The following is a 72,089-nucleotide window of genomic DNA, read 5'->3' on the forward strand; positions in this document are numbered from 1 at the left end:
GGTAAAGTGTTAATGTATGAGTTGAGGAGGCTTGATGTTGATTTTGGTATATTTTGATTGATTTCAAAAAAAAAAGGTTGAAACTAGCATGTTTTGGTTGATTTTAAAAAGGGTTAAAAATGGCTTGTTTTGAAAATGGCACTTTGTGGTTTTGTATGAAAAACATGGTTTTTGGGCATACTTTGATGGGACATAACTTGGACTCTGGATCTCCGTTTTGTGCCAAAATTGTTTAGAAATGAAATTGGATCCGGAATGTCTATGCCGTTCGAAGAACGGGTTAAAAACGATTTAAAATGAGAAAGTTATCTCCGTTGGAAGATTGGGGGTTAAATCTGTGAATTCTGCAGCTTTTAACTTAGAAAATTTTTAGCAGAATGGCCCCTCACGCGTAGGCGCACTTGGCGCGTACGCGCCGTTCTTTCAGAAAACGCCATCCACGCGTGCGCGTGGTGTGCGCGGGCGCACCGATGTGCTGCACCCAATGCCCAGCCATTTTCCCGAGAGTTGTGCCAGAGTTGTGCCAGTTTTGTGCCTGGGGCGCAAATGCACCCACGCGTACGCGTGGCTGACGCTTACGCGTCGTCTGGCTGTGTTTTAATCCGCGCGTCCGCGTGTATGACGCATACGCGTCGATGAGCTTTGTGGCCATCCACGTGTGCGCGTGGAGTACGCAATGCGTGGCCCTGTTTTCAGCCCAAAGTTGATTTTTGAGTATTAAAAGCCAAATCTCATACTTCTAAGCCTCCGATCTCACCCCTTATGTATTAAATCATTATGATATGCCTAGCAATGAGAAAGGAGCTAGGGGATGTGGTAACTTGCAAGTGAAGCAAGGGGAAAAGTTATGATCAATGATGATCAACGATGATTATATGAGATATGGAGGATGACGGTGGGAGTACCGTGTATGCCATGAGCCGAAGGGCTATATTTATTGATGAATGGCTGGTTCTTGATTGGACCATGAGCCAGATGGCTGAGTTATTGCCGGGTCACGGCAAAGCCATTATTGATTATGGCTGAGTATAAATGCATATATGATTAATGAATGAATGTGTTAAATGGATAATAATGAAAAATGTTGAAATGTGATGTGTAACCCCGGGTAGTAGGCAGTGGCATTGTCCACTTGCTCCGGGTATGAGACGGAAAATGATGTTTATGATAAATGAGTTAATTATGGAGTTTTGAATGAATGTAACTCTGATACCTGGGTAGTAGTAAGGGTTAGGGTTCGTCCCACTTGCTCCAGGTTAATGTTTGAGATTTGATAACAATGAGGATTGATAATATGAATTGAGATTGAATGAATATATGTTGAGATACCTGGGCAGTAGCAAGGGTTGTGGTTCGTCCTGCTTGCCCCGGGTTAATGCTTAAGATACCTGGGCAGTAGCAAGGGTTGTGGTTCGTCCTACTTGCTCCAGGTCAGAGATTGTGACGCCTGGGTAGTAGCGGCAGTAGTGGTGAATCCATTCGCTCCAGGTTGAGCTTTTAAACACCCGCCTGGGTAGTGGCCGCAGTAGTGGTTGTTCCACTGGCTCTAGGTTGTGCGGGTAGTAGCAAGGGGGTTGTAGCTCAAACCTACTTGCTCCGCAAGGGGTGTTTCTGTCCAACGGTTAGCTACCAGGCATGTCGGGTTGGCTATATAACCGACAGATGATATCATCAGCCATAGGGCAGGCATACATCATTTGCATATGTTTGAATTGTTTGGGTTTGCCTATTTGTTTTGGATTTCTATATCATATATGCTATGTTACCTGATTACGTGCTACTTGTTCTACTTGTACCTTATTTGTGTATTACTTGTCTGCATTGCTTGTGTTTGTACAACTGAGAGATCCCTCATGTTGGTGTCGGTGGATGTTGGGGGCTGTTCTTGATGAGATGAATTGATAATGCGATTGCATGATGATGATGATTTTTGAATGAGATAATTTGAGCCCCCTGGGTAGATGCAGTGATGTGATTCAACTAGCTCCAGGCGAGGGTATGATGTATTGATATAGAGTTGCTGAGGCAGAACAACTGGTGATGGTTTTGCTTATGATTCTGAGTCTGATTCGTGGAAGAATCAGCGAGTTGGGAAACATGTGTAACATGAACTAGATTTAGTATCCCTTTACGACAGATGCCTAATTATGAATTAGTGAGAATCTAGGCTGGATACTTGGTGAAAAGGAGTTTAGGATGCTTAGTGAGTTTTTATTGTAGTGCATTGTATTTATTTGGCACTTTTATCGTACTGGGAACCCATGGGCCCGGGGTTCTCATTCCGTATATATATCTTGTTTTTCAGATACAGGTTCAGGTGCTCAGAAGTGAGCTGCAGTTCGTCTGAGAGACGGCGAAGATATTTATTTTCTCTACTTTGTGTTTTGCTTAGAATCTCTCCATCTTTGTTTTGAAAAGATTATTTTATGTGTTGAACTCTTTTGGGACTTGCCTATAGAGGCTTTTATGTTTCCTTTGGGAGAGATTAGGATGTACTGTTGTCAGTTACTTTCATACTGTACCCTAGCCGGCCTAAACTTCGCGGGTCGCGACTAGTGGCTATTTACTTATGTTATATATATCTATCTGTTATCTATCTCTTAATCTCCCTTATGCCTTGTCCGTATATCGCTTTCGGCTTCACATTTTATCTTTTCGTTGTCGAAACGTGAGTGATACGTCTTCGCAATTTTATTTCTACTCTTTTCAGGCTTCTCGATTAATATTCCTTTCGAAATTACCTATATTTATATATTAAAAATCCACCTGAGAGTCGTACCACCGTAATATCATTGACTTATGACTCGAGCATAAGGATTTGAATATTAGGGTGTTACAATCACCACTGTAGAAAATGCTGGCCTTGACTCTATTGAACAAAATTCAGGAGACAATTCTGTTTCATCTCCTACTGAAGCAGGAGATTCTGGAAACTTGAATCCCATAGAATCGGATCAAGATCAAGTTGAAATCTCTTCACCAAAGCCCAAAGAATGGAAGTTTTTAAAGAAATATCCCCATGAATTTATCATTAGAGATCCATCCCAAGGAGTTACCAATAGATCCTCAACTAGAAAGAGAGCCGAACTCAACAACTTTTCTCTCTTGTTTCAAATGGAACCTCAAAATATGAAGGAAGCTCTTAAACACCCATCATGGGTTAAAGTAATGGAAGAAGAGCTAGTTTAATTCGAAAAGAATGAGGTTTAGTCACTAGTTTTGTACCCAAATGGTAAGAAAGTAACTGAGGCTAAATGGATATTTAAGAACAAATTGAGTGAGGATGGTAGTGTGGTTCAAAATAAAGCTAGGCTTGTGGCCCAAGGGCATAATCAAGAAGAGGGCATTAACTTTGATGAGTCATTTGCTCCGGTGGCTAGAATGGAAGCAATAAGATTATTGCTTGCCTATGCTGCCTATAAAGGATTCAAAATTTTTCAAATAGATGTTAAATGTGCCTTTTTGAATGGCTTTATTGATAGAGAAGTATACGTAGCTCAACCCCCCAGTTTTGAAAGTAATGAGTTCCCTAACCATGTTTCTAAACTTTCAAAAGATCTTTATGGTTTAAGACAAGCTCCAAGAGCTTGGTATGAACGACTAAGTTCATTCTTGCTACAAAATGATTTTCAAAGGGGCAATACGAATACTACCCTTTTCATAAAAGAATCTAATGATCATTTCATACTTGTTCAAGTGTATGTGGATGACATTATGTTTTTTGATCGGCAAATGAATCCTTGTGTGAAGAATTTGGAAAACTAATTACTAGTGAATTTGATATGAGTATGATGGGAGAACTCACATTCTTCCTTGGATTATAAATCAAACAAACTCCTAGTGGCATTTTTGTACACCAAGGTAAATATGCCAAAGAATTAATAAAGAAATTCGGTTTAGAAAACTCTAAACCTATGAATACTCCAATGCATCCTAATATGAAACTTGACAAGGATGAAAATGGAAAAGATATTGATGAGACACAATATAGAGGAATGATTGGATCTCTTATGCATATAACATCCTCTAAAATGGACATTGTTCATAGTGTAGGTGTGTGCTCTAGATTTCAATCTCACCCAAAAGAATCACATCTTTCGACTGTTAAGTGAATCATTAGATATATCAAAGGCACATATGATTTTGGTCTATGGTATCCTAAAACTGACGATTTTTGTGTAGTTGGGTGTTGTGATGCAGATTTTGTGGGTGATCGTGTGGATAGAAGAAGCACTTCAGGGATTTGATGCTTTCTTGGACAATCCTTGAATGTTTGGTCAAACAAAAAGCAAGCCACTGTTGCCTTGTCAACAGCTGAGGCCGAATACCTCTCAGCCTCTTCTTGTTGTTCTCATTTAATATGGCTCAAAACTTAGCTTGCCGATTATAAACTGAAAGTAAATAGTATCTCTCTGTTTTGTGACAACTTGAATGTTATAAATATTTCCAAAAATTCTGTTTTATACTCAAGAACCAAGCACATTGAAGTTAGATTTCGTTCTATAAGAGAACATGTGCAAAAGAGAATTATAGATATTCAATTTGTAAAATCAGAAAATCAATTGGCTGATATCTTTGCAAAACATTTGTGTGAAGATAGGTTTTGTAAACTGAGAACTGTACTAGGAATGGTAAAAGCCAAGTCAGTAGATTAATTGTGCCTAATGAATTTCTGATTGTTTTTATCTCTCAGGTCGCAGGGAGACAAAACTGGGCAGATAATGACTTCCTCTGTAAGGCTTAAACAAGGCACTGAAATCATTTGTGATATGAACTGGAATCAAATTCAAAGTGGCCTAGTGTGCTTTCTCATCACTATCATTGGGCCTAAGTGAGATAAGTTTTGTTTAATGAAATGGGCCTCATGCTTTCTTTGATCTTATGCATGAAAGTAGAAATTTTTTATTTTTTTCTTTTAAATTAAAACAGTCAGTCACCTTTCAAATCATCTTGCTCAATCACTTTAAAATACTGCATATTTTTTTAATTTTAAACTTTTCATTGAAACCCGTTTCATCAAATAAATTCAAGTTTTCAAGGGAAGTTTTCATTATGCATTAAAGGCGGTTTTCAATCAAGAAAATCTCTCACTTCTCCACTATTCCACTCCATCACTCTCTCTCTCCCCTCTTCAAATTCTCACTTCTTCATTATGAGAAAGAAAGTGGCTACACGAAGAGGTACAGGTTCCTATATTCCTCCTCACAACCCTCCTACTTCCAGACCTCAGTCACACACTCATATCCACATACACTCACACTCTTCCTCCTCACACTCCTCTCAGTTTCCATCTCCAATGGCTAGGACTAAAACTATTCATCCTAGACCCTCTTCTGCACCACAGGATGACGGTTCTTCTAGAGCCAAATCTACAAAAGGAAAGAGACCAATGACTGACGAGGAACGTCTGTCCTCTCCTCCTCCTCACTCATCCCATTAACCATCTGGTTGCTCATCCCCTTCAGGCCATCATTCCAAAGGTACCAGAAGACCTGTTCTTCAATCTGTCCAAGAACCCTCTAATATTGATTCTCTTAATTTTAAGTCTTGCTTTCGTAAACTCTCTCACTCACGTTTTGACCCTCTCCATTTTTCTTCTTGCATGGATTATGAGTTTCATAAAAATGTCATTCCCAACCAAACTTTGTGCTCCACATTTGTTGTTGACCTCGATGCTCTGGCCAATAAGGGTATAGATTTTTGAAATGATTTTCATGTTTTGAAATGGGATAATATTTTCAAAATTTGGAAGCCTGTGTATCCAAATTTGATCCAAAAATTTTATGCCAATATGTTGTTTCATGAGAGTAATATACACTCATATGTTAAAGGGCATTAGATTATTGTGAACAAAGAATCCATCACTGTTGCCCTTGATTAGATAATATCGGGGCTAATGCATATGTTCCTGGAAAATGGAATGACCATCTTGGCATCTCACATCAAGATGCCCTTGCTAGAATCTGTGAAAATTTCTCACTCATGGATGGCATGATCCCCACTCATAAAGTTTTAGGTCCTGTTAGAACTCAACTTCACCGCATCATCACTCACATCATTCTGCTTCAAAGTGGCTCATACCAGCGACTTACCATCTGTGACATCTTGATTATCTGCGCTATCCTAAATCTTGCTCTAATCTCATTTGCATATCTTATGATACGTAACATGCTAGACTGTGTTAAAAGTGACAAAATATTTCACTTTCCTATAAAATATTTCTAACATGCATATTTGAGTAATTTTTGGTTAATCTGAGTAATGACCTTGTAGAAAACAAAGTTTCTTCACTAAAAGGGGGTGGTGTAGTGAAACCGACCAAAGAAAAAGGATCTAAAGCCACTAAGGATCAAGTTATAAAAGAAAGTGAAGATGAAAGCTTCCTTCCAACTTCAGTTTCTGGCACTCTAGTTCTCACAAGTACTTGATCAATGGAATAATCAAAGATGTACTTCAGAAGTTTGTGAACAAGACCAAACAGATGGTCTACTCCAGCAAGCAAACTCGAAAACTTGCCCATGAAAATGAAAATTCTTTGCTGAAATCTCAAGACAGAGTTGAGGTACTTCTAAAGTACCTTGATTCACTTGATGAGGATCAAGTGCTATCTGAGAAAGAGGAAGATGTCTTGGGTACTGAAAAAGAGGATTCTGATGCTTAGCTTTTGTCTCTTACGGCTGCTGAAAGTTTGATATTTTGTTGTTATTTCTGGTTTCTGAACTTTATTTTGATGGCACGCTACTTCACTACTTTTTAGCTCTCTGGATACTATTTTGAATATTGTCTATTTTGGGACGATTGTAATCAAACTAGACCTTTAACTTTGTTATTAACATATTTTCTTAGTTTACTATTTTGATATACTTCTTGATCTGTTTTATTTTTTTGCAGGTTTTCTCCTTGATAATAAAAGGGGGAGAAAGAAAACTGAATTGAAAATGGCTACTAAAAATTGCTGCCTCTATTTTTGAGGTTTTTTTCTCTGTTTTGATATTTGAATGTTAGCTCTGGTTTATGTTTGATTTAAGGCTAGTTGGTCCTATCTTTTTGGATAAAAAGCCTTGTAAACTTTCGAATCAAATAGGTTCACCAAGACAAATAAATTATGTACAAAGTTCTTGGATGTTTGAAATTGTTTCTATTTTGTTATTATGTTGTTAAAAGCAAACATTCAGGGGGAGCTTGGTGATTAAAAGAAAAGGGGAGCCTCAATTCAAAGAAAACATCAAAGGGAAGTTTCTAAACACTTCTATCATTTCTTTTCAATTTATTTTAATAATGTTTGTCATTAAGGGGGGATTATTGAGTTTAGTAAACTAAATTGTGATAAAGATGATGACTAAGTATTATTGGGTTAATTATCAATTGTTTGTGTGATTTATTTGATTTAGTGTGCAGAAAATAAAACAGGCCCAGGAAATAAATGATCACACACACACACACACACACACTCTTACCCTATACCAATCTTAGTTGTACCACTCTATTCACTCCAACCTTGATCCAAGAAGGTTGGACAACTGAACTAAGTGAAAGAAACAAATATAAGTTGGCTCAATCCAAGCCCAATTCGGTGACCACACTTAAACCTATCTCTCTTCAACCTAATCACTAACCGGGCAAGAAAGTTAAATTTCATTTGAATCTTCCTTCACTTCCATCGAATACAAACTCTTTTTTCTCTCTCTTCCATTCTCCTCACGTCAAATCCCTGAACTAAGACAGAAGAAAGAAGAAAGATCAGAAGCTAGAGCAAAAAGAAAAACAAAAAGCTAGCTTCCATTTTCAAGCAAGAAAGAAAAGTAAAGAGGCTACAACAAAGGGGTCAAATCTCATCCAAACAGAGTATTTCAAAAGCTAATTTTTTTTATTTGTGAATCACCAAGAAACCGTGAAGAAATCAACTATGTACAAGCACCATTCTGGAAAGTATGAAAAAGGTGAAGTCAATAGTGCTCTGCTTGGAATCCACGGTCAAGAAACAAACTTGGAACCAAAAAAAAGATACATGGCCTAGATTCAAGAATCTTGAAGAAAAAGGTTGAGAGAGAAAGGTAAGTTTGCATGTCACTGCTTCTGCTCTCTCTAACCTCTGATCACGCCACTGCTAGTTCTGATGTTGGAAAAGAAGACAACCCAAGTGTTGAACTTGGTTCAAATCTTGGAAGCTTCACTCCTCTATAATAGGGGTGAACGGCCAAGGATTGAGTAAGAGAGAAAGAGCACTTCTCAATTTGTTACATATGTAAGACCCCAAATTTTCAGAAGTTTTATTATAAATTATTTTTATTTAATATAATTAAATTAAGTTTTGATAAATTGAGTTTATATTAATTAGTACTCATAGATTTTTATAGTAATTGGATAATTTTTATAGTTAAAATTTAAAGTTTTAATAGTTGAAAGATAATGAGAATTTTATATAATTTAAATTGAATAATTAAAACTTTTGGTTAATCTTATTAACTAAAAAAAATTAATTATATTATCTCTAATTTTAAATTAGAGTACTTATTTAAAAATCAATTAGTAAGATGATAAATAAATAATATTCTTGAAATAATTTTAATGGTTTACATTTAGTTTTCAATTACTATCCTACCCTCTAATTTTATCAAAATACCAATTCTACCTTATTTTCTTTTTCAACCCTAACCCTAAAATCCCTAATTTTTTTACTAATTTCCCTAACCCTAATTGACACAAACTCACTATCGCATTATTGCTTTTGCAGATAGAGAGGAAGAGACACGAGAGAGAGACAGAGAGAGAAAGATAACACGATGGCCAGAGAGAGGGCTGCGCCGCTGCCGTCGTTGCTGGAGCTTGTCGCTGGAGCCACGATTGTTGTCATCACTAGAGACCACGTTGTCGTGCCTCTAGTCACCGAAAAATGGCACTGTTGTCACTGAAAACCACTGTCAAAGCCACTATCACTTGCTCATCTTTTCCCGTTTTTAGTTCCTCTTTGTCTATGGAAGCCACTATTTTTGTGGTGGTTGCTGCTGGAGCTGTTTGCTACCGGTGCTGTTAAGCTGCTGCCTCTGCCAACTTGCCCTAGCTCGACATTGTTTGCGCCAGTTCTATCCTTATCGGTGAGGGTCATCGGAGCTACTATTTCTCCATTCTCTTGTTCCTCTTTAGTTACAGTAGGTATTTTCTTGTTCCGGTTCTGTCCTTTGCACTTTTTAGTGATCATGTGAATCTTATGAATTAAATTGGACTATTTTGGAGAAATGGAATTGGTGGCTTAAGGATGGATATTAAAGTAATAAAATGGACTAGGAACAATGGTTAAAGCTTCTTGGTGGGTAGATTAGGATCTGGAAATATCTTGTTTCTTGTTTGAAAGTATGAGTTGTGAGGAATTACTTGGACCATTGTATGAGTGATGTAGTTCATTTGAGTAAAAGTATATAATGTGTTCTAAGTTGACGATCGATTTAGTTGGCTTATAATTAATATAGAAAAACTTTAAAAATAAATAAAATGTTTGTCAAGCATGTTAATGATTGGTTGAATTTTGTAATATCTTCCAAATATGAGGAGCTATCAGCATTTGATTTCAGTTTTGATCAATGAAATTCACTGATTGCTTATTATATCGAGTTTATGGTTTTGTGCTTGAGGATGAAGAATTTGAATAGATATTCTCATTAATGTTAAGGATTGAGGGCTTGCTTAATGAGAAGTTGGTTGAATTTGAGGAAACCTTTAATGGTGGTTAAAGCCAATTTTAGGGGAGGTTATGTCAATTTTTTCCAAATTTACAGGTGAGAGTAATTAGCATAGACCTTGATAAGCTTTAAATATTCTATCTTTAAGGGTTTGTGATTTCCTTGAGGATTGTGATTTTGATTGAGATTCTTATTATAATGTAATGGTTGAGATTAAGAATTTTGGTAAGAATTAATAAATAAATATTTTTATTGACGTGAAAGATTGAAATACAAAGTCATAAAAGATTAGATATGGTCGATCAATGTGAATAATAATTGTGATTAAATGAGTGAATTATTATATATGTACATAGACTATGCTTGAGAAAAGAATAGCCGAGAAATGGTGAATTTTTCTTGGATCGGTTGAGGTATTACGACCTTTGAAGTTTAAGATTTCTGTTATTCAGATTAATTTGAAAGAATGAGACTTTGGTTAAATTTAGAAATGTACTAAGGACCTAAAGTAGAATTTGAGTCTTAAGATCAACCTAAGTATTAATTGGGTTAGTTGAGAAAGTTTAGAAGTGAATGATATGTTTTATTATCTGATAACAGAGTATGATGTCTGATTGAGTTTTTAAAGGATATGTGAACCCGATTATGAATTTAAGAATAAATGAGTAAGAAATGTGATTCTTGGCATAGTGTAGACCTAATATATTATTATTGAAAGTAAAGGTCAAAGTATGATTTTAAAAAGAAAAGGTCCAATATATGATTAAAGAAAGTATGTTATTTGAATTGTGATATGATTGTTTAATTAGCAAGGATGTGAGTTTCATCTTGCTTGTGTGATGAGATATAACTATTCTAATTGAGAATTCATTAATGATATGATTACTTGCCTGACAAGGATGGTTGCATTGTCCCACTTGCTCAGTACGTTTTTATTATGTGGCAATGGTGGTTTTGTCCCGCTCACCATGAGGATGGTAGCTTTGTCCCGCTCACAGATTGTCAATAATGTTAAATGTCCTGTTGATAGAGGGAGTTATGATGAGTTATAACTTATGAAATTGGTTAAGATTGTGATTATGATTGAATATGATTATAATTGTGATATAACAATTGAATTGGTAAAGACGAAAGTTTTGTCCTGCTTGCGTGATTGTGATTGAGATGTGATTATTGATTGGTAAGGACGTAGATTTTGTCCCACTTGCGTGATTGTGATTGAGATGTGATTATTGATTGGCAATGACGTGGATTTTGTCCCACTTGTGTGACTGATGAGACACTTGCACCTGGAAAGAATTGTGGTTTTGTCCCACTTGCTCAGTGTTGTAGTGGACAAGTGAGGTTGAGGATTCCCTCTCTTATTATATCGGGAAATTGGATAGAAGGTTGATGATTCTCTTCGATTCAATTTTTTATTGTGGTGTGAACGAGTTAGGTTGAGAATTCTATTTCTTGTTGCATCACAGTCTCTCTCTAATTGCAAGGTAGAAAGGCACTCTCCTTGGTTTTATATGGCACGACCTCATAGAGAAAGGTAGTAGGGTACTCTTCCTCAATTTATTCTCCCTGGTGATACCTCTATAAAAAAGTTGTAGGGCGCACTCCCTCGATTATATTTCTCCTAGAGATGCGCAATAGAGAGATGATGTCTGGGTTAGCTACCGGATGTGTCGGGCCTAGCAATTTAACCGACATATGAGCTCACGTCCAGTAAGACAGGCATGCATCATTGAAGGAGAAAAAATCGTCGGTAAAGAATTTCACAAAAATAATCACGTTGCAAGTATAGATCTAAACCAACAAATTATCCTCAATCAAATTTAATTTGTTTGTCACAATGCAAACCCAATAAAAATAAACCGAAGTATTTAAACCTTTGGTCGTCTCTCAAGGAATCGTAGGAAAGTGTATTTATTATTAGTTATGAGATTGTATCTTTTTGGGTTTTGTAATAAGAAACAAGAAAATAAAATGGCAAGAAAATAAACCAATAGCTAAGAAAACTCCTAGCAAGGAAAGAGAATTAGAAGTCCTATCCTAATTATCATTATCAATTGTGATGGTAATTGCCTTTTGCTTGCACTTAATTAACCTCTAACAATGAAGGAATGTCAAGTGCGCAAAATCAACTTAGGTTCACAAGTCCTAATCAAAGACTAGATATAGTGAAGTCTAAGCCAATTAGCAAGACTCAATTACCGATCAACAAAAGACTTTTGATAACTCAAGAGTCTCTAAATAATCAATCCAAGTTAAGAACATAAAAGTCTAATTTGAAACCCTCCCAAGCGTTTTATCAAACACTTGGAAGGCACAAAATAAAACATAGAAAACTAACAAGGAAAAAATAAATCTAAACAACCAAGTGCAAGGAATCAATAACAACAAATAAAGAAAGAAGAACTAAGCATAAAATACCTCAACTTGCATTAATAGGAACTTGAATCTAACATGAAGAGTACATAAACTAAATTGGAAAAATAAGAAATCAACAAGAGAAGATAAACTGAAATACTAGAACAATAGAATATAGAATAGAAACTAAATTAAAGCAAGATGAAATCTGAAATTGAAAAGAAATAAAACTAAAAACCTAAAACCTAAAACTACCTCTAAACCTAAACCTAAAATTATGTGAATGAGAAGTGAATAATGATTGATTGATTCTGCTCCACTTCCAGCCTCTAATCTGTGTTTTTGGGCTTAAAACTGGGCCAAAAATAGCCCAGAAATCGCCATACGTGCAGCACGTGGCTCCGTCACGCGTACGCGTCGCCCATGCATACGCGTGTGCGTTGCCTAACTGTATGGCAGCTATGGCAAATTGTATATCATTTTGAAGCCCCGGATGTTAGCTTTCCAACGCAACTGCAACCGCCTCATTCGAACCTCATAGCTCAAGTTATGGTCGATTTAGTATGAAGAGGTCAAGGTTGACAGCTTAGCAATTCCATCAATTTCTTGTATTCCTTCTACTTTTGCATGCTTCCTTTCCATCCTCTAAGCCATTCCTGTCCTATAAACCCTGAAATCACTTAACACACATATCAAGGCATCGAATGCTAATAATAGAGGATTAAAATTAGCAAATTTAAGGCCAAAGAAGCATGTTTTCAATCATAGCACAAAATTAGAAAGAAAAATGTAAAACATGCGAATTCAATGAATAAGTGTGAGAATAATGAATAAAATCTATTGAATTAAGCACAAGATAAACCGTAAAATAGCGGTTTATCAATTATACTGCATTTGTTTGTATATTGCTTGAAATTGTTTGTCTGTTTTCTTTGCTTGTGTAATTGAAATGTATTATGACTATTTGCTTGATTATTTTCTTACTTGTGATTGAGATTGCTGGTTTGGAATTGTAATGAGTGATATTAGTCTTTAAAGAAAGAGATTGACTTGATGGTAAATCTGAAAAGAAATAGAAAGTGAGTACCCCATGATCAGATGTATGAAAAGTGAACAGTGAAGAAATTAAATTAGTTAATTATGAGAAAATAAACGTTTAAAAAGGAAAAGGGTATTGAGGAATGAGTTTTTAGAGAGAAGCAATTGAATTCTAAAAGTTAAGAAGACAAAAAAAATTGCAAGAGAAAGATTCATAAGACAAGCATTGATCAACTGCCGTAAGGCAATTTATGTTTTATATCTTTTTATGACACTTCTAAAAATCCTGTACTATTTTTCAAGAAACGGACGAGGAAGCCTCAAGGAGTTAGCGGAGTATTGAGCGTGCTTTATTTGTTTTCTTAGATGCTTCCCTCACTTTTGTTATTGTTATAAATTTTTGTATAGAGGGATAGAAATTATTCGTTATATGTATACTAACATGTATATAAAAATATACTTGATGTATTTTATTCTTGACAATGGACGTAGCTATTTGAGTTGTAGTAATTATTGAGTACCTTGTGATAATTGGAATATGAAATATATGTTGGTATGTATTAACTTAAAAAAAATGTCTTTAGCTTTAAGTTCCATTCTTAATGGCTCTTATATGTGTAAGTAATACAGGATATACATGTAATACTTTTGTCATTAACGATATCAGGACTTAAATATGATATTCTGATAGTAAAAGTATTATAACATGCATTTTAATATATGTTGATGATATGTTAGTTACTGAAAGTGATGGAAATGAAATTCAACAATTGTTAAATAAATTGCATTCTATTTTATTATTAAAAGATCTTGGTGATTTCAGTTATTTTCCAAGGATTGAAGCTGTTAGACATTCACATAATATCATTACCTTAAATCAAATTAAATACATACATCATTTTCTTTAAAGAGTTGGTATGCAAGTATCTAAACCCCAAAATACTTCTGTGGTATCAACTTCTAGTCTTATACTGTATTAGGGGATTTATTTCAGGATCCTACTTTATTTAGAAGGATTATAGGAGGTTTCAATATGCTACTATTACTAGATCAGGCATTGCTTATTCTATAAAAAAAATAAGTGAATTTATGGCCAAATTAAGTAATGAACATTGCTGTGAAGCAAAGAGAATCTTGAGATATCTAGATGACACCTTTGATCAAGCATTGTACCTTCATAAATCAGCTTATTAAAGATGTATTGTTTTTTCAAATTCAAATTGTACTTCGAACTTGGATGATCAAAGGTCTAGATTTGGTTATTGTATTTATTCTAGTTTTAATCTAATCTCCTGGAAGTGCACAAACAAAGCACAATAAGTAGAAACTCTACAAAAGTAGAATTTTGAGCTCTTTCAACTACATTTTTAGAACTAATCTGGCTATAGAATTTGCTGCTCGAAGTGAAACAATCTTTTAGCATCTCACAAACAATTTTTTGTGATAATATATTTGCTGTGTTGTTAGCTTATAATCCAATTCTTTATCAAAGAACCAAACATTTTGAATTGAATTTGTATTTTGTTGGGAAAAGAGTTATTCATAATCTAATATCGGTAACTCGTGACCCTCTAGTGAGCAAGTAGTTGATATTATGACAAAATCACTACTAACTATATTCTTTCACAAGTTCAAAAACAAACTCATATTGGACATTAAGCCACCATGAGTTTAATTTGTGGGAGAATATAGAGAATACTGTTGTCATTTACAAGTATGATAGCAAAAGTTAGTTATAACTGACAAGTAGTTATATTTCCTTTAATAGTTGTTGTGCTTGTTTTATATATATTACTTACTTTACTCAATGTAACTTAATTCAATACTTTACAAATCAAGTTTGTTTTTTCTCTGAGTCAAGATTCTTTCTTTTTCAATTCATTCACAACCATAACACTCATATGTTAGTGTTAGTCAAAGAATTTGATAAGTTGAAGAGTTTACAAATCAAAGTGTGGTTGGTCAAATTTTAGAGGGTGTCAACTCAAAAAGAAGATGTCGATAGAAGGGTTTTCATTTGCCATAGTTTGTCGAAGAACGAAGTTGACGAACAATATGCTAAGATTGATGGTGCAATGCCCAAAGGCGGTTACTTGGTTTTGCATGTGGAGGGAATAGTTATTTTTCATACTCTTTAGAGGTGACATTTTTCAATATAAAATTGGTCAGATCAACATATAAATTAACAAGGCTCAGAAGAAGCAAAGGGTTGAAATTCATCTTTAGAAAACACTTTCGCACATTCACATCCCAGCGACTTTCTGAGTCTGCTACGAGTTTTTTTTTTGTAGGATTTCTTCCATGTCTTTTTATTCATGTCTTTAAATTTCCTTCCTGTAGTTTACCTTTCCTTTGCAAAGTCATTTCCTTTCCTCTTTAAATTCTGAATTGTCATTTTTATTCTAAAGTCCTTCGATTTTGTTGAAGACAATTGTTTACTTTCCTTTATTTCAAGCACTTGTTTTTCTGTAATTTCTTTCTTAATTAAAGAATCTTTATTTGAATTTATATTCTATTTTTTCCTTTTTTAACTTGTTCAAAAGTGAAGTCGTTGGTGCATATAACAATTGATGCTCGCAAAAGAGGAATAAATTTTGCTCCCAAATCATAGATATCGAACCAACTTAGATTTGTGAACACTACATGAAAAACGCTGAGTACCATCGGATTTAGCGTTGGACATTAGCATCGGCTTTACTGACAGATTTATAGACGATTTTGATGTGAAATTTATTTGGTCAAATTGTTACCGGTAAATTCCCATTTCTGATGATAAATTCGCCGATAATATTCAGAGAGAAAAAAGGGAAAATAGGCACGAAATTTAGCATGGGATTTACCGTCGGAATAATCCATCGGTAAACTCATTTTAGTGAAATGCTACGTTTTGGTGACCTGCAATGAATTACCATCAGATTTATCTGCCAGTAAATTCGACAGTAACGAGTCCTAAAATTCAAAGCACGAACCATCTTCCACTTTATTTCGAAATTTACTCTCTAACATCTCTTCTGCTTTTCTCTCTCTAACTGCATCCTCTCCCCGCTGCTCTGTCAATCCTGCCGCCTCTTGCCCCTCCTGTCGCCGCCTCCTCTCTCCCTCATTGAAACCAGCCCGTTCCTCCTATCCCCTCTGTCAGCCGCAACTCCCTCTTTCTCTCTGTTCGTCTAACGCCATCTACCACTCCTATCGCAGCCTCCTCTCCCCCTCATTGAAACCAGCCCATTCCTCCTCTAGCTTCTGTCAGCTGCAACTTCTCTATCTCTCTGTTCGTCTACTGCCGCCGCCATCCAGTACCGATGCGACTCCCACTTTCTTTCTTTTCTTTTTCCTCTGTTCGCCTCTCAGACTCCATGGTCCCTCTTTTTCCTAGTTTAAGTTAATTTAGGATTTACTTATATGTTAATTTAGAATTTAGGGTTTGATTATTATATGCTAATTTAGGATTTAGGGTTAAAGTTAATTTAGGATTTAGGATTTGGTTATCATATGCTAATTTAGGATTTAGGATAAATTTAATTAGGAATTAGGAATTAGTTATATGTTAATTTAGGATTTAGGAAGAAGTGCAAAATGCTTGAATTTTGTAGTAAAAAATTTACCAAGAAAATGTTACAAGCCTTAAGTTGATATAATATAGTTAGCTATATATGCAGTGTTTAATAGTAGCAATAATTAACTCTAAAGCTTGTAAAATTTGTAACTTGAGTCACCTTTTGCTTCTTATTTAATCTCAAGAACTAATTAATCTTGCTAACTAGATAGTTTTATTTTTCTTGAGGTTGGTTTATATAAACATGTTTTTATGTGTATAGTATAATGATATCTACTATTTACTTTTGAAGTACAGGCTTATTTCTTAAAGGTTAACTAATTTGGAAATATTTATAATTTGACGTAATTTTTCAATTAGTTTTTTATTATTTAAAATTTTTCAATCGTTAATGATTTAAACTTTTTAATTGAAATCAATAAATTATTGTGTTTGACATAGTAATTATATATGTACAATATTATATATATAGTATGAATTCATGTATGAAAATAAGTTAATATATTATGCTAGAAATATTGTGAATTTAATTGTGTTTTGACTGATGTTGTGGATTGAGGTTGTTGGATTTATAGAAATACTAAAGGTGGATATATGTCCGATTTTAGGAGAGGTTATGTCAAATTTTTTTAAATAATCTAAATGTTGAATGATTTGTCTAGTATATATGTTGATTAGCGTTAATAATATATTCTCTTTGCAAATATTCATTGCCCTCTACCCTGACAATCCCATCGACCCATGTGACGTCACAGGGGTCCAGCGGACCAGTAGTTCATCATGGTCCCAAACCCGAACTATGTGCCTCCTTCAACTACGCCCCCTTCAGATCCAGCGATAGAGCCCGCAGTGGGTGATTCCTCTAATGTGTCCCAACAGGATGCCTATTCACCACCGCTCATCATCTGGCTGAGAATTTAGTCTGATGGCATGCAAGCGTGAGTACATACTATTTTTATGTTTTTTATCTGCATTCTATATTAAATCTGTTAAGGTTTATGTGTTTCTATATGTTTGTTAATCTTAAATTTTTTTCATTGATAGGTTTGCACCAAACAACAATGCATGTACACAAGAGATCTCCGAGGTGATTAAGTCTATGTACGAACACGAAGATTCCTACTGAGACCAGAAAGCGATGATTTCAGAAGTGGACGGTAAGAACCCAGTGTTGTTGAATTAACTGTATTTGAACTGTATTTTATTTCAAGTAACTAATGTTGTTGAATCACTTTATGCAATTGAATTTTTATGGGATACGAAACGTAATTCATGATCAGGAAGATTTACGATCACCGGACAGTAAAACAACTTCAGCAGATGATAAGCAACGTTCGTCAGGAGTGCAACCACCTAACGACCTGGATTCATCCATCTATCAAGAAGAAACTGGAGGCCCATTTTAGAAATGATGAGGGGTTCAAGTGTCGTTGTCTGACGAAACGTCGATAATAGGGCTTCACCAAGGTCGTTGAAGTATATGGGTGGGTCGGCAACCTTCATAAAGACGAAAAGTAAACTAGTAAGTAGTTTGGTAAGGTTTGTTAATTGGTACTTGAATTAGTTGTTTGTTGATTTAATACGTGTAGTCTAAGTCATTGGATCCTGAGGCGACACTGGCAGAGACCCTTTAAGTATACCCATACCTTGAAGGCCAACAAGGAGAGATTTGCTGACAAGTGGTTTGCGGTCCATTATGTGAGTTTCAATTAATTCTAAGTTTCAAATTTATTTGGTTTAAAGTCAATTAACTATTATCATAATCATAACGTGTGTGACAAAAGAGAATTACATGTAGAGATTGGAGGCCGCGACCAACCAATCTTAGCCGCCTAGTGGGAACGACGAAGCCAGATCGGAGACCTCAGTGGTAGATCCTGATAGGGTTTGGCCGAGACCGACTCTGGATCCCACAAGCATCACCGCTTCAAGTTGGGGTCGTTCTTCGACAGTGGCCACCGCTCCTCTGCTTTGGCGCTTCCTCTACCTCTGCATCTGCCACCAGCCCTGTTGATCCCCAGGAAGTTGTCGACTTGAGGGGTGAAAGTGCAGAAGCTGACATAGGAGCTTCACCAACAAGAGGAGCAGTCTGAGCAGAGGTACAATGACCTTCTTGCACGCGTGGGAGGAGTCGTTGCCATCAGCTCAGACTTGATGGAGAAGCTAAATCATTTGCATAAGCAGATGGAGGTGTACAACGAGCAGATGCGCGCTGGAGGTAGCGGCGTTGCTGGTACCAGCGGCAACACTGCTGGTGGGGCACCGACATCAGTACCTACTCCGCCGCCTCAGCAGGGGAAAGACGATGGCGATTATTGGGATCTGTACAGTTTAGGAATTTAATTTTTTTTATGTCTACTTCATTGTATTCTACTTGTATAATATTTTATTATATTCAAACCAATTATTTTTAATAAAATAATTTGTTGATTTCTGATAATTTTGAATTTCTGTACTAATTTTTTTAACAAGAGTTTTAATTTGACTACTAATTGTGGCTTAACTGTGCCCAAAAAAAAAAGCTACCGTAGAATTTACCAACGGACAAATCCGACGGTAACTTAGCGCCAAAACACGTGATATGGCGCCAAAGTTACCATCAAAATAATCTGACGGTAATTAGCAACTCAGTCTTTACAAATTCATCGAAAAAACCAACAGAAAATCCGTTAGTAATCAGTGTCAGATGAAATAATCCGCCAGTAAATAGTTTTTGGCGTCGTTTATACCGTCAACTTCAGAATGACGGTAAATCCAACGGTAAACTAATTACTGGTGGATTTATTTGATAAATCCGACGGTATTTAGTGCATTTTTTGTAGTGGAAAAGTCTGCATAACAATTGGTTACCAACAATATCATATACTTAATGCTAGGGGGTGTTTGTGGTGCAGTTTGGATCGGTTTTGAGTAAAAAATTTATCTGATCCGAACACTAATTTTACGTGTGATGTGATTTGGATCGGATTTTTTAAAAAAAAAAAACGATCCAATCCGATATGATTTCAAGCGGTTTGGATTGGATTTGATATTTTATAAATTAAAAAAAATAAATATACTTAACAAGTTTTAACATTAAATTTTAAATAACTAACAGTGACATAACAAATCTTAATAAAATCTTAAAAAATCAACAATAACATAATAATAATAGAAATAAAATTGTAGGTTAGTTAAAATAAATAAATAAATCTCATTTTAAACATAAAATATTTATTAAATAATAATAATAATATATAAATAATATAAAAATATATAACAAACTAAACATATTATAAATAAAATTGTAAATATAATAATAAAATAATAATATTATAACACATTATACTATTTAAATTGAATTGAATTAGTTTTAAGTAGGTTCAAAATTTGATCTTATTTATACAATTTAAAAAAAATAAAATCTAATTAAATCTAAATTAATACAATTTGAATTGATTTTTAATTTGAATTAAATTGAATGAACGATTTAATTTAAATATGTTTAGATTTAAACACCCTACTTAATGCACATTGGATAGGCGGCTGATGATACACATTTTTCATAAAGTTGGACAGAATATAATATCTGAGTGCTTCCCTTTGTTTTTAAGGTTTGAAAGGAATAATAAACCAAACATGTGAAAGACCAAATCTACCTATATATAGCAAGACAAATATGCACGTAAGTAATAGCATTTAAAATAAGTAATGTGAGATTATGATAAGGCAACGAATCCAGATCATAAGTATGTAAGCAGCGGTCCCAAATTAAATATTGTGAAAGGGAATGATCGAATACAACACTTAAACAAAAACATATAATATATACCAAAAACCGACCAAACTAGATATGATCGGATATTGGAACGACAAATGCTTACTTTATTATCTTTAAGCAATATTCTTTCTATTACATTATTTGTTAATTAAAATAGTAATTTAACGTCGTTACTCGTTAGTTATATATTATCAATTATAATTGTTAAAAATTTAGTTACTTTTTGTTTTTTTATTATTTTATTATATGTTCATTTGCATTTTGAATAATATAAAAATTATATATTACTTTTAACGGTAAATAATAGTAATATTACCAAAGAATTTATAGTCAATTCATGTGATTTAAATATATAAGATTATTTTTTGTTTTTTAGATTAAACAAAATAAGTTTTCAGGTTTGGTATACATACAAATTTTTTTAGCATATAAATTGGCTCAAATCTAATAAAAACAACCATCGATTTAGATTGCCTATAAACATGTACTTTTCAACTTTTGAATAGTACAAAAATCATTATGACAAATGGTTCTTCTTTTTCAATCAAAAACCGCAACACTCAAAATTCAAACAAAGATCAAAATCTCTAAAAAAAATCTTTCAAAATCGTCGTGAAAAGTGAAAGAAGTTTTGAAACTGAATTCGAAAAGAATTATGAAAAAAAGAAATAAGAAGATGAAGAAGAAGAAGCAACAAAAGATGAGAAGGAGGATGAGGAAAAGTTTTAAAATAAGCAGAACTTATCAATATAAAAATACCAAAAATTCTTAAATAATGCACATAAATATCTTAGTTTTACACCGAAATTTGTTATAAATACGCAAAAATGTTTCCTTTAATGCTGCATTTTTTTCTTATTTTTTTTCTTATTTATTTCTTTCTTTTAGTTGAATGAATGTAAATTCATCCTCTTCTGAGTAATTTTGCAGCATTATGTGTTTCTTCTTATTCTTTGTTTGATTTTTTTATTTTTATTCTTGTTAAATGAATAAAATAAAAAAATTTTGAGAAGGTAAAACAAGAAGGAAAATATGAATAAGAAAAAAAGAAGAAGAATATGGTGATGATGATGAAAAGAAGAAGAAGAAGCAACAGAAGATGAGGAGGAGGAAGAGGAAGAGTTTTGAATTATGCAGAATTTATCAGTACAAAAATACTGAAAATTCTTGAATAATACATATAAATATCTTAATGTTACACTGAAATTGGCTATAAATATATAAAAATATTTCCTTTAATGCTACATTTCTTTTTTTTTTCTTATTTCTTTCTTTTTTTTAGTTCAATAAATGTAAGTTCATCATCTTTTAAGTAATTTTGCAGCATTATGTATTTTTTCTTTGTTTAATTTTTTTGTTTTTATTCTTGTTAAAAAAGTAAAATAAGAAGAAACTTAAGAAGATAAAATAAGAAGGAAAATATGAATAAGATAAAAAAGAAGAAAAATATGGTGATGATGATGAAAAAAAAAAGAAGAAGAAGAAGCAGAAGATGAAGAGGAGGAAGATGAAGAGTTTTGAATTATGCAGAACTTATCAGTACACATACACCAAAAATTCTTAACAATACACATAAATATCTTAGTTTTATACCGAAATTTGCTGCAAATACTCAAAAAAATTTCCTTCAATGCTGTATTTTTTTCTTTCTTTTAGTTGAATGAGGTTCATCATCTTCCAAGTAATTTTGTAACATTATGTGTTTTTTCTTCTTCTTTGTTTGATTTTTATTTTTATTCTTGTTAAGAGAGTAAAATAAGAAGAAACTTGAGAAGATAAAACAAGAAGAAAAAGATGAATAAGGAAAAAAAAAGATGATGATGATGATGATGAAAAAGAGGAAGAAGAAGCAACAAAAGATGAGGAGGAGGGAGAAAAAGAGTTTTGAATTATATAGAACTTATCAGTACACATACACTGAAAATTCTTAAACAATACACATAAATATCTTTATTTTATACTGAAATTTGTTGCAAATACACAAAAATATTTTCTTTAATGCAGAATTTCTACATTACATTCAATTTAAACCATCAACGATGAACAGTAATTTTTACAAACAAAAAACATTATTCACCTAAAGAATTATAAACTACTAACAAAAATATTAATTAGAATCGAACCACACCTCAGCCACTTGATTGGATTTAAAACAATCAACTTCGCTCTAGTTCAATTGATAATCTGAATTTGAATCATTCATTATCTTCAACAATGATATAACTGTTCAAAATTGATTTCAGAGCTTGATTTCAAAAATGTAGAGAATGAAAGAAATTACGAAAAATGAAAAAAGAGAACACAGAGAACGAACAAAGAGAAACACAGAGAACACAGAGATAGAAGAGAACATAGATCGAAAACGCTGAAAAAATTCAAAAATAGAAACGAAATCCTTTCGAAAAAGAAAGTTATATATTCGCGTGTTGATCAGAAAGTTAGTTAGATAGTGGCGCGTGAGGTGAATTAGTCAATTAGGTCATCACCACCATCTGCGGCCACTGCCGAGACCACCACCGTCAGCACCCCTTCACCGTCGCCGTCAACCCACTTCCAACCACTCCTTCTTCTCCTTCTTCCTCCCTGCTCCTCTCTCCTCACGCCATCAAATGACCCTCTCCCCAGCCATCATCACGCCGCCGCTGTCCAACCTTCGGTGAGTTTCCCATCCTTTGGCGACCACCATTCCGCCATTTTGCATTTCAGGTTTCTTTAAACTCTATTTTTCTTTCTTCTTCAAATTTTACTTTGGTTATTTTATTATTCTAATTTTAGTTAGTTAATTTAGTTAGAGTTAATTATTTTATTTTAGTGAGTTTTAGGTGGTTAGGATAGGTTAGTTTTAGAATTATTAGTTTGTGTTATATTGGTGAAAGTGTTAGAAATTGACTGAATTGATGGATAATGTTGCTGATTTTGTGTTGAATATACTGAATTTGTGTGAGTTGATGTTAAAAGACTATTTATTTTGTTGAACAATTGCTGAAATTTGGTTGAAAATCATTGACTTGAAGAAGAGGCCATCAATTGTTACTTAGTTGTGTTGATTGTGCATCTTTGATGTATGTGCTTGCCAAGTGTTCGTTTATATGCCTCTATGTTTATTGTCCATTTTAAATTGCATATTGTAGATACCATGTGATTTAGGATGTTTGATTTTTGTTTAGTATAGTTAATTAAATCTGTTTGTGATATAGGATTGTAATGTATTGGATATTATTTGCTAATTGAGTTTTGTGTATGTATGTTATGTGTATTGCCAAGTTGCTTGATTGAAGTGTTTTCCACACTTAGTGTCTGATTTAGATCTAATAATGCACATTATGGTTGATATGGTTGTATTCTAAGACAGTTGCTATTCAGATCATCAAATGTTGGATTTAATGTTGTGGTATTAGTTATAGGAATTACCTAGGTATTGTTATAATTTATTGTTGATTTGTTGTGCTGAATTTCTATTAATTGGTATGCTATTTGCAAACATAACGACAGGTAAATGTGTTGTGGATCATGCTACTAGTCATGGTCGTAGCCATGGTCGGGATAGAAGGAGGATTTCTTTCAGTACCTTTGGGACTTCTGGATCCTCTCTTTCTATGCTGACCTCCTTGGTGACACCACAGGTGGGTTTAGCGGACCAGCCGTTCATCATGCTTCCTAACTCCAACTACGTGCCTCCGTCTATGGCGACGACATCGCCTCCTACCACTCAACAGCCCACATCGACGGCGACACCGCCACCAGCGATAGGATGCCATGGCCCCGGTGTCCAACCACGAAAGTAAGGCAGCTGACGCCCTTCCACCACCTCCCATCATATGTATGAGGATTTGGCTTGATGGTGACACTGGGTAAGTATCACTTTGAGTCTCATGTATTTTCTGTTTATGGTTATTACTAAAAGTTCCTGAAAATTGATTCCTATTTAGTAGATTTAGGTTTATTTGGTTGCCTGGTTATTATTTCCCATTTACTAATTAGCGTTATTGCTGAAAGTTCTTGAAAATTGATTCTTGTTCAGTGGATTTAGGTTTAATTGGTTGCCTGGTTATTGTTTTCCATTTACTGATTATGGTTATTGCTGAAAGTTCATGAAAATTGATTCGATTTCTGTTTAGTGGATTTAGGTTTAGTTGGTTGCCTGATTCTGGAATTGCCATATTGTTTTGTTTGTGGGTTGTTGTTAGGTTTGTGCCAAACAACAACGCGTGTACTCAGGAGATGACTAATGTCATCAAGTTGATGTATGACCACCCCTAATCCAGCTACAAGAAGATCCCTCTTGAGACCAGACAGCGATGGTTTGAGAAATAGACGATAATTACTTTTCTTTTTTCAATTTCAAACCACTTTAGCTAGTTTATATCCTCTATCTTGCTTAACTAATTTTAAAGTTTCTTTGTTGCAGCTACACTTTATGTGAGACGCTGATCACGATCTGACCATTCGGAAGATATTCAACCATAGAATGGGTCAGCAGCTCCAGCAGATGTTGGATGATGTTCGTCAGGGGCGGGACCACCTGACGGCCTGGCTTTGACCGGAAATAAAGAAGACTCTGTTAGTTCTTTGGGAGACCGATGAGGGATTTAGGCATCAACATCTCACCAACAGAGCTAACAAGGCATCGGCCAGGTCATCCAAGTATACCGGCAGCTCAACAACCTTCATGAAGACCAAGGGTAGGCTAGTATGTATTGACTTTAATTTTGTTAATAACTTAGTTATATTCTTTTGTATATCATTACTAGGCATCCTAATTATTTTGTATTTCAATGCAACATGTGTAGTCAAAGTCGTTGGATCGCGAGGCACCATTGGCGAAGACGTTCAACTATACCCTCATGCTGAAGGAGAACAAAGAGAGATTTGCTCATCGGCAGTCTCAAGACCATTATGTGAGTAAAATACATCTGATTATCTTATGCTATAAGATTTTTAGAGATTAACTATATATTTGTCGTATTAATCACAATAACTTGTGTTATACAGGAGTCTTACACATAGAGACTAGAGGTCGCGATTCAGCAGTCTCAACAAAGTGGGGAGGACACCGCCGCTGATGGCTCTACAGCTTCAGTTGTCGATCCCGATGCGGTTTGGCGCGAGACCATCTCAGCGCCGTACAAGAATCACGTATACAGGCTGAGGTCGTTCTTCGCTAACAGCATCCACACCTCCACGTTGAGGCCGTCGTCAGGCTTTGCCACCAATTGAGCCGTCGAACTCGAGGAAGGCATGGATTTAAGGCTGCAGATGCAGGAGCTGAATGATTATCAGGAGAGGTATCAGGAGATCCTCACCCACGTGACGTCTACGGATGAGCTCAGACAGGAGTGGAGGGAGTCGCTGGAGCAACTTCAGCGTTTTGAGGCTCAAATGGAGGTGTACCAAGCTCAGATGTGCGCCGCTGGCATCGATCCTACTGGTGGTACACAAACATCACCACCTTCTGCGCCTCCGACTTAGGGCCACAGGACCAACGACGACAACGACGACAAGGACTACCTGAATCTGTAGTTATTAATGTTTCGTTTTACTATTTGATTGTATTTATTTGATGTACTTGATTTTTAATTTATTTGAACATTATATTATTTATTTTAAATAATAATTTTCATTATTTATGAATTGAACATTAATTGTGTGAAAAATAAATTTAAATTTAAAATTAAAATTGATTATTTATTTCAATTTTTTTAAAAAAATTGACATTACCGTCGGATTTATCATAGAAATAGTCCGACGATAATAGTACGCGAAACAACATTTTTTGGCACCAACAATATTGTCGAAAAATCTGCCGGGTGACCAATTGATTTTCCGAGATGGAAATCTGTCGCAGAATCCGACGGTAATTACCGTTGGACGAAAACAATCCGACGGTAAATATTTACCGGTGAGGTTATACCGTCTGATTCATTCCAACGGTAAATCTGATGGTACTCAACATTTTTCTTGTAGTATTTTATGCTTCTGGATTTGTTAAATTTATTGTTGATTGTTTGAAAATCTTATTCTGATTTGGCTTGAATCTGGAATATTAGTTGCTGCTGGATTTGTTGATTATCGTTCAAGGTTGCACAAATTCTGCGCAAGTTGCTTTAATTTCTTCATGTATTTTGTTCAGTTTTTGATAATTTGAATTCAAGCATTATAAATTAGTTTGAATATGATTCCAAATCGTGTTTGGTGAATAACCATGAAAATTTTGTATAGTGTTCAATAAAAGCACCATTTAATATGAATTTGTATAAAGAGATAGAAAATTAGGTAGAAATTCAGAGAGAATAAGATAGAAATCCCTAAGTATAGAGCCAAAGAGAAAAAGTAGAGTTTCCTATTACATCATGTCTATCTCACATTATTACATTATACTTTTTTTGTAATAAAAGGGGCCTAGGCCCAAAAAAAAACACTAACTACAGTCTTAAATTACATCAATAGTACAAGTAAGTACAATTTCCTAAACATCTTCTTGTAACAGTGTTTCTAAATTCTTGGGAGCTATGTCGAAAATTCTAAATCCTAATTCACCGTCCAAGCTCCTCCTTGCCAACCAGTTAGCGCTTCGATATTCTCTAATTGAGCTATGGGCTATAGGCCCAATACTAATTCTATCAAATATTTGGAATATATTTTGCAAATTTAAAATGCATAACGTTCGAAACAAAGAATAATTTTAGTTTTAAAAATTTTTTCAATCAAATTATTTAGGTGCAATTAATTCGAAAGTCTCGTAATTTTACTAAATTTATAAATAATTTTCTATACTTTAAATTTTTATAATTAAGTCTCACACTATATAAAATATTTTTTTTCAAAAGTTTAAGTTGATAAGAGAAAAAAACATAAATAATTATATATATATATATTGGTTTGCTAAGGATCGAAATTTTAGACTTTTTAAATATAGAATTATGATGTTATTTTTTCTAAAAATTTAAGTTGATAAGAGAAAGTAATTATATCTTTAGCAAAAGCAAACAAAGTATTCCTTGGTATTTTTTTTTTTCTGTAGCCCAATAAACATAATAAAAAGGAAAAGGAGGTGAATTAAGGTCTTTAACCAAGGGGGTTCAGGTTCGAATATAAAAAAAGAAGATATGAAACGTCTTTCTACTAATGGCTCATAGAATTTTCAGACAAAATCGAATATGGAAGAAAATGTAAGAACATCTTCTTACTAACGACTCTTAAAATTTTTTAGGTTGGGCACATAAATCAGGAGGATTAGTCAATCATCGAGTACGAGTAAGATTGGGCATATACATCTTGTGAAGAAAAAAAGAGAGTATAATTATGTTGTAAAATTTACTATCTAAATAACATATATAATATTACATTGAAATTAAAAGTAAAATGTTTTTTCATAGACATCAAGCGCATAAACGAAAATGTGTTCCACTACCTTATGATGTGATTGATGAATCTCCAAATTCTCTCAAATAATAAAACTCTTTACTCATACATTACACATACATTATTGTAATTATTAAAAGTAATCTCATAATAAAAGAATATACCACATAAATATATATCATAGTCAAATTGATTTATCAAAGCAGATACCGAGTGTCCGGGAGCATATTCCAACCAAAAACATTAATTTACTTTTAAAAGGGGTGACAAAGACATCAAAATCTACGAAAAAAAATGGTTATTAGTTTAAATTTTTCAACCAAAGAAAAATCTCACACAAGTGTGGTAGGATCTCACAATACATAATTCAAATAAATTGTCATTGTCACCTTTACTTTCGTTGTTAGGGGTGGTGCCATTTCCACCACCAACCTAGCAAGTGCACACAATACACAAATCTTTGATGGTACCCTTTGAGGAGAGTTAAAGAGAGAGAAGAAAAGACTTTAATTTTTTATTTTTTTTTTTGAGACGGAAAAAGACTTTAATTTGAATAATTTATTAAGAGATTAATTTTACTATTTTTATAAAATACAATTATTTTATTCTACGTTTAATTATAATTATTTATTTATTTTTTTATTATACTTTTTCTCTCTTTCTTAATTAGACTAGTAACTTGATTTAAGAGACATGATTGTAATAACAAAAAACAATAAAGTTTTATTTCATCTAGTGAAATTTATTATATTAATTAAATGATGTCATTAAATCTTATCGTATATCATGTTTATAATAAAATTGTTTACGCATAATTTTTTTAACCACCTTGGATTTGATCTTTTTGGATTTTGTTCCACTCGCTTTTCTATATTTTAAAATCATGGTAAATAAAAATACTCACACAAACCACTTTTTATGTTTTAATTATTATAATTAAAAATAGATTACTATAGTTAACAATTTGAAGTGAAGTAGAAAAATTAAATATAGATAATAATGTAAAAGTTTTAAATGTATTCCAATTAAATTAAGAGAAATTCTTATATACACACTCCACATTAACCAATTGGTTACTATAAAATAGTTATAAGAGATAGAAAAGATATAATAAAAATAGGATAAAGTATTAAATTCATCCTCTATATTTGGATATAATTCTATTTTAGTTCTTAAAGTTTAAAATGTTTTATTTGAATCTAAAAAAGTTTCATTTAACTTTAATATAGTTCCATTGTGAGATCAAAGTTAAATAATTAACAAAATATCCTACATAACAGCAGTACAAGAACAAGGTCGATGATCTGAAGAGTAAGTACAAGTTCCAAAGGTACAAAATCAACCGTAAATGCATCAATACATTTATTTATCATTCTCTTTAGTTTTATAGAAAATATTTCATTTAAATTATAAGAAAAATAATAAATAAATATATTGATGCATCTACGGTTGATTTTATGCCTCTAGAGCTTGTACTTGTTCTCCAAATTATCGATTTTATTCTTGTACTGCTATCATGTAGAACATTCCATTAATTATTTAACTTTTACCTCACGATAAAACTACATTGAAGTTAAATGAAACTTTTTTAGATTAAAATATAACATTTTAAACTTTAAGGACCAAAATAGAATTACGAGTAGGACAAATTAATATTTTACCCTAAAAAATATATAAATAAGTGGTTATAATTATTATACATGTAATAAGGATTTTCTACTTTATAAATTATAACAGAAGACATAATTTCTTTAAATTATATTTTGAATGAAATAGAATTAATATTGAATGCATGAGTTGAGTACATGATAGTGTACTGTGTACCCCACCTTTGGGAACCTTCCCTTTTGTTGTGCTTGTCACTAATTTTAAAGTAGTGTGGGGAACCCCAAAACTGCCCTTTACAACTACAACATGAGTTTATTACTTCCTGCTTTGCATTAACCTCATATATATCATTCTTGCCTTTCTCTTTCTCTCTTTCTCTCTTTCTCTCTCAGACACTCTCTCTTCTTCCCTTCAAACGGTAATGCTTCCTTTTTTTGCTTTGTGCTGTTTTTTTATTCTTCTTTAGCTTTATATGCTTCCTTCTTATGCTCGTTAAAATTTTGGAAGTTCAGGTGATCTTTCCTTTGGCATTTCTTAGTTGCTTATTATTCTGTGTCTCGGATGATCGATCAAGAGAAACTGAACAGGTTGATTTGCATTTCTTTTGTTTTTTGTTTCATTTCTGGTTTTAGATGAACATGTGATTAGTTTTTAGCTATGTGAGTTTGTAATTCCCTTTGTTCTTCAATGGATTATTTCAGTGGAATTTGCATCTGTTCTGAATCAATTTCATAAATGACTATGTGTTATGTCTTTATATTGGAATATTGATCATTGTATTTTGTATGATTTTTAAAACTGGCATTGTTTTTCTTTTTTTGGGTGATTTTTCTTATCACTATTAGGGAGAGAATTTGAATTGAGACTGGGGATGCTGCTGTATGCACCTCCTGAACATTGCTGATAGAGTACCTTATCTACATAATTTGTAGGCAAGAACCACGGATTCGGATGAATGCGTCTATTGCTGTAAACACACAAGGAATTTGGTGATAGTGTGAATTTTGAGGCAAATATACTTGATAAAGAAAGGTTCCTTGCTTATAAAGCTTGAAAGCACCACAAGACCGGGGTGCTTGTTTTGTGTTTGAGGAATTGTGTCTGAGAAATGGAGAAAAGGGGGAATGTTTTGATGCAAAAGTATGAATTTGGCAGGCTATTAGGCCAAGGAAACTTTGCAAAGGTTTACCATGCAAGGGACCTCAAAACCGGTGACAGTGTCGCCATTAAAGTGATCGACAAGGAGAAAATTCTGAAAGTTGGGATGATGGATCAAACCAAGCGAGAGATATCTATTATGAGACTGGTTAAGCACCCCAATGTGTTGCGGCTTTATGAGGTCTTAGCGACCAAAACCAAGATTTACTTCATCATAGAATATGCAAAAGGGGGTGAACTATTCAACAAGGTAGCTAGAGGTAAACTACATGAGGACATGGCAAGGAAGTACTTTCAACAACTGATCAGTGCTGTCGATTTTTGCCACAGAAGGGGTGTTTATCACAGGGATTTGAAGCCGGAAAACTTGCTCTTGGATGATAATGGTGTTCTTAAGGTAGCAGATTTCGGACTGAGTGCACTAGTTGAGTCTCATAGCCAAGCCAACATGCTGCAAACCGTTTGTGGAACGCCTGCGTACGTCGCTCCTGAGGTTATAAGTCGAAAGGGTTATGATGGAGCCAAAGCCGATGTATGGTCTTGTGGAGTGATCTTATATGTTCTCTTGGCTGGTCATTTGCCATTCTATGATTTGAATCTTATGGCACTGTACAGGAAAATTACCAAAGCAGAATACAAATCTCCCAACTGGTTTTCATTTGAAGCGCGCAGACTATTAGCAAGGATCCTTGACCCCAACCCAAAAACAAGGATATCCACTGCAAAAGTTATGGAAAGTTCTTGGTTCAGAAAGGGGCTCAATTTGAGATCAGATCAAAAGCGGAGAGAGGGTCCAGATTCAGCTTCAGCTGATTCAGATAAAGTTCTCGGCCTATGTGACAGTGGAAGTTCTTCTGCAGAGACAAATCAAGCATTGGTTAACTATAACTTAAATGCTTTCGATATAATTTCTCTTTCTGCCGGGCTTGACTTGTCTGGCCTTTTTGCAAGCATTGAGGAACAGGATGGTGTAATGAAATTTACATCCATGAACTCTGCCTCATCAATCATTTCCACGTTGGAGAATATCGCTCAAGTTCTGGGGTTGAAGATAGCTAAGAAGGATGGAGGTCTGTTTAGACTAGAGAGATCAAGGGAAGGTAGGAAAGGGGCACTTTCCATTGATGTCGAAATATTCGAGTTTGCCCCCTCTTTCCATTTGGTTGAAATCAAGAGATCATGTGGTGATACAATAGAATACCAGAAGATATTGAAGGAAGATATAAAACCAGCTTTGAAAGATATTGTCTCAGTTTGGCAAGGTGAGCAGCAACAGCAATAGCAACTATATGTGTTTGTATACTTAAACAAAAGATTCATATGATTTTATACTTTGAATTAATACTTACCTCTAGCTAAGTGACCGTTGTGACAAAGTTACTATTGTAATTGATTTGTTTATATTTATACCATATATACTATACATGGTCTTGTATGAGAATTGAGAATGTTTGATGAATTCTTAATGTCATTACACCATACCAAGTTATACCAACCTTATTATTACTTGGTTACAGATAAAGTCAATTGTTATACACTGATTGTATTCTATTGGTTGTTTATTAAATCAGTTGTATTTCTGCAAGAAATGTATGAGATGCCGGCTCTTCACTTCTAGTAGCATTTTTCACATGGAAATTTAGAATTAGAGGCTCTAATATTTTGCTGAGGATTGGATTCTTTAACAGTAAACACAGAACAAACAAAGAAAAAGGCCATAAGAAGAAACGAACAAAGAAAATTCTTACTGAATCTAATTTGGATGTTTCTGTCATCAAGGTAGCTAATTTACTTGACACATAAAGCTGAGTGTGAAATCTCAGTGTCATCCTTGTCAGTGCTAACCTCTTACCTCTTAACTCAATTCAATGTATACAAAGTTACAAACTGAATGTTGAATCAAACTTCTGTTCTTTAAGAAATGAACTAGATCTTGGTCCTCCATATTCATTTAATTATCTAGTCTCCTTTAGTTTGCTCATGACCCCATTTTTTTCAACATCAAATTATTTAATGACCTTTTGCATTGATAGAGGGACCTCAATTAAAATATATGAAAAATATAATTGGCACATGAAATTATGTTGACACAAATTAAAGCTGCCAAACAACTACTGCAAAACTACTAGCATTTCATTACTTGCATATCATTAAGTAGGGTCAACTACATGTATGACTGTTATTTATAACGATGATATTTATACATTTTTTCCCATAAATTCTAAACGAACTTGTGAATCTGAATTAACTCGAAAAATTACCTATTGGAGAGCCAATTAAATTCAAATTACAATCTGATATGAATTTGTGCCAAATACACAGATATTTTTGGTGTAAATATACAATTGGTTATTTAACATATGCCTTGCCATATTAACTACTTTTCTTACTTTCTCTTTTATACTCTAGTTTCCTTAGGGCATGTTCTATTGTGCTTTCACTTTTTGCTGTTTTCAAATTCAAAACAGAAACCGATCACAGCGTAATAGGTACCTTGCATCAGCATATGGTTTTTCATACTTGTAATCCAAGAGATGCATCCATAGAAGGATTCTCCTCCATTTCAACACAAAGTCCATCTTTGACCATTATAGACTCCTTCTTGTAAATGTACCTGCTTGAAGCCCAAAGAAACACCATCAAATTCACACTTGACAACACCAACAGGAATCCATAGTAGTAATCCAAGTGACAATCGTTCAAATTATCACCAATCCAACTCTTACTCTCACCCTTCCCTGTGATCTTGTCAACCATAGTCACCAAAAAGCTGTTCAAGAAGTTCCCAACACCAATTCCACTAGTAAAAAAAGTTGTGCCCAGACTCTGCATGTTTTCAGGGGATTGATCATAGAAGAATTCCAATAATCCAACTGCATGAAACACATCAGCTATACCAATAAGAACATATTGTGGCAATAGCCAGAATATGCTCATAGGAACAACATCTTTAGGACCAATTGCATTGTTTTCCTTTATAACATGCATTCTCTTAACTTCCACTGCATAAGCTATTGCAATGGCTATGATGTGCATTGAGAACCCAATTCCAAGTCTCTGGAGCAATGTGATCCCTCTGGGGTTGCCGGTTCTCTGGCGCATGAAGGGGACGAAGAACCGGTCGTACATTGGCACTGAGAGAAGCATGGAGAGTGTGACAAAGCTTCCAAGAGATGCTGCTGGGATTCTGAAATCGGAGCCGAGTTTTCGGTCTAATGTGGTGCCTTGTTTCACAAAGAGGGTGTTGATTTGTGCCCAAATGGTGCTGGGAATCAGTGTTACCAGCCATATAGTGACCATTCCAAATATGAGTTTTGCTCCTTCAACTTGTGTTACTGTTAATGGTGCTCTTGGGGAACCACTAGTACTCCCTTGTCTAATTGCAGCCTTGTCCAAAAACCTTAATACACACAGAATTGCACACCAATTAAAGTGTTATGATCTGATCTTCATGGAAAAATGATTGATTGCAAAAAAAACTATGCAGTGATTTATCAATATTGCCATAGGCTAAATTATACTTCAAAAGAGTAAGAGGTAGTATTACATATTACACCCACTGATTTGTCATCTGTCAATTTTATAAAATATAGAAATACTAAAATTGTATTTGAATTACGTCCTCAGTTTTAAAAAATAATATAGAAAATACAAAAATATTGTGTCTCTAACCTCGTTTTCACAACCTAATAAGTTTATATGCCTATTATCTCAGATATAGTTACCTAACTTAAATGACTTATACCTAAACTTTAATGAGGTTAAATACTTATATTATCGAGTTAATACTAATATTAGTCTATATGAAAGATAATTCATTTTTTAAATTGATCTCCTAAAATTTTGTTAATCATATTAGTTCCTAAAAAATATAATCACAAATCAAATTGATGATATGGCATGTTAATTTATGTGCCATAAAATAATTGTTCAATCAATTATAATCATGAACATGTAAACTAATTATTTTTGACACATAGCATTAATATATCATATTATCATGTCACATGACATTTAACGTGACACATTATCATGTATCTAACAAATAAAAAATTTAATTTGACTTACAGGTATAATTTTTAGAAAATAATATAACTAATAAAATATTTTAAAAATTAATTTAAAGAATATGTTATTTTTAAGGTGCGATTTTAAATATTAATTCTCATATTATCTAATATATTGGAAGAGGTAGGTAATTTTATCAGTTTCTAAATGAGTATAAAAGATTATGTGTGTGTGAATAAGAAGTGTTGTCTACTAATAAGAAAAACTGGGATAACACAAATTTGTGATATTGTCCTTTGGAGTGTAACATGGATTATATTCCACCCTATGTTGTGTTCACATGCATTACCACTACGTGTGTGTTTTATGCACCTGGAACAGAACTTGACTAATGGGTCGTATATATGGCGTGTTAGCCATGCAATGTGGTTTTAAGGCATAGTTATTTAAGTGGTCACAAACTGTAGTGTCAGTGTGGACACAAATCCAAGTTGCTTCCTCAGAGATTCTGACTACCCATTATTCTTCAAACAAGTATATGCACAAGTTACTATTCATATGGAAAGAAGTGATTGATCAATATACATGTTTTCTACTGAATATACGCCATTTATTATTTAGCTGTGAATAAACCATTCTCTTCGTTTTCAAATTTTAATACATTTAAAATTGAAATTATCTAAATGCAACAATATTTTACTAATATTACATATTAGCTATTATTTATCTCTGTTTTATGAATTTTTTTAGTAGAATAATAAATTATTAAAAGAATTAATAATATATGGAATTGTAAATATACCAATATTTTAAATGATAGAAAATTAAAGCGAATATATCAGAGAATATAGTGATGACTCATAATTCATCAATAAAAGGATGTAAGAAGAAAATGTAAAACAGTATTGTATTGTATGTATCTTATGCAAAATGGATTTGTCACCAAACATTACTTTCCCCTCAAATAATGTTTCCCTGGTTATCCACTGAAAAAATGTACTAAATAATAAAAACATCCTTTGACTGCATATGATGCACATGGCCCAGCAAAATCAAAATGGGGGGACCCAGAATCTTAGACATTCACCATCTAATTTGTCAAAGATTTTCAATCAAGATCCAATTAATGTGCTTGGATAGATATCCCTTTCCAAGTTGGATGGTTCAGAGTTTTACTGTATATATGTTACCCCACCCATAAGATGTGTAAGGCCACTACTACCACTAATAGCATGAGGTATATATACAGTGCTATATCATCATCATCATGATACAACAGTAAAATCACCTTAAATAAATCCCCTTCCACTAAAATTAGCACTAATTTGTCAACTATGCTTAATTAACTTCTCAACTATCTTAGTTGTTTTTGTCCCTTGTCTAAGTATTAAGGCGTCAACATATTTTTCCCCAAAAATTATTAAAAAAAGAGATTTAAGATTTAAAATAAACAAATAATATTATTAAAAATTGGACGAAATATTGTCTCAATATTATGTATAGTATTCATGATCAGTATTATAGATTTAAAAATATTAAATAAATTTTTTCTCACTGTAAAATTAACTATTTATAATTTTAGTTTTTGTAAAAATAAAAAATAAAATAATGTGATTTTGGTTACGAAATTGGTCCTATTATCATCCCACATATATGTGTGTTAATTAACTATATGTGATATGACTTTTAAAGCCAGTTTTCATATATTTTCCAAAATTTTTTAAATCAAAACCATAATCTTTTTGGCAAAATTTAAACCAATAAATTGCTAACTTTAAAAAGATTAAGATTCATACGTAGTTATTTTTGTATTAAATTGATAGATAAAAATTATTGAATAATAATTTAATTAATTATATTAAATTATTTAATTATTTTTTATATTAATTTTATGTAAAAATAACTGTATATTCATTTTCAAATAATACAACTACTGTAATGAAAAAGATGTAATAATATTTAATTTTTTTTTTGTGACTGTAATAATATTTAATTTGATCCATCAACTTGTACATAAATTTTAATTTAATCTTTTTAATTGTCTTTATTTAGTTTTTAAACTTTGCAAATGAGACTTATATTAGTTTTTAGGATAATTTTTAATACATAGACGTTAATAGAACGGTAACATAGATAGTTAAATGTCATGTTAAATTTTGTAAAACAAGTTCATTTTTGTTTTGATATTTAAATAATTCAAAAAATACATCGTAAATAGTATTTATTGAAATTTTTTCTTTTAAAACAAATTATTTGGTGTCCTTTTTAAGCTATTTGAACACCAAAACAAAAATTGCGTCGTTTTACAAATTTCAAAACATTTGGTTGTCATGACAGCGCTTTATTAATACTTTTGTTTGCAAAGTTTGAGACTAAAAAAAATAATTAAAATTTTACAAACCAAATTGAGTTTAGCGTGCAAATTTAGAGATTAAATTGAGCATTATCTCAACAGTAGCATATAAAAGTTATTGTAGTGTTGTGCTAACCTCAAAGTTGGAGTGTGATGAATTTGACGTTTGCCAGTACTAAGATAATATTGAGAGTCATTTTCATAAAGTTGTGAAGGGTGAGTGGGTAATTGAAGGCTCCTGTTCTTAAAAGCAGCAACGGGAACACTCATGATTTCCGTGGCGGGACTGCGGGTCTTCCGAACCTTGTGGCGATACATGGGGGTGCCGGCGTAGAATACGAGGAGCGAAATGAGTAGACCTACCGTAGGAATACCGTAGCCCAATCCCCAGCCTAAGTTGTCTTGAATGTAAACAAGGCCTAGGGTGGCAATTAGGGCGCCAAGGAATGAGGTGAACATCCACCAGTTGAAGAAGGAGTCTTTGAGTTCTTTCTCGTTCGGATTGAAGTCGTCAAATTGGTCGGCGCCGAAGGTGGAGATGTTGGGCTTGGTGCCGCCGGCGCCGATTGCCATTGTGTAGAGTGCTGTGTAGAAGAATGTAATTTGGGTTGAGGAGGCCTTGCTGCATATCCCATTGCTGCATGATGGCTTCAACCTCTTCAGGGACACACCTATGCTCAGCATACTCATTCCCTGTCATTTTTTACACTCAACTGCGTCACCTTGTTACTCATCATGCTTATTTTGCCATTCTTTTATATTTTTATTGCATAAAAGTTTATAACAGTATAATAAATTTTTTTGAAATGTTAAAATATATTTCTATCCAGAATGATTAATTGGTTGTTAATTTAATATATATATATGATATTATTTTGCTAAGAAACGTTAGAAAATAAATCATTAAAATTTGTTTTTTTTAATTATTAATTAATTATTAATATTTTAAAAATATGAAATAAAATAATTTATTAAATTATTTGACTAAAAAAATTATTAAAAAATTTTAATTAATAACTAAATAATAATAAAAAATAAATTCTAATGGTTCCTAATATTTTTCGCGTCTTACTTTTAATATTAGTAGTGTGTTACTCGTATTATCGCTTTTATTTTCTTTAGGGTTTTTTTCTGGTGGAGAAACGATGGTACTATCCTTTTTTTTCTCTCGCCTTTTTATTAATCAATTTTAAAATTAAAAGTTGGTAAAAAAATATGCTATATATGTAAAAAACACAAATGGTCATCAAATAGAATAACAATATATTGACCAATAATAAAACGCAATAAAAAAATATTGTCGCAATTATTTTACAAATAAATATTTATTTAAAAGTGATAAATATTATATTACTTTCACAATTAATGAGTTATTATATTGATTTTTACTTTTTAGTACATTAGTATTTTTAAATTATTTTTTCAATCTAAAATTTCATTTTCATCGTAATTTTTTTATAAGATTTTCATAATAATTTTAGTAACTATCATGCATGCGTATTTCCTAAACTATTTTTTCATCTAAAATTTAATTTCATCGTAATTTTTTTATAAGATTGTCATTATAATTTTAGTAACTAATAACATGGGCACTTGGACACATGATTACAGGCGCGCACGGACAGATAACATTTAAAAATATAAAAAATATCACTCTCCTTTTTTACAAAATTTTTAAATAATAACTCTTTCCGCCTATTTATAAAATGTATACTTTTCTTTCTTATAATATTAAAGTAATATATATTTTAGTTTGTTTGACTAAAATACTTTTTAATAATCATCATAATTATATATAAATTAGAGATATATTAAATATTTGATAGATAATAATAAAGAAAGTATAAGGAGCTAATAAAATTTTATACAATGTGTACAATGGAGGTTTAGAAAGTATTAGAGATATAATCATTAGTGTTACATTTTTCTATCAGGTTAAATTTTTGGGATGAGTGGTTTCATGACATGGTATTAGAGCTCTAGATTCGAAAGGTTAAGGGTTCGTTCCTTGGTGAATCCCAAAATCAGGTTAAGCTTGGACCAAAGATTTAGGCCATTGTACACATTGTACACTTAGACCATTAAATTAAATATATATAAAAATTATGTGATAAAATATTAAAAATAAATAAATTAAAATAATATTTTATTATTATTATTATTATAAACTAAGTTATTATTACTAATTTATATATATAATTATAATGATCATTGAAATGTATTATGATCAAATAAACTAAATTATATATTATTTTAATTTTATAATATATATATATATATATATATATATATATATATATATATATATATTTGATAACCAAAAGAAAGAAAAATATTCTTTAAACATCCTACAGAAGAAGATAGAGAAGGTAATTTTCTCTTCAAAATAAAATTAAGGTGGGAAAACTTTAAAAATAAGGAATATGAAGCCTCAAGCATGCAGCTTATTATGAGCTCAACCCACAAATCACATACGCCTACTCCCAACTTTGTCACAAATCTTATTATAAAATTCTATCTTTATTTAAAAGAAGAAAAAAGTTAAATCAAATTTTATATTTCTATCACATAAATATTTTTATATATATCACGTCATAAATCACTTTTAAGTTACCACAAAACTTAGGTAAAACGAAGGTATCATTCTAACAACGATTTATATGTAATGGTCCATGCATGGCTACATGTATGTGTTAGAACTTCAAGCCATTTTTAGTTCTTAGTAATCCTCAGTGTTAGTTGTTAAAGAATTGTGTACCTTTAATTGAAAAACAAAAAGGACAAATAAAAGGACAAAAATGAGTAAGAAAATATCTATATATCCTTTTGTTACTATTCAATTGCATGATAGTAATTTTCTTTTCTTATTAAAAATATTTTATCAGTTCTTTTATAAGCTGCCAAAAGGATTAGCATTTTCTTGAATTTCGATTATTTTATCTTTGAATATTCAAAAGAGATGTCGTACATATTATATAATTTAAAAATCTCCTTAATTCTTGTATCCCACTTTTTAACCCCTTTCTTTTCCTTCATAAAACTATATCTTTAAAAAATAAAATAGCATTAAAAATGAAAATGGGGGAATCAATTTGTCAAGGTTGAGATGAAGCAATAATAACTTCATAATGTATGGTGGGGCTATATGTGAATATTAAATAATAGCCAATTAGCTATGACAGTTGACAAATCATGCATATATAAACCGTTGCAAATCGGAGGATTTTTTATTTATTTAAGGAATAAATCTTTTTTTTCCCCTTCTCCATTCTATTTATCTGCTTTTTGTTTATTTAAAACTCATTGGCAAGATCTCCAGTCATAAATTTACAAAGGAAGAAAAAGTTCTAATTTATTATAGAATCCACACGGCCACTGGCGATATGAATTAAAAGGCCAAATAGAAATCTATCTATTTTTATTTAGTGATTAGTGAAGACTGATAATAAGTGAAAAAAAAAACCTGTTGTATTCACTTCATAAATTTGGATCCACTTAACCTTTTCTTCCATCAACTTATGTCTTTTTCATTTAGTTGAATATTTATATAGTGAATCCAATAGACATTTTTTGTTGGGTGCAATAATGGAATTGTTTGGTATTTCGTTGGGAGTAGGTAACATGAAATATAGTCCAAACAATCAACTCTACATCGATTTGTTAGATAATAATAATAATAATAATAATAATAATAATAAAAAATGTAGACACGATTAGCCACGAAAAATAGAAAACAAATCCTTAATTACTTCAATATTAAACACTTTGCACAATAAAATATTCTGTGTATTGGTGGATACCGCATATAGTTGTATTAATTCATGTCTCAACATTCAATAATGAAAAAGTGTAAAAGATTAATTTATAATGTTTAAAGATAAGGGTATATCGAAATGACTTACGAGGACATAAATGAGAGAAGAAATTGTGAAAGTCCAGAAGCGACCCAGGTAAGAATCAGCGATGTATGCGCCAAGAATTGGTGTTATCCAAACAGATCCTGACCAGTTATTCACACTGATCACTGATGAAACTGTGTCTTCATGGAGCTCTCTTGTAAGGTAGTTAACCAAGTTTGAAGCTACTCCGTAGAACGCCATTCTTTCAAATGCTTCATACCCTGAAATAATTCGTTCTCATCAAACAAGTCAAATTATTTCATCAACTTGTATATAATTATCAACTTAATGTATCTAGACATAATTTATGTTTAAATAAATTGAACTACTATATGAATATATCAAATTTTTGAAACATATATAAAGATGTTTTATTTGAAAATTATTGATAAACATTGTTAGTATTTTATTATTTCCCTGACTCCACAGGAGATTACTATATATATGTATTTTAAAAGAGTTTAATTTTAATATACTGGTAATATATATTAAAAGAGTTTAATTTTATCAGCACCTTAATTATACTTCAATCAGAACAACCCAGACCTGGTTTGTTTTTCTTTTTTTTTTTTTTTAATGAAAATAATAATTTAAATGGAAAACAAACTGCTGCTTCACTATTATAAATTAACCATAGTAATGTTATTAGGGGCTTGCTAATTCCCTGACCATTTTCTGTGGAGAACAAATGTTGAAGGTTTGAAGAAGAAGAAGGTGAAGATTAGTGAACATTGCAGATCTAATAAAAAGAAAGCCTAAAATAGGAGTATATGTTGATAATATTGTTCTCACCAACAAGAAAGGCGCAGGCTTTCCATTTTCCAGTTCTAGATGGAACTGCAGGTTGACCGCGGAAGTCAACAGTGCCATCTTGTGTATAATCTGCATCTGCTTTCGCTTCCATTAGACCTTAATTGCTATATAGATAATAATTAACGAATAATAATTGATAGAGATCGAGAAGAGAAGAGAATATGGTAAGACAGAACTTAGTGGTGGTAGCTATATATATAACACTTATTATCATGTGTTAAATTTAAGGGATATAACAGTCTTTTTACTAAGCAGATGATACCCCACGCCAAAAAATAAATCAAAATCATGTCTGCAAAAAAAACTTTATGACATGAATATATTAACAACTAAGTAAGTAGTTAATATTTTCACTAAGTTCTTGTACCAGCCATTCTTCGATAAGTTCAAAGCCAAATTTAGAGTTTACTCAAGTTTTTTAGGCCAAATTTCGAATTCACTCAAGTTTTCTCTTCAGTTTGAGAAAAAGATGTAAAGAAAAAATAAATACTAAATTAGGTTTTAAAATGAGTTAATATATCAATAACTTGTATTTTAAGCTCTCAGATTGAACCAATTCTATTAAGCTTTTGGTTTTCTATATTTTGGTGAGAGAATAAAACAATTATATTTTGAGAAGTTAGTTAAGTCTAGTCATAATTGATTAAAGTAGTAGATATGAATAGAAGGTTATGTAACAGACTAATTAATAACACAATTTTTAAAATTCATTCACTCAATCCAAATAAAATTCTCTCTTATTTCTAATTCTCCGCTTGTCATGCATTATTTTTTCGTACACAAATTAAGTTTTGTTACTCTTTCTTGCATTCTCAATTTTTTTAGCATGGTATCAGAACTTTGTTTATCGAAAGGATTATAGTTTGATTCTTATTTGACTTCAAAAGAAAAAAAATTTAGCATAAGGCAAATTAAAAAAAAAAGTTTATACAAAAATTTAAACAAACTTAAAAGAGGTTCTTACTTATAAAAGAACTAGAAAAAAGAATATTGCTAAAACACAATCAAAGAATGAAAACTGTGTATAGTAGAGAAATAGAACTTTGAGAGAAAGAGTAGTGACTTATAGCAGAAGTAATTGAACAAATATATTATTGACTTAGTAGTATTGTACATCCCTTATACTGTTGAGTAGCAACAATAATACATAAGCTCACTCTAACTCAACTCTTCAAGTAAAGATTTATCAAGAAAAGCATCTTTAACTAATTAGCACTAACAAACTAATTAAAATTCGGTTAGAACTAGCCATTAATGTTAATCTTTTTCAAGCAATTTTGCTCTCCTTCCTTAATAATTTGAAGGACATGTTAGAAATATAATTATTTATGTATCTCTTTTTATCCGTTTAAACTTTTAAAATGAGTAGTTTCATAATATGGAGTACTAAGAATTTATTTTATCAGGGATGCTAAAATGAGACAAATTACGGTCATAGAGACAAAATCATTTCTCATAGCTTATGAAAAAATCTAAGATTCAAGAAATCAGATATATATCTCAATTCCTATTGTAAATCTGACTCAAAGCTCTAGCTCCTACTCTCAAAATTTTCAAAGAGGCATGGTTTCTTGAAGAGGCAGAGGTGGCAGATCATTCAAAGGAGGAAGATTTGGTCCTAGTTCTACAAGAATTCTTGTGGAGCAATTCTGTTTTGAAAAGTTAGTTAAGTCTAGTCATAGTTGATTAGAGTAGTAGATATAAATAAAAATTGTGTATGATACTAACACATTCTCTGAAATTTATTCACGCAATACAAATCAAAGTCTCTCTTCTTTCCAATTCCAAGCTTGTCATTCTTCTCTTATATATACACGAGTTCAGTCTGTTCTTAGAACTCTTTTTTGTATTCTCAATTTCTCTAACAGTATAGTTTTAGAATTTCAAAAATTTATTAAGGCTAAATTTGCATTGTATAATAAAAGACAATCCAAATATATATCTCACACCATAAATTTGTATTTTAACATTTTAGAGACACACAAAATACATGATTATTTGTATGCAACTATATCTTTTTTAAAGGGTAAAGTACTAAATTGGTCCCTTATGGTTGGACGTAATTCTGTTTTAGTCCTTAAGGTTTAAAGTGTCATATTTGAATTCAAAAAAGTTTTATTTAGCATCAATTTAGTCCCACAGTGAGGTCAAACTTAAATAATTAACGGAATGTCCTACATAACAACAGTACAAGAACAAAATCGATAATCTAGAGAACAAGTACAAGCTCCAGAGGCACAAAATCAACCGTTGATGCATCAATACGTTTATTTATTATTGATGCATCAACGGTTGATTTTGTGCCTCTGGAGCTTGTACTTGTTCTCTAGATTATCGATTTTGTTCTTGTACTGTTGTTATGTAGGACATTCCGTTAATTATTTAATTTTGACCTCATTGTGAGATTAAATTGATGCTAAATGAAACTTTTTTTTTATTCAAATAGGACACTTTAAATCTTAAGGATTAAAACAGAATTATGCCCAAACATAGGAGACCAATTTAGTACTTTATCCTTTTTTAAATGTGTATTATAAAAAAACAATATACCTATATTACTGTAATAGACACAAACATAAATAAAAAATAAAATATTATTTTAATTCTTAATATTTTTATTAAAAATAAATTTTAAAACGCTTATTTTATTTTATTTTATTTTGTATTCAAAATTAAAAAAAATAGTCCAAAAATATCTTTTTACTCTCACTATAATTACCACTATAACAATTATAATTACGACTATTGTCCGATCCCTACAACAAATACAACCTAATTAAAGTACATTACCCTAAAACAAATACAATCTAACTTCCTTTCGGAGGTCGGGGAAAAGATTTGGTTTTGTTTGAGAACTTTCTATTTCTTTTAAGGAAAAAGAAGAAGAATATATCCAAAAGAGTTGGAGCCTCTCTAGATATAAAATGGATAATTATTAACGAACTAGGAATGATATAATAGGATGCATATTACATAATATAATAGTCAATTTCCTTTTAATAATAGAGATCGAGTACCTCATCAAGATTTTATAGCAAGCCTAGCTACTATAGTTGTAAGTCACCTTCATATCATTATTGGCAACTTCATTAACCAATTAAACATATCCTAATGTTTCGAAAATGTTCAGCCACAACTTCTTGCCTATAGATATGTGGACCTCTCTCCCACTTTGTAGAGTAGATTGGGGTTCGAAGTTTCCACTAAAATAAATTGAACGAGTAAATTAAACAACACATGCATGACAATTTTGTGGCCACATCATATCCATGACCATATGTATGTGCACCGTCCCTTACATACTTAGCTTAGTACACAGAATACCGAATATGAATAGTAAGAGGAGAGGGTACCAATTTGCACCAACCCACTCACTCTCTCACTGCCTTATCGAAACATAGGGATAACGTCCAACATCACTATCTCTGGTGATGGTGAATTCAAGGAGAAAAAAAAACATTTTCTTAATTTAGTTAGTAACAATTTATTGTTTTTAAATTGTGTTTTCATTGTGGTTGTTGAAATAGTTGTATTGCACCGTTAAAGATAATAATAATAATAATAATAATAATTGATGTAACCATTATAACTTGATTAAATCTTTATAATTTGGCTAGAAATATTATAGTTCGGTTACTAAAATATCAAAACATATAGCAACGTTCTAAAACGTTATTATTCCTCATTTAAATGATATGCTTGGAAATGTAACCAAGGACATCTCATTCCAAATATAAAAGGAAACTAAGAAAATCGTTTAAACACATTGCACTTTACAAGCCTATTATTTTATTCACTAACTTGAACATCGGAGTGCCTTTTGCAGATACTCACTCTCTTGTTCTTCTACTGCCGAAGTATAACTCATCTCGACAGAAAGCTCCTAGTTATTCACCGGCAGACAAGTTATACAGCGGCCAATCTTCACAAGAACAATTGGCACCCACCATGGGGCCAAGAAATAAAATTCCAAAACTTCCAGATCTGCTCATGGCTGACCAACCTCCTCCCACACCATCCAAACTTCTTTGGATGGTAACAAAGCTACAGCAAGATAATCAGTGCATGACAGAAGAAAATAAAAGAATGGCGACTCAGATAGCTGAGCTAACCAATGCTCGGATTGAAAATAACAATTATCACAATGAACAAACAGATGACGAGGAAGAAAATTCTGATCCAATGCATGTCTCTGAAACTCAACAATCAGAGAGAGATCAATAAAACGATAAAGACAACGTATTGGACAGCACAGCTGGACCGCTCACGGTAGATGTCATGAATTTCAAACTGTCTAGGAACTTCGCATTACCAATAACACTAACTCCTTATGATGGCATGTGTGATCCGAAAAAATACGTCAAAAAATTCCGCTCTATGATGATAGTAAACGGTGCCTCTGATCCTATCTTATGTCGTTGCTTTTCTACTTTTTTAGACGGCCCTGCACTTGAATGGTTTTCTTCTTTACCTGCAGATTCTATTTTACACTTTCAGGAGCTCGCCAAGCTACTTGAAGATCAGTTCGCTGCATCTTCCATATATTTACACGACTCTGATTATCTAAACACTATTAAGCAAGGACAACATGAAAGACTAAGGAAGTACGTTACTCGCTTCACCAAAGTAGTAATAAGCATTCCAAACCTCCACCCAGATGTCCACTTACATGCTATAAAGAGTGGACTCCATCCAGAAAAATTCCAAGAGGCCATCACTATAGCCAAACCCAGAACCTTGGCTGAGTTTCGCAAGAAAGCCAATGGTCAAATGGAGATTGAAGAGCTATGCAAAGCTCGGAAACCCGCGAAAAATCAAACCAATAAGGATGACGACAAAGCGCAGGATAACAAGAAACCTTTTCGGTTAACACTGCGTTACGATTCTTATACCCAATTCAACACCAAAAGGGAGGAAATAATCAAAGAAATACTGAATGCAAAACTAATTAAACCTCCCCGAAAGGTCAGAAACTAACAAAATCTAAAGAATGTGGACAAGTTAAAGTATTGTGCCTTTTACCAAAAACATGGACATACTACAAATAAGTGTGTCGTAGCCAAGGACCTACTAGAGTGACTAGCTCGGCAAGGATATTTAGACAAATACATCAGCGGTCACATTCAAAAGCGTACACCACATTCAACCGACCAACTTTCTGCACAGCAATCTTCTCGCGGCAAGGACAAAGCAACTCATGCCCAATCCCATCAACCCCAATGTATCATTAATTGTATATCTGGGGACTTTGCTAGTGGTGGAACTACAAGCTTAGCTTGAAAGCATAGCTATCGAGCTATGCTCGCCATTGAAGGTGCCCTCAACAATCCACAACCTCTGCCCAACTTCCCAAAGATGACGTTTCAACTGTCCAAATTCCATTCAAATGAGATCAACTTAGATGACCTAGTCGTTATCTCTATTCAACTGGGGGATCTAATAGTCCACAAAGTGCTATTAGATCCCAGGAGTAGTGCCGATGTCCTTTTCTACTCCACATTCCAAAAACTGAAGTTGAGCGATAACACAATGCAACCATCTGCTGAAGATTTAGTAGAGTTCTCAGGTGAACGAGTACCTATCTTGGGATCTGTGTGGTAACAGTCCACACTTGGTGAGAATCTTCTAACAAAAATTCTAGATATTCAATACCTTGTGGTTGATTGTTTCACCCTTATAACTTAATCCTTGGTCGACATTTTCTGAACAAGTTTGGTGCTATAGTGTCAACAATTCATTTCTATGTTAACTTTCATGTGCAGGACAAACCTTATTGCAACAATTCACAGTGATCACCGTGAAGCTCGGCATTGCTATAATATCAGTCTAAAATTGTCTGTGGCCAACCGAGCTATAGGTGCGCAAATAAACGTTGTCCATAACTCACTTGAGCTTCCATCATTAGCCGAATTAGACCCAAGAGTTGAGCTTTAAGACTAACCCACACCAATGGAAGATTTACAAAAAATCTCTTTAACTAACGATCCGAACAAGTTCACTTTTATAGGTTCAGGTCTGCAGAAGGACGAGAAAAAGAAGCTCAGCCAATTTCTTCAACAAAATACCGACCTATTTGCTTGAACTCCTACCGACATGCCTGGCATCGACCTTTCTATAATATCTCATAAGCTGGCAATAAACTCATCAACCTGTCCTATAGCATAGAAAAAACACAACCTCGGCATCGAAAAACGAGAAGCATCCCTGGAGGAAACTAAAAAGCTCATTGATGCCAGCTTCATTTGAGAAATCAGATTCACAACATGGTTAGCTAATATTGTCGTGGTAAAGAAATATAATGGTAATAAATGGCGCACGTGCATCGACTTCACTGATTTAAATAAAGCATGTCCCAAAGATGCATATCCCTTACCATCTATTGATGCTTTAGTTGATAATTCATCTGGCTTTGGCACTTTAAGTTTTATGGAAGCATATTTTGGTCATAACCAGATTTTGATGCATCCTTCAGATCAAGAAAAAATTGCCTTCATAACCGAATATGGTAATTTTTGCTAAAAAGTTATGCCTTTTGGCCTTAGGAATGCAGTGGCTACTTATTAGCGACTTATGGATAAGATGTTCGTCAAACAAATTGATGGAAACATGGAGGTTTATGTTGATGACATGGTAGCAAAAACCAAGATCAGCAAGTCTCACACAGACATCCTTGTGGAGATTTTCACACAAGTCAGACAATACATCATGCGACTAAAACCCAAAAAATGTGCCTTTGGTGTCCAAGGTAGTAAATTCCTTGAGTTTTTACTTACAAGCTGAGGTATAGAGGCCAATCCTGACAAATGTCGAGCTGTTCTGGAAATGCAAAGTCCTTGAACAATAAAGGAGATCCAACGATTGACAAGGAGACTTGCTGTCTTATCAAGATTCTTACCTTGTCTAGCTTCTAAGTCTTTTTGCTTCTTTAAATCACTCAAAAAGAAAAATAACTTTAAGTGGGATGATGATTGTGAAACTGGTTTTTCAAACCTCAAAACTATCCTCTCAAAACCTCTGATTTTGCAAAAACCTGAAATAGGAGAGGAACTTTATCTTTATTTATCTATTACTGACTGGGCTGTTAGTTCTATTCTTGTTACAGAAAGGAACAAGGTGCAAAAGCCTATTTATTTTGTTAACAAATCTCTACAAAATGCCAAACTTTGTTATCCCGAGATAGAAAATCTCGCCTTGGCATGAATATTCTCAACTAAGCGCCTTCGACTTTATTTCCAGAGTCATATCATCAATGTTCGAATCGAGCAACCACTACGAGAGGTGCTCACAAAACCAGAATTAGCTGGACGACTAATAAAATGGTATATTGAGCTGTCCAAGTTTGATATCTGATATCAATTCTGAAGATCCATCAAATCGCAATACCTCACAGATTTTGTTGTTGAGTTTACTACTCCCAACTCCGATAATATGCCAACAGAATGGACGCTTTATGTAGACGGTGCCTCTAGCTCCCAAGCGTCAGGAGCTGGAATTCTCCTTGAAGATGGTAATGGAATTATTTTGGAACACTCTTTACGCTTTTCCTTCAAGGCCAGCAACAATCAGGCCGAATATAAAGCACTTATTGCTGGTTTGAGGTTAGCAATAGAATTAAACATTTCTCACATAAAGGTACATTGTGACTCTTTATTAGTAGTGTAACATGTAAATCAATCTTTTCAAGTCAAAGATCCACTTCTAACAAAATATTTAAATATTGTAAAATCACTTATACCTTCTTTCTCAAAATTTAAAATTCATTATATTCCAAGGGAACAAAATCACCGAGTTGACATTCTGTCCAAACTTGCTAGTACACAATCACACACTTCAACTCTTCTACAAACCACTCTGGTTATACCAAGCATTAATTTTATTAATATTTGCAATATTAACCAAAGTGATGACTGGTGATGGCCTTATATTCATTATTTGAAAAATAGAAATATTTTGTCTAAAATCAGTAATTTGAAATAATTTCGATGACAAACCTCATTCTTTACATTGTTAAATGATAACTTGTATAAACGAGGATATACCGTCCACTCTTGAAATGTCTAAACAGGTCAGAGGTAGATCTCGCCCTAGCTGAGGCTCATGAAGGAATATGCAGCACGCATGTAGGAGCACGTAGTCTATCTTCCAAAATTCTCTGTGCTGACTTCTTCTGGCCGAGCTTACAAAGAGATTGTCCTCAAAAGGTAAAATTTTGCACAAATTGTCAGAAACATGCTCCAATAATACATGTCCCAGCCGAGCTACTACATAACTCTAAAGTAAGTTGGCCATTTTATTAATGAGGAATTGATATCCTCGGTCTGTTGGGAATAAGTAGTATGACCACAATCCAATCAATCACGTGTCAAATAATTTGTTATTGTTATTATATTAAAATATTAATATAATAACGTCCTTGATTAAATTTAGAGATTTATCATTGTGATAGTGATTATAATATTGAGAGATAAATCTTTTATAATTTAATTTAAATTGTTCTTGGTCATAGGATTATTAAAAAGGACATTAATAATCCAAAAAGATCAATATATATATAATGGTCTTCATTGGATGAAGATTAATAGATCTCATTTATTAAATTATATATATAGATGGTGCATATAGAGATATGACCATTGAACTGAATCACTTTGAGAATTCCTAATGGTTATAATTACCGTATATTTGTCAATAGGATATTCTCAAGATGAACATAGTAATAGAGTTTCTTTTGACCTGCGTCTGTCATAATAATTAACAATGTATTTATTATACTTTGATTCCGGACACCTAATACCCTAGAGTGCTAGTTGAATGGATATTGGGTATGATTTAAATACTTATAGAATTAATGATTAGTCAATAAGGAATCTGTCAACTCTCGGTAAAGAGTTTGAGCTCTATGATTATAATGACTGAGATGAATAAAACCTTGGCCAAGGGGATTCAATGAATGAAGAAATGAGTTTTTTAGGTCATTCACAGTTCATTATAATAATGGTAACAGGTTAGAGTTTGACAATTAAACCATACTCTAAGGGTTAACCAAGAGCTGGAAAGATGGAAGGAATTATACTTTGTTCTTCTAAGGTTCTTAGTGAAAATATATTACTTCATACTATCGGGTCGTTGAGGAGTGTTGCTAGACGCCAACTTTGATTAGTAAATTTAGTATGACTAATTTACTACCCGCTTAGTATTGAACCTATGGGATCACACACTAACGAGTGTTCTAATCTTTGCTGTAGAATTATTTAATTATTATTTTGATTTGATCAAATAAATAATTATATTAATTCAAATAGAATATTATTATATTTTTTGCTAGCACCAAGAATATAATAATAGTATGATAATTGAGAATATTAAATGAGATCTAAGAATAATTAGTTATTCTATTTCTAAATTTGAATTCTAAATTTCTTATCAATCCATACGGAGCCAAAACAACTGGCCAAATACAAAACCAAAATCATCACAAGATCGATGATCAATAGTTTTTTTTACAACTCAATCATTGTTTTCAAAACAATAAAAGCATAAAAACAAATTGCTAACGACAAACCATCCATCAATCTGCCATGTTTTTATCTTCTTCCTCGGTAGCTTCATCATCATCTACTAGCATTCCCTCATGGACTACTTTGCTCGGATTCATCTGGGACAAATCTTGGTCAGGGACAAGAAACTTGACCTGCATCACCGCCCGCTCAAATCCTTCAGCAAGTCATCTAATATTTTAATTTGCCTACTATTATCTAAATTTTTAAGTTTTACAGTAACATCAATCATTTGATTCTTCATATTAGAGAGGTCACTCTCATTTTTCTTCAGCAACTCTGACTTTTTCTCATAATTGTCCTTAACCAACTTCAGCTTTTTTTTCCTTTTCTAAGAACTTCTTTTTCATCTCAGCTATCAGATCAATCTTCAAATCCAAATCTTCTCTCAAACTAGCCAGCTCATCAGTCTTTTCTAATAATTTTTTATGCTTTATATCCCGACTCTGACCAATGCTTGCCAATTGGAATCCGAGCACCTACAAAAGAGCACCTATATCAGATAACTAAAAATTGTAATCTACCTTATACATGTACTAAAGTCATACCTATAAATATTGATCAATAGTAACATCCCCAACCTCATTTACTAAGGTTACTTCGGATGATGACTGAAACGTCTCATCGGCAACAACCATGAAAGGAAAATTCTTATCCCAAATTGAGGACCCATCACCTCCATTGGCAAAACCATGCAACTTTTCTTGATTACTCACGATAGTAGTCAGCTCCTCCAGTGGAATCTCTTTTCCTTTTTCCAATAAGTCATCAGAAACATCCACATCAATAAGATCGGTCTTCTTTTTTTTAAAGACTATCTTCCTTCTTCTTGGAATATGTTGATTAACCTCCACTCCTCCATCTCTTTTGATAGGGTTTGATGATGAGCCATCCTTTTCGACATTCTTTATCTTGTAACGAGCTCTTAAGTTCAGAACCAAAACTCTAGGATATTTTCCACCTAAGTAAAAAAAAAAAAGCACTCAAATACGAATAAGCTATGCTTCCAAACATATGGAGATCTTCTATCAAATCTTACCGAGGTAATTCACCACGGACATTTTGTCCCCTTACCATGGGAGCAAATCAAAAACAAAAATTAAACTTTCTCTATCAACAACCTCCATAAGATAGTCTATTATACCCTCGTTCCTTGAATTTATCTCTTTAGGACCCAAATATGTTGCGATTGTGAACACCATCAGAGAGGAAACGTCTCACCAAGGTGTTCATCATCCAGGTAGAAAGAAAAATTTTCTTCCTGTCGATCTTACTTTTAAAAATATTTCTTTAAAATCTTTGAACGACGACTTGTAAAGTTTAAAAATAAAAAAAACCAGTGGTACTATTCAAATTTACCCAAACCCATTTAGCATGAAACATAGAAAAGAACAACTCTAAAAAAGGTTTCACCTCCAGAAATTTCATTAATATTTTAAAACACCTCAAAAAATTCCAACAATTTGGGTGCAATTGAGAAAGAGCACAGTTCAACTGCTTTAACACACTACATTCAAAATCCGTAAAAGGCAACTTCACCTGAAACTCTTCCAACACACAACTATACATGTAGAAATACTCAAAATGAGTTTTTCTATGAAACACATGCTTAGCCCTTATACATGGTAATTCTATCCGAAATCCAGACCTCGCTATTTTTGTAGAATCTATTTCATCAATATTATCTTTATCTAAAAAGAGAGACCTATATATTTTTACATCCTAATTAACTCACTTACAGGAACCATTATTGTAACACCCTACCATACAGAGCTTTATGCCTAGGACGTAAATCAGAGGTAGTGAGGCACTACGACCTTTAAAAGTAAAATACATACATATATAACAAAGATAATATAGTTAGGAGCCTTGAAAGAAAAAGGGTGACAAAACCAAAAACAGAAAATCGCGTCATACTCATGCGGATAAACGTAAAATGGACAAACAAGATCAAACGGAAAGGATAAACTATAGATATAAAGATCAGAGTTCCAAAAGGTACAGATATCAAGCTCCAGATTCGACTTGCGAAGCTAAAGCCTCCGGAGTATACATACATATATATACAACCTAACAGAGTATCCCAAAAGACAAGATATTACACCTGCTTCTCCAAGCCAACTTCTAAGAGGGACAAAATACAATATATACAGTGAAGAATATATATATATATATATATATATATATATATAAACAAAATACAAAAACTCCAAGTCCTGAAATAGTTCTTCGCTTCTAAAGGATCACTAGAATGCTCAGTGAAGTGCCTCTCGACCTGTATCTGAAAAACAACAAAATATGTATGAAATGAGAACCGGGAGTTCTCACCATGGTAAAGGTGTCCGCATAGATAATATATAAGGTCTGAAAAAGTCAAAGACATTCTTAGAACTCTGATAACTCAGATCAAACTTAAAGTTTATGCTAAACCAAAAACTTTGGTAGTTAATATAAGGGATATCCAACTCTAATCTAATTCTTTGCCTTCCATTTCCTTCAACCTCCTAATCACCGAATGGAAACCCTCTTATGGTGGAGATGTGATCATTCTTTTTACTTCTTTACCTTTTTTTTCTCCATTGTTTTCCACAAAACAGAAAAAAAAAAAGATGAAAGGATGAAGGGAAACTCTATGGTGCTGACGGTCAAAATAAGCATAGCATACTGAACCTGCATGTTTAAAGAGGAGAGTGACACGTTGGGGTTTTAGTTTCTTTATAAAAATATGCGATAAACGCCGTTTCATTCCATTTCCTTTATTACAAAGTTAATTATTAATAACTAATGTTTTGTGTAACTCTTGGACAATATCTCTCTTTGGTATTGGGCTGAAAATTTATTTGTGAATGACTAATAAAGACTAAAAATTTCTTTTCACTCACTGTGATTAGTAAATAGGCAATTATATTTACGATTGCCAAAAACAAAAATATAGCTATGGTTGTTAGTAATACTTAATTAAGTTTTGGATTATATCATGATATCTCTTATATTAATGTTTTAGATTTTTTAAAATAAATAAATTAAATATTTTATTTATCAAATATACAATTTAAAAAATATTTATTAATCTATGTAATATTATTTATCTCATCTATAATGAAAAATAATTATACATGCATATATTTCAAAATTACATTTTTTTACCCTAAATTAAACAAGATACATGTTATTATTATTATTATTATTATTATTATTATTATTATTATTATTATTATTATTATTATTATGCCATATACCTATTTTGTTCCCGTTGTAAAGGAGATCAAACTAGTAAACAAAAAAGAGGTGTTTGTAGTATATTTTTAGTCTATTTAAAAGGTAATTAATATATTTTGTTGAAAATAATAAATATTTAATAATTTTTAATTATAAAACTATTAAAACTTAAAATTTAGATAAGTTATATAAATCAATACGATTTAAATCGTAATAAAATTATATTAATTTTTATTATATTAATTTAAATTTGAATAAATGTGTAATATAATGTAAAAATATATTGGTTTAATTTTTTTTGAATTTAAATTAAATTTTTTCAGTCAATAAAATTTTAAATTTAAATTGAATTCATCCAATTAATAACTATTCATAAAAGTCAATAAAATTTAAAAGAAAACAAATTATGAACGGAAAAATAAATCCTCTCAAAATAAATAGAAATATTTGCGTGCACACATTAATTACCATTTTCTAAAAGCTTAAAATAAATGAAAACTTTTATACTTTTTCACCATAATTAAAATAAATAAAAACTATTAAAACCAATAAACATTCCTATTTTTTAATAAAAAAAAAGACATTTTCAATTAAACTTAAAAAGAGAGTCAATAAATCATCAACTATTGTTATTTAATTTCTATTAGTCATTTAAAATAATTCTCAGGCTAATACCAAAAATAATTATTATTCAAGAGTTACTCAAGAGTCAAGACCAGTCCAAAAAAAAGAGTTACTAACATTAAAATTAGCTTTGTAATAAAGGGAATAGAACAAAATGGGGTTTGTAGCAATGCTGTTATAAAAAAAATTTAAAACTCCCACGTGTTACTCTCCTTTTTAAACACACATATTCAGCATGCTATGCTTACTTTGGCTGTCAGCACCATAGAATTTTTCAAGGATGAAAAATCAAATTGAAAGAGAATGAAACTGGCCTCTTTTACTCATGTTTCACTCTCTTCCCAAAACGTTTTAATCAAATTCCATTCCTGAAATCTTTCAGGATTCCAAATAAATATGTCAAAATTTAATGAAACTGGTTCAGTTCCATATAATCAATCACAACCTTTGTTTCTCTCAAAACTAATAGCACTAAATCACATTAGAAACTAGAACGATAGCTTTTTTATTATTTAATGACAAGACTTTCTTCTTTTCCATGAACATTTATTTCAATCATTTCCCATTTTTATTTATTTTATTTTAATAAAGTAAGTTGATCTGGGGGCTCCATACCTATAACTCATATCACCGAGTTATAATTTAAAAAAGTTCAACCTACTTTATCAAAATATCACTAGGTCAAGATTGGAAGCTGTGATGTGACTGTTATAACTTGGCTATAAATTCTATAGTTTAGTTATTAAAATATCAAAACGTATAGCAACGTTTTAAAATGTTATTATTCCTTATTTAAGTGAGATGCTTGGAAATGTAACTAGGGACATCTCATTCCAGATATAAAAGGAAGGTAAGAAAATCGTTTAAACACATAGCACTTTGCAAAGTCTATTATTTCACTCACTAATTTGAGCGTCGGAGTGCCTTTTGCGGGTATCCACCCCTTTGTTCTCCTACTGCTGAGGTATAACTCATCTCGACAAAAAACTCCTCGTTATTCATCAACGGACGAGCTATACAGCGGCCAACCTTCACAAGAACAGTAATAATAATAACAACAGCAACCACAACAATAATAACAACAACAACAAACTAAAGATTGGTATCTATTTTTTTTATTTAAAAGTGTGTGAGCCAATAAAAAATAGATAAAGATACTCTAACGTTCATGTCAATTTGAGGCAATAGGTGAAAGCTTATGAGAGGTGTTAATGCACACGGAGGGATTTAGAACTCCTCCTTTTATATTCTTAGGATTGTTGGGTAGGTAATTAATTTTTGTAATCTTGCATAATTAAAATGAGTTATAGTTTCATTTAATGATGTGGAAACATTATCATTTTAAAGATTTGGCATATCTTTGAGGATTTGATCTTCTGTATAACAATCGTAGCCCCTATTGGGTTGCTAAAATGGCCAACAAACAGTAATGAAGTTGCCTAAATCGGCCCCAATAGAGGGCATGAAATTGTCTAAAACAATGTGTCTCAAAAAAGTTTAGTTAAACGGCCAACTATTTGTATTTGAACAATAGTTGACCTTCCATGTTAGCAGGACAGTTTCTTATTTGTGGTCTTTCTTATGTGTGCTGGTTCAATCTCCAGTGTGAATATTTTCATGCTCGCTTTAACATATTCCTCAGAAAATAGCTCGTAACCGAGTTTCCTCGTCATAAATTCTCTCTGAGCTTTTATCTTTGGTGCAAAGATGATTAATGAGACTGGATTTGAATCCTCTAAAGTTTAAATTTTACTTTAGAGAGTGAAGTGTGATCTCTCACCATTGATTTCATAGGTGGGACCAAAAATAAATATGAAAGAGAAAATATTCAAGGGTAGAAGATCCCACTTTACTCTCTAAAGTGAAATTCAAACTTTAGAATATCCAAATCCAACGAGACTGGTGAGGTTTGGCGCGAAAACCAAAGGCAATAATTATGGCTTCACTTGTTCTTGAAGTTGGAAAAATCTACCTTTTTTTTCTTGTCAAGGGGTCTAATTAGTACTTTACTCCTGATGTTTCAAATTTTGAAGTCGAGTTAGTTTTAAAATCTTAAGCCAACTTTTCAATTGTTCATTTCTTACTTCCCTTTATTTTGTTAATCGGTAAGCACAAAATACTCACGAGCGGTGAATTGAGAATATAAAAATCAATGATAAAGTTTTGATAAATGGAAGTGTATATGAAATAAATATACTAATGGATTCATACTAATACTTTTTAAAGGCTTGCAAACAAATTCTAAGAACTTATAAGTAGTTGTATGTTCCTCATGAGTTTGAAATATGAAGAGAATTATATGAGATAAGAATAGAGAAATTGTAAATATGAATTTTATCCAAGTTCAATCTCGCCTCTTGAAAATGGTAAATACTTAGCATGGGAATGGGGTTTTATTGTTCTACACTAATATTTTTTTTAAATTAAGTAAACTAAGAATGCTTTTTAAGTCTTTGGACTTATATGTAGCGAAAAAATATTAGCATCTAGTTGTTTTAGAGAAAATACGAATCAACAGTTATTTTAAACAATATGTTATTGTTTCTTTTAAAAATGTTATTTTAGATACTTCAGATTCTAATATAGTTTCTGAGATCCTTAGAGGATATTAGAAAAACTGAGGTATTATTAGACTTAGACACAATTTATCAGATTATATCTTATCTAGAATAATGAAAATCATGAATTATAATATTTAAGATTTAAGGCAGTAGAAAAGGCAAACAACGATGTGTACTAGTTTAGCTAAAATGCTTAGATCCAATCTTCAAGAAAACTTGAGAATTTTACTATTAGAATAAATGTACAAAAGATATTATTTACATTGAGCCTTCTTACGCTACTATTTTAACTCAAATTGTACACAACACAACCTAAGGACCTTTGATATTATTTTCTCAAGTATTTTGAGGATTACAAAGTGATTTAATTGGATACCCTACCAATTAAGAACCTTAGATATTGAATTGACGTTCTCAGGTAAGACTTAGATTAGATATTCTACCAACCTAAGAACATCAAATCTTATTGCCCCAAGCCTTCTCAGGCTAATCAATGGCTCGATTGGAAATTAAAAATTAATAAAAGGATGTGCACTATAACAATTAGGTTAATTTGGATATGGTTGATTGAATATTTGTTTGTTTGAAATTGTAATTGCAAATGTTTAATTTGAGAAAATGAGAAAATTAAAGATGAAAATAATATTTGGTGGAAATCTCTAATTCTAGTGAAGACTCTGACAAATTTTTGAAAAAATTAATAAGCTATGGTTTTTGTTGATGCTTAGATTGTTTGATCTTTGTGGGACAATGATTTCATGTCATTTTTTGTAGATTTATAGTAACGATCAACAAAGGAAAATAAAACATGAGTACTTTATAGTGTCTCTTTGTTGTGCATGGGTTCAGCATGGAATCGTTTATGTCAAAGGGGGTATTTAGATGTTCATGCACTAAGTGTCGACTATCTTAGTATTTAGGTACTGCGAATATAACCAATTATTTGTACCATTATGAGTTTGAACCTGGTATTAAGTGTGGACTGAACATAAAAAAATTGATGTGATGTATGGAGTCAGTATTGATAGCCAATATGTTTGAAGGTCAATTAAGAATGGCTAATTTAAGGTAACTTAACATGAAAAAGATTAGTTGGGAGTATGGGTGAACATGGATCGGATAATATCTACATATTTGCGATATTTATTTGTATTCGATACGCAAATTGTGAATATTATCCGATCCGATCTACACTCTAATAGGATCAGATCGTGGATATTATACCATTACCCACGGACCCGATCTGTAGATCCGCAACTCAAAATAAAAAATAAATAAATAATATAAATACCTAACTATCAACACTCTAATGACCTAAACCTAATATCCTATCTTCTCTCCAGAAAATGGTGCCTTTCACATCCAATCTCTCAACCCTCACCCTCTTCTCAGTTCTGACTTCACAGGCCACACCTAATTAGCGATGCTTACCACTACCCATCAGAAACTCCCTCCTCTCTTCATCGTTGTTACATTTGTCTTCCTGGTCGTGCCTCGTCAACACTTTGACCTCATGGATTGTCGCCGATCGGTTCCTCCCTCTGCGTCGCCTAACTGCCTCCTTCATCATCATATGGCCACCTCATTCTTCATCACCTCGACACCTCGCCAACATGCTATCTCGCCGACACTTTTCTTCAACACTTCTCTTCTTGTTTGTTACTTTTTTTTTCCAACAAATGATGAGAAAAAGATGAAAATCTCAATAATCGATTGTTCATCAGTTTTTTTTTTTTGTAAAAAAATTAGATATCAATAAATTTAATTTTTTATTCTGTGTTGCTGCTATTATGACTTTAGTTCTGCATTGTTGTTGAATTGAATTATTATTGTTACTGTTGAATTATTAAATTATTGTTGATGTTGCTTAATTATTATTGTTGCTACTGAACTATTAAATTAAAGTTTAGTTATTATTTATTATTGATTTTAAAAGTATTATTGATTTTTTAATAGAAATAAACAATTTAAAATATTTTTTCTGATATATCCGATATTCGATCTTATTCGATCTGCAAATGTTCATATCGGATCGGATCCAAGCATAAAATGTGCGAATATTAGATCGGATCTTATTCGATGAGTTTAGGATGGATTGGATCAAAATTTCAGTCATATCTAATCTGATTCGTGTGCAGCCTTAATTGGGAGGATAACCATAAGAGATATAAGGAATTGATAGTTGATGCAGTTAGTTTAAGGGACACATCCACAAAATGATGGAAGATATGCAGTTTACTATGACCAAATTCGTGCTGTAGCAACACTGTTAGAAACGGCATATCGTCATTTGCACCAGTACTACCAACAAAAAAAAAGGGGGACAACTACGAAAACGAATGATGCAGATGATTATAAAGATCCTTAGAATTTTTCTTTTTTTTTTCCTTTGGTTTTCTATTTTTGTAATTTGACATTTTATAGATTTTATGTTTTATTTGTATTATTGATATTTTGGTTTATTGTTTTAATAAAACATACTATTAATTTTCTATTGTGATTAATGGTCATTTAAATGCAAATTTTGATAGCAGGATAATATATGTTTAATTAATTTAATTAAAAAAATTGGTTATTTATTATTGTCAGATTTATAATGGGATGTATCCAATGATAACTAATTAATTTAATTTTAATTAAAAAAAAGGATCAGGGTTACCGTTATAATTGGTGAGATATTAGCATTGGATAACAAAAATCTAACAATAACATATTTTCGTTGAAGTATTTTTCATTGCATTAATATTGCCTGGAAGTAATATAATTCACTGTCGGATTTAGGAAAAACTATCAAAACTACCTATGAAATTTACGAACGCTGACAAAAGTACCCATAAACTAAAGAAATTAATGATGTACCCATGGAAGATGGGTTTCGTATGACAAAAGTATCCAAACTCTAATTTTTTTTGCTAATTTTTAATAAAATTCCAAAACTACCCTCGCTCTCAACCTCAACTCACTTTTTCGACCTTCCATAACCTAACTTGTACCTTTAAAACCTTTGTCATGGAGTCCAAAACTTCTCCTATAATAGACCAGGCCAAAATTAATGGTGGTGATGGTGGTGGTGGTGATAGAAGACTTCGACCGATTTCTAGCAGATAAATTTAGTATGGTGAGTTCTTTTCCATTTTTTTCGCCAATCCCTTCACACAAAGAAAGCTCTCAAATTAAGAAAAAAAGGAAAAAAACAAATGAAACGATTAAAAACTATTCCTTTATGATTCTTTCTCTGATTCTTCATCCGTATTGATTGATTCTTTTGTTAATCTCGGCGCTGCAATCCTCTGTTGCATTATTATCCAAAATTTCCACCATAAAAGGTTCATTTCATCTGTTGTAGGAGTAATTTTGAACTCAATGGCAAGTTTTAAAGGTGCATGTTGAGTTATGGAAGATTAAAAAAGTGAGTTGAGATTGAGGGTGGGGATAGTTTGGAAATTTTATTAAAAAAATCAACAAAAAATTAAGGTTTGGATACTTTTGTCATACGGAATTCATCTTCCATGGGTACATCGTTAATTTCCTTAGTTTATGGGTACTTTTGTCAGCGTCTGTAAACTTCATGGGTACTTTTGGTAGTTTTTCCGTCGGATTTATATATGGAATACGATGATCTCTCTCCAAGTTGGACTTTGCCAGACTACGGGATTTATTATACTAGTATAAATACAATAGAAAGGATTTAAATTTGGGTCTTTTATAATATTAAAATATTTTTTTATTAAGTTATTTATCTCTTTAATTATATAGATATATTTTTATTCATTAAATTATATTTTATATTTTATAATTTTAAAAATTAAATTATACGTTAAATTTAATTATTTATTAAAAAAATTTATTGACAGACCTTAAGTCATGTCAGATTTGATAATAGGTCAGATTCAGTATTTATTAAAAAGTCTATATTAAAGTATAAGTTAAATTTAGACCAATATACTCTATTATAAACCTAGCCTATTAAAAATAAAATTTGACGTATTTTTATCCTCTAACCATTACAAGAGAAAATTAAATGGTCAAAGCCAAATATATGAGTCCAAATATGTCTTCTATTTTATTTTATTTTATTTAAATTTATAATTTTGGATATTTGATCAAACGAGATTTTAGACATTTGATTATATGGAGTTTTGGATGTTTTTTTTTTGTAGTTTTTTTATTTTGTGACATTTTAGCTTTTTTAAATTTTTTTATATTTAGTCTAACAAAATGAATCTGATTTTTAAATGTTCCAACATAATTATCTTAATTTTAGATTTTTTTGGTTATAGGTTTGGATGTGTGGATAGTCTGGATTTTTTTAAATATGTTTTGAATTTAAAGTTTTTTAATTTTGAATGTTTATAGCCTACTTTTATTTTTCGGCAAGAAGCCGTCGGCAAGTGATTGCCAGAGAATGGGTGCCAGCGATAGATTCTATGGTTAGCCAAGAAGAAGGAAGAAAATAAGAGTAATTCAAAAAAATTAGCTAAAGTTAGCTAATAAATAATTAATTTTGATAAACTCTAAAAACTACCTATAGCACAATCTTTATCTTTATAGTATACAAATCTTTATAGTATACAAATGGGAGCTCATATACTGATGTGGCGTTCATACATTGAGTTTAGGAGTTCATTTGCTTAGGTGTCGTCACTAGAAATTTTTAAAATTATATTTATTAATTATAAATTATTATTTGCTTAGGTTGTTATTTTCAAATTTTAAGTTTGGATTTTTTACTTAGGTTGTTATTTTTTAAATTTTAGATTGTTGTACTTAGATTGTTATTTTTTAAATTTTAAATTATTTTACTTAGGTTGTTATTTTTTATATTTTAACATTATTTTTAAAAATTTGTTAATTCTTTTTAATATTATTTTTTAAAATTTTGTTGATTTTTTAAAAATTTGCAGCTAATTCTTTTAAAGAGATTTAGAGTTTTAAAAAAATTTACGTTAATTATACTTTGGTTGTTACATATTAAGATTACTATAAAGATTTACGTTAATTTAGAGTTTTTAAATTATTATTTGCTTAGGTTGTTATTTTCAAATTTTAAGTTTGGGTTGTTTTACTTAGGTTGTTATTTTTTAAATTTTAAATTAAAGTCAACAAAATTAAAAAAATTAGTTATGAGTCAACTATAAAAGTATGAGTTATGAGAAACGTAAAGCACCACAATTTAAAGGACATCAATCCCTTTCTTTACATATATCCAAAATCTCTCTACTTATTCCAATGGCTGAAATTCACAAAATTGCAGACATTAGTCCTACAATCGACCATTTGTGTGTACGTATGCGAGTGATACGGTTATGGACACTACAAGTTACGAAAATTCTCCATTGTCATACTCAATTGAGATGGTTTGGCTCGATAAAGACGTGAGTTTTCTACTAATGTTTTTCTATTTTATTTTAAATTTGTTTGTTTATTCCCATCGAATCGTTCTTTGATTTCTATTCGTTAATTCTAGGGAGGAAAAATACACGCCTCAGTTAAGCGGGCTTTTGTGTCTCGATTCGTGAATTTACTGGAGAAAGAAATATCTTACTAAATAAGATACTTTGGTGTTGGACTGAATAAGGGTTACTACACATCATGAGTACGTGGATAATTTAAACCAGCGTAAGTGTATTTTCTATTAAAAATTAGTTTACTTTTTGTTTCTTTAGTCATTAGTAGTATCTAATTTATAAATAATAATTAATAATTAATTATAATTTTAGGATGTGACTACATCGGTGGTTTGCTTCCAATTTCAAGGGCATCCTCAATCATTGAAGAGGAGAAAGTAGAAGGTGCTAAAGTATTTGTTTAAAAAATAAATTTTTTGTTTGTTTGATCTCTCAAAATTAGATCTTAATTTTATTCAAAAAATATTAGTGAGATAAAATCAAAGGTTAGAAAGAAGTCTTTAAATTTTAAATTATTTTATTTGTTTAGTTATTTTACTTAGGTTGTTATTTTTTAAATTTCAAATTATTTTATTTAAGTTGTTATTTTTAAAATTTTAGATTGTTGTACTTAGATTGTTATTTTTTAAATTTTAAATTATTTTACTTTTTTAAATTTTAAATTATTGTATTTATATTGTTATTTTTTAAATTTTAAATTATTTTATTTAAGTTGTTATTTTTTTACATTTTAACACTATTTTTTAAAAATTTGTTAATTCTTTTTAACATTATTTTTTAAAATTTTGTTGATTTTTTAAAAATTTGCAGCTAATTCTTTTAAAGAGATTTAGAGTTTTAAAAAAATTTACGTTAATTATACTTCGATTGTTACATACTAAGATTATTATAAAGGTTTACGTTAATTTAGAATTTTTAAATTATTATTTGCTTAGGTTGTTATTTTTAAATTTTAAGTTTGGGTTGTTTTATTTAGGTTGTTATTTTTTAAATTTTAAATTAAAATCAACAAAATTAAAAAAAATTTAGTTATGAGGCAACTATAAAAGTATGAGTTATGAGAGACGTAAAGCACCACAATTTAAAGGACATCAATCCCTTTCTTTACATATATCCAAAATCTCTCTACTAATTCCAATGGCTGGAATTCACAAAATTACAGACATTAGTCCTACAATTGACAATTTGTGTGTACGTATGCGAGTGATATGGTTATGGACACTACCAAGTTAGAAAAATTCTCCATTGCCATACTCAATTGAGATGGTTTGGCTCAATGCAGACGTGAATTTTCTACTAATATTTTTCTATTTTATTTTAAATTTATTTGTTTATTCCCATCGAATCGTTCTTTGATTTCTATTCGTTAATTCTAGGGAGGAAAAATACACGCCTCAGTTAAGCGGGCTTTTATGTCTCGATTCGTGAATTTGCTGGAGGAAGGAATATCTTACTAAATATGATACTTTGGTGTTGGACTGAATAAGGGTTACTTCAAGACTACACATCATGAGTACGTGGTTAATTTAAACCAGCCTAAGTGTACTTTCTATTAAAAATTAGTTTATTTTTTGCTTCTTTGGTCATTAGTAGTATCTAATTTATAAATAATAAATAATAATTAATTATAATTTTAGGATGTTGACTACACCGGTGGTTTGCTTCCAATTTCAAAGACATCCTCAATCATTGAAGGGGAGAAAGTAGAAGGTGCTAAGGTATTTGTTCAAAAAATAAATTTTTTGTTTGTTTGTTCTCTCAAAATTAGATCTTAATTTTATTCAAAAAATATTAGTGAGATAAAATGAAATGTTAGAAAGAAGTCTTTAATTTAACGTGGTATTTTGTACAGAATTTGTTAATTGAATTCTCCAATGAAGTTACGGCCAATGATGAATCCGAATTGTTGGAAAATGCTATTACACCAACTAAGCGACTTTCCTCGGAGTCGGAAGATTCGAAGGTAGAAGGAGATACCTCAACTTGCAAGAAGATCAAGATTGAAAATGAAACTTGAGAATTTGGATGCACATATTTTGGAATCCCTTTGAGTCTATCTAATAGAACAATGCCAAGCATACGTTTGTTTTGGTGGAAATATTGTCTTTTCTTGAGTTGTTATTTTTCTTTTGGATTTTTTCGATTTTTATGTTTAGAATTTAAAATATTTCTTGTGGTTTTATTTTTAATTTGATTCTCACCGTTGATATTCTGATAATTTCTAATTTAATATTTAATGTCATAAAGTTATAAATTTTTCCTTTGAATTATTATTGATACAATTAAGTTAGTTATTAATTTTTAATGTGTGCTTATTTTAAAAATAAATCTAATTATAATTTTTAATCAAAGTATTATGTTTAGAATTTTAAATTTAAATTCAAATATACTTATTTTTTTTAATTTTTAAGTAAGCAATTGGGTTTGAGAATATTTTTTAAAGATTTATATAATTTATAAGCTATTATGCTAATTACAAAGGATTATAATAAAGTAAATAGAATTATCAGTCTTATTAAGATATGAGGTTATTTATACTAATTTAAAAAAATTAATTTGACATTCTTCTATACTTAATTATGTTTCTAATGTTGTTCCAACAAAATTGACTTAATTTAGTATTTTTAAAAAATTGACTCAATAAAATGTGCTTTGAAGCAGTTGATCGGATGCTCAGGGATCTTATGTCAGTTATCGATCAACATAAGACACATCAACCATTTGGTGGTATGGTTGTTGTTCTAGGAGGTGATTTCAGACAGATACTTCCGGTGATTTCGAAAGGAAGTAGACACGATATATTGGCATCCGCTACTAACTCATCCCATTTGTGGTCATTTTGTAAGGTTCTGAAACTGCATACGAACATGAGGCTTCTAATGTCTTCTTCGGATCAAAATAAAGGTGAAATGAAGAGATTTGCTAATTGGATACTTGATATTGGAAATGGAAATATTGGCTCTGTTGTTGGTGATGAATCAGAAGTTGAAATTGATTACAACTACTGATGACCCTCTCTCTCATTTGGCAAACTTTGCATATCAAATTTGTTGCAAAACATGTCAGATTACATGTATTTTCAGAGTAGGGCAATTCTTGCACCCACGCTTGAGAGTGTCGAGAAGGTAAACGATTTTGTCTTGACAATCTTTCTAGGGATAGAAAAGGAGTATTTGAGCTCTGACACAACATGTCAAACTGATGAGAATGAAGATGTACAACAAGAGTAGTTCACACCAGAGTTCCTAAATGACATCAAATGTTCGGAACTACCTAATCACAAGTTGACTTTGAAGTCAGGAGTCGCTGTAATGCTACTGCGAAACATAGACCAGACTTCAGGTTTATGCAACGGGACAAGATTAATAGTTAACGAACTTGGCATCAACGTAATTGGAGTGACGGTAGTGACCGGTAGAAATATTGGAGATAAAGTGTACATTTCAAAAATGAACTTGATCCCTTTAGATTCAGGATTGCCATTTAAGTTTCAACGGAGACAATTTTCATTAATAATATGCTTTGCAATGACCATTAACAAAAGTCAGGGTCAATCATTATCACATTTAGGGCTTTATTTGCCAAATCAGTGTTCACCCATTGACAACTTTATGTTGCTTTGTCAAGAGTTAAGAGTCCCAGCGGCCTCAGGGTTTTAATTCTAGACGAAGACAGCAATCCAAAGTCATCAACAACAAATGTTGTGTTTAAAGAGGTTTTTAATAATATTTAGGTAAGAATAATATTATTTTCATTTTAATAGCATGTTATGATTTACACTTTTGTACAAATATTTACTTTAGATATAACTAATTTATCTATAACTCTGTTTTCAGATTTGAAATGAAATGTGTAACAAGGAGCACAACATCATATGCCAATTGCTTTTCTAATGAAGTTAGTAAGATACTAGGTTGTCGATAAATTTTTATTAGCTTTTTGATATAAAGTTTAGTATAAAATTGACATGCTATTCTTACAGTTATGTATGTTCTTATTTTTTCATGTCTTTCTCCTTATGGTTCAAGAATATTATATACTTCAGACACTTCTATTTATATTTTACTTTGAATAAAAATAAAACAGCATATTTAACACGTTTATTATATAATGACGATGATAGTGTTATACTAAACTTGAAAAATATATGGTTATAAAATATTATTTTTAATTTAACTTATCAAATTTAAATATAAATCCGTGTATCGCATGTGTATAACACTAGTATATAATAGATATAATCAGTGGCAAATCTTGAAAGAAGCTTTTGAAGAGTCCAAAATCTTTAAAAAAAATTATATAATAATATTCATGTTAAAACAAAATTTATAAATATAATTATTTTTTAAGTTTGTTATTAATATGATAATGAATAAATAATTATACAAATAAAAATTATAAAATATTTTATAATGATATTTTTTGAATCGTAAGTGACTTAAAATTAATAATAATTAAATCAGAACTATATATATTTTACCAATTTATTTTTTAGTGTAAAAAAGTAAAGGTTTAATTATTATGTTGATCTCTATAATTTTACAAAATTTTTAATTAGGTCTTTATACTTTTTTTTATTTTAATTGGATCCTTGCACTATTTTTTTTCGATTAGGTCCCTCCTGGCAATAATTGACTTAATTTTATAAAAATTCAACCAGAAAAAAAATTAGTGCAGAGCCAAATAAAAGAAAAAAAAGTAGGGACCCAATTAAAAAAAAAATTTGCTGCAAGGACTTAGTTGAAAGGAAAAAAAAGTATATGGACTTAATTAAAAATTTCGCAAAACTATAAGGACCAACAGAGTAATTAAACTTAAATTAAATTATCCGTGAGAAATTTATCTTCTGTCTTATTTTTTGAAGAGATAAAAAAATTATCTAATTTATCAAAAATAATATAAAAGGATATAATTACATATATAGTAGAACTTAGTTTGAAGGATTAAAATTTTAACATTTGTAATTTGTAAATTCTCTATAGTCTACAAAAATACAATAACACCAATATTTATTAAAAATTTTAATATTTTTGTCTAACTTAAAAAAAATAATTATAAAACTAACAAAATATAAAATATCACTAAATTAAATAATAAAAATACCTAATTCTAATAATAAAATATAGAATATTTCTTTTGTTTAGGTTTTGTGAGCACTAAACAAGCAACAAGGCCTTTTAATTACTTCAATGATACTGGGCCTTAGTATGTTTAATTTGTCAAAAGTCCATTCTTCCTATTATTTGTAAAACAAAATATTTGATCTAATTGAGCTAACTTTTTTTGAAAAAAGAACTACTAATTCTTTTACAAAATATTTGAGGGGTCATAGCTTCTCACTGTCCAAGCAAAACTCCACCCCTAGGTATAATAAGTAGGCAAGGCTAGACTTCAAGATCATCTAAATAAGTTTTATTAAGGTTTAGAAATCTCATCATTTTTATATATACCAGGCAATCAAACACATTCTTAAGAATATCAACAATGATTCTTTGGACGGAGTACGTAATGTAAAAGAATCTAGTGACAATAATCACGTGGAAATTTTGATGGTGGCCATTATCTATATAGTACGTACAAATTCAGCATGCAACAAGTTGGTATCTAAATTATTAAGATCCTATGGCCTGTTTCAACAATATAATTAAAGAGGATCGTTTGTGAGGTGTGAGAATATAATTGCTCGCAATAATTATTTTCCATATAAGAAGCAATATCGTTTCCTACCTCATAGCAATGCCATTGAGTTTTCCCATCATTCCAACTCAGAAATCAAATAATAATAATAGACGACATGAATAACACATGCATGTAGTTAAATTGTGTTATTACATAAAAACATCATGCTTACACTCATTGTAATGTCTTAACGTACGTGCAGGGGCATAGGACCACGCTGTGCTCTGGTTGGCTGGTTTCATAGTGTTGTCAACGACCCTATAAACCCATCAAAATAGGTTTAGAGTATAGCCATTTGAATTTATGGTATGGGTCGCATTATCTAGTAACGTGCATGGATGGTGGGAATTTAAACTTATTCGTAAGAATTTGTATACATATATATAGGCTAGTTTCATGTTGCAGTAATAATATTAGGAATACAATAATAATGTAAAGTTATTTTATTTAAATTAACATTGATTATTTTATATATATAATATCTGTAATAGATATTTATTATATTTAATATTATTTAATTATTTCAGCTGTAATTTAAAAAATATAAATAGAATATACAGTAATTAAAAAGTGAAAATATGATATTTTAAATTATTTTGAGCTGCTTTTTTTTTCTCAAATATTTTTGTTTATGTTACGTTGGAGATAGGGTTCTAGATTAATAATGAGTTAATAATTGTTTTAGTTAAAAAGTTGAAGGTAACGATATGGGTTTTATTAAGAGGGTATAGTGTGAATAATAAATAATTTTATTCATATTTGATGATAATAGATATCAGTTCCGTCGAGTGATGAAGATGTAACAATGATGATATTACTTACTTTTTTTTATAGTTAAGTGTTGACCTAAAAATATAAAAGTTATTGGTTTTCTAGATTTTTTTTTTTTTTATAAAATACTGAAACTAATGATAGAGAGATTTGATGGTACGGTGAAAATAGGGTACATGTATTCATAAAAATTATTCATTTTTTAAATTAATTTTTTAAAAAATTTAATTAAATTTATTTTTTTAAAATTTTAAACTAATTACATTAATTTTTTTGTCCTTTTTTGTTGACAGTATTAAAATTTACTAATATGATACGTTAAGTGATACTATAATATACATATAAGAATTTTAATTGACTATTAACATGATAAATTTATGAAATTATATCAAATCAAAATCTAATTGAGAAAAAATTTGAAGCATTAGAATCTCTCAATTTAAAATTAATTTGATATAATTTCATAAACTTATTGTGTTAAACGTCAATTATGACTACTAGGTCTAGGTGTGTTATGTTATCATTAATTTAATACGACACATCAACAAATTTTGACGCGGTTGGCAATAAAAGTGACAAAAAAACTAAAATAACTAACTTAAAATCTTTAAATGACGAATTTAATTTAATTAAAAAAATATTTTAGAGACTAATTTAAGTAACAATTCTGCTAGGGAATCAATAGGAATATAGCCAACAACAAGCCAACAAATATGTTTAAATTGCATTCTATACTAATTAATTATCATTAATTATTAATTATTTAAATTTTTTTTAAAATTCAAAATTAATGATTACTAATTACCTCTTTTTACTCTAATTCACCTTTTATCATTTATTACGCAAATTCTAATTCCTCTTTAAAAAAAATGTCCAAACTCAAAAAAAAAAACCAAAACATAAGATAAAGAAACATCCAAATCCTAAAAAAAAACATACAAAACATAGGAAAAAGAATCATCTAAAACTAATAAAAGAATCATTCGAAATTTAGAAAAAAGAAACATAAAACACTAGTTAAAAGAATCATTCAAAACCAAATAGAAGGAGGAAAAGAAAAAGAGTTGTAGGGTGACCGGCGACGACATCTTGGACGGTGTTGCGTGCACGGTGAGAGACTCGCAGTGGCGCGTCGCGAGGAAAAAGCCATGGAGGCCGCGCATCGCGAGTGGAGGAGTCGCCATGGATCCGAGTAGTTGATCGCGAGGAAGAGGCCGCGCAGCGCGACGAAAGATGCGACGGTGGTTGGTGGATGGCGGTCGGGGCGTCAAAACCGGCGCATTTGTGGAGGGAGAGATTTGAGTGAATAAAAAGGAATTAAGTTTTTATGGATCGTTTTTATTGTGTATTATACATGACATTAGGATAAATGTAAAAATAATTTTTTTAAATTTTAAATTTTAAATTTTAAATTTTTTATTTATTTATAAAATTTAAATTATAATAAAATTGGCTTATGTTAATTTGTAAGAGGTTATTTCTCTATATTTTTTTTAAACAATAAACGATCTTTTGAAACTAATTTCATCATTTACTAAAAAAAATAGTTTACAGCAAAAAAAGAAGGTTAGATGATTAACATTTTTAGTAAAAGAAAAATATTAGTCACCTATTATTTTTCTTCAAAATATAAGCAAAATACTTTCTGTATTATTACTCCCTTTTATCAAACTAAATATTAAAAAAAAAAATAAATAAACTGACACATATTTAGTACCAACAAACAATTAAATATGTTAACTCAATATATGTTAAAATTAAAATGTAACATATAAATTGAAAGAAATAGATGTAGAATAATTGATGAATTATAATAATTAATTTGTTAGATATATAATCATTTATGTGTCTCTTTTTATATTATCAGGTTAAATATTTCTGTATAAGCTATTTTTATGATATTGTGTCAAAAAATAATTTAATATAAAACAAATAAAAAAAAGCCTATATAAAAATTTATATATGCAATACCAAAAAAAAAGATTTTTGAATAAAAAATATATTAGAGATATAACTATTCGTATCCATCCTCCTATTAATTTAATTTTTTGAAAAAAAATTTCATAATATAACTTAATATATAATACACTAATGGTGACCATAAAACAAAAAAAAAAAAAAACGAAAAAAAAAGAATGGGCATAGAGAGTAATAGATGTAACCATTTACCATGGTCATCTAATAACAAAATATGATTTAGAAAATGATTCTGCCACTAGTTTATAATTTCCTATATTAAATATTATTGTTTTATTATTACGGTAATGTATTAAAGTTATTTTATTTACCTTAACATCTATAAATTAATATATATAATATTTATTATACTTAATTTTATTTAATTATTCTAACAGTAATTAAAAATAAAAAATGATAATTTCAAATTATTTTAAATTAATTTTTTATTGTCTTTCAAATATTTTTATTATTATTAATAAGAGCACTGTTTAGGATGATGAACCTATTTGTTTCTTATAAGTTTGTTATATCTTTTTTTAACTTATTAGTATTATTAGTTTTTTCCTAAATGAAATTCTTTTTTAATTTATTATATAAAAAGATCCATTACCGCGATATTAGATATTTCAAAATAGTGGAGAAAGAAACCCATTCAAGCAAGCATTTGGGCACTATATGCATCTTGATTACGACGGTGACTTCACACATGGCCCTATTTAATATA

General features: G+C 31.4%; 2 protein-coding genes across 5 annotated transcripts; one reads left to right on the forward strand and one right to left on the reverse strand.

Moving 5' to 3' along the window:
- Nucleotides 1–29,575: 29,575 nt before the first annotated feature.
- Nucleotides 29,576–31,955, forward strand: LOC130955163 (CBL-interacting protein kinase 2-like). Of its 4 annotated transcripts, none has more exons than XM_057881969.1 (3): nucleotides 29,576–29,774; nucleotides 29,869–29,943; nucleotides 30,202–31,955. In XM_057881969.1, exon 3 carries the CDS (start codon nucleotides 30,465–30,467, stop codon nucleotides 31,794–31,796), a length of 1,332 nt encoding a protein of 443 aa, XP_057737952.1. In that variant the 5' UTR covers nucleotides 29,576–29,774; nucleotides 29,869–29,943; nucleotides 30,202–30,464; the 3' UTR covers nucleotides 31,797–31,955. The 4 variants fall into 4 exon arrangements, with proteins under 4 accessions (XP_057737952.1, XP_057737951.1, XP_057737953.1 ...); XM_057881968.1 differs by having other exon boundaries at nucleotides 30,289–31,955; XM_057881970.1 differs by lacking the exon at nucleotides 29,869–29,943 and having other exon boundaries at nucleotides 29,656–29,774.
- A 690-nt stretch (nucleotides 31,956–32,645) lies between these two features.
- On the reverse strand, nucleotides 32,646–41,748 carry LOC130955162 (protein NRT1/ PTR FAMILY 5.1-like). The gene is made up of 4 exons (XM_057881967.1): nucleotides 41,567–41,748; nucleotides 40,778–40,995; nucleotides 37,012–37,568; nucleotides 32,646–33,914 (listed from the first exon to the last, which is right to left on the reverse strand). Exons 1-4 carry the CDS (start codon nucleotides 41,676–41,678, stop codon nucleotides 33,029–33,031), a joined length of 1,773 nt encoding a protein of 590 aa, XP_057737950.1. The 5' UTR covers nucleotides 41,679–41,748; the 3' UTR covers nucleotides 32,646–33,028.
- Nucleotides 41,749–72,089: the final 30,341 nt, after the last annotated feature.

Source organism: Arachis stenosperma, chromosome 10 (genome assembly GCF_014773155.1).
Source record: "Arachis stenosperma cultivar V10309 chromosome 10, arast.V10309.gnm1.PFL2, whole genome shotgun sequence".
In the NCBI taxonomy this organism is placed as follows: domain Eukaryota; kingdom Viridiplantae; phylum Streptophyta; class Magnoliopsida; order Fabales; family Fabaceae; genus Arachis; species Arachis stenosperma.

What these genes read in the sequence shown, in the direction of transcription:
- LOC130955163 (XM_057881969.1), top strand. Translation starts at nt 30,465, where the DNA reads ATGGAGAAAAGGGGGAATGTTTTGATGCAAAAGTATGAATTTGGCAGG.
- LOC130955162 (XM_057881967.1), bottom strand. Translation starts at nt 41,678, where the DNA reads ATGGAAGCGAAAGCAGATGCAGATTATACACAAGATGGCACTGTTGAC. An exon ending in AGCCTGCGCCTTTCTTGTTG is followed by an intron (nt 40,996 to 41,566) that starts GTGAGAACAATA and finishes GAATTATTTCAG; the next exon opens with GGTATGAAGCATTTGAAAGA. An exon ending in CTTCTCTCATTTATGTCCTC is followed by an intron (nt 37,569 to 40,777) that starts GTAAGTCATTTC and finishes AAAAAATGACAG; the next exon opens with GGAATGAGTATGCTGAGCAT.